Source organism: Hyperoodon ampullatus (assembly GCF_949752795.1).
Source record: "Hyperoodon ampullatus genome assembly, chromosome: 4".
NCBI lineage: Eukaryota > Metazoa > Chordata > Mammalia > Artiodactyla > Ziphiidae > Hyperoodon > Hyperoodon ampullatus.
The window spans coordinates 77,218,219-77,290,307 of NC_136917.1; the positions used below are offsets into that span (position 1 = coordinate 77,218,219).

At 42.3% G+C, this 72,089-nt stretch overlaps 1 protein-coding gene across 1 annotated transcript; it reads left to right on the top strand.

Annotated features, from left to right (window-relative positions):
- Positions 1-22,902: 22,902 nt before the first annotated feature.
- On the top strand, positions 22,903-27,742 carry LOC307051253 (protein FAM170A-like; the record flags this gene model as incomplete). Its single annotated transcript, XM_079701580.1, has 5 exons — positions 22,903-22,972; positions 25,339-25,479; positions 26,261-26,352; positions 26,473-27,074; positions 27,675-27,742. The coding sequence occupies 5 exons, from the start codon at positions 22,903-22,905 to the stop codon at positions 27,697-27,699; spliced, it is 930 nt and encodes a 309-aa protein (XP_079557706.1). The 3' UTR covers positions 27,700-27,742.
- Between the last annotated feature and the right edge of the window lie 44,347 nt (positions 27,743-72,089).

The window sequence follows — 72,089 nt, forward strand, 5'->3', positions numbered from 1 at the left end:
GCAGCAGAGAGGGGAAAGAACTCTTGTTAATACAGTTGATCCTTGAACTAGGGTTCAAGGGGGTTAGGGGTGCCAACCCTCTGCTAAGTTGAAAATCCAAGTATAACTTATAGCCAGTCCTCTGTACATACCTGGTTTCTCCATAATCGGCAATTCTGCATCTGAGGATTGAACCAACCTTGGATCGTGTAGTAGTGCAGTATTTACTATTAAAAAAAATCCTCGTGTAAGTGCACTTGTGTAGTTTAAACCCATGTTGTCCAAGGGTCAACTATTGGTTCTCAGTCAGCTGGATATCCATATGGGAAAAATATTAATCATTACTGCATAGGCTATAAAAATATAAATTCCAGAAGATCTGCAGACTTAAATTTGAAAAGTAAACAATGATGCTTTAGGAAAGAAACGTAAGATAACAGCCTTTTTGCCTTGGAGTAGGAAGAATTTCTTAAGACCAAAAAAATCACCAACTGTGAAAGAAAAAATTGAAAAATTGGACTATTTTAAAGTTAAGAAACACTGGAAATCCAAACGCAGCACTCTTGGGCCAAAAGTGAGAGATATTTTAAAAACATCTATGGAATAAAAGGCTCAGATGCATCCCTCATGCCCATGCATTCTTCAAGGGTCAACTGTATCTACCAAAGTTGAACATATACCCTATAACCCTTTGGTTCCACCCATAGAAATATCCCTCAAACAAGTGCACAAGGCACATTCTAGATTGCTCACATCACCACTAACTGTGATAGCCAAGAATGGGGAAGTACCCAATACCCACCAATAATGGGATTAATAAATAGATTTTGATATGTTTACACACTGCAATAATATCCACCAATGAAAATGAATCAAAGGTATCCACTCCCGACAATATGGATAAATGTCATGGATATACTGTGGAGCAAATGAAGCCAACACAAAATAGCACCTATTACATGACTCCATTTATATAAAGTACAAAATAGGCTAAGTGAATCTACACCATTACAAATGAGTGGCTACCATATGGAAAGGAAGGTTACTAGAAAGAGCCAAAAAGGGATGCTTCTAGGGTTTGGGGTTTGTCCTGGTCCTCCAAGAACTAGACGGCAAAGTGCTGAGAAAGACTTTAATGAACAAATATTTCATTAGGGAAAACATCGGAGAGAAAATGGCAGGGAGCTCTGGAAGGCTGGCAGAACTATCAGCTCATAGTGCAAGTCTGACCCTGAGTGAAGATTTGGAAGAAAGATTTGGTAAATCATCCGAGACTGCCTTGTAATCTACGTAAAATCCTTCAAGGCTGTCAGAGTCCTTGAAAAAAGGTCACTGGACAGAGGAATCCTGGTCTCCAAGAAATGGCCTGCCTTAGGATCCCTGCTGTGCTGACTAGGAGCAATCAGGGGCAAGGCCGGCCTCCAGGCAAACGTGGTGATGGATTTCAGAGCAGCAGCTGGGACCTTTGGCCAGTTATGCTCCCTGTGGTCATAACTGTGAAACAGGAGACTCTCAACGTGGATGCTTCCTTGTGATAAGATCTGGTTGTTTATTTCTGTCAGTAATAATACCGAAGCAACGTTGCGTCCTTCTCAGTATATCATACCCCAGAGATCTAAAACGTTCGTTTGTTCTGTTATTGATAACGTTCATCTCTTGGCTAAGGTAGTGTTCACCAAATTTATACCTACTGTATTTCTTGTTGTGATTAATACTTGGTGGAGAGATATTTTGGGTTTTGTAGCATCCTGCTCCTTGTAAACTTTCAACCAGTAGTTTTATAATTCATTGATTACTCTTGCCAGAACCTATCATTACTATGATGGTTGTAAATAATGATTTTTACATTACATCATTCCTTCTATATATTTATGGTTTGGCATTCTATTATGAGAGCCCTTCCTTCCCTCCCTTCCTCTTTTTTTATTCATATTCTGTATGATAATTATTTATTTTATGGTCAAATTGCTCAGATTTACCCAGTGTGAGTCTCTTCAAGCTGGATCTTTTTACACGTCCCACCACTCTTTCCTACTTTCTGGCACAGTAAATTTTCTCCAGGATCATTCTACACTTTCCTTGCTCCAGCCCTGAAATAGAAACGTGGGTATACATGCTTATATACATCACATACACATGTGTGTGTCTGTATATCCTCACACTTCCATATCTACTTCTGTAAATACCTAGCACGTGCACTCACTCCCTCTCTCTCTCTACAGATGGGTGGACGGACGGATGGATGGATAGACAGATCTGTATAAATAACTTATGGTCAGACTTCCATATCCGTGGTTCCTCTGTATCTGCAATTCTGAAACCATGGGTTCAACCAACCACAGATCATGTAGTACTGTAGTAATTACTATTAAAATAAAACCCTGCATATAAGTGGACCTGCCCAGTTCAAACCCATATTTTTCAAGGGTCAACTGTAACTTGCTAAATAAAGCCCTTTAACCAACTATATTAAAAATACCACCATTGGTCTGCATATGGAATGCCATCCAAACCTGCTTTGTCCTTACTGGTTCCACATCCAGAGGGTCCTCTGCTATTATGCTCAGTTCTCTCCTCATGTGCATCTTTGCAACAAGAGAAACTTTTTTTTTTAAACCTCCACAATGTAGGTATATCCACTTTTGTTTCTAGCTCCAGGATTTTCCCTCTTCCTATTATGGATCTGTAGTTAAAGCACAGCATAAATAATAAAGCTTCAATTGTTGAAACTCATGAATTTTTCTGTGTACGCAAAATAATCTGAGAACTGTTTTGTTTTTGAAATTGGCTTCCAGAGTTCATACCATAATTTTGATCTTATATGCCTTATGACAATATAGAACAATCATATGAGGTCTTACCTGCAAGGGGTAATTATTTAATACTTTTTCAAATTCTATTAAAATAATTTCCTGCTTTGGCAATATCCACTATTCAATGAAAAAAATATAACATGAAGTTATAAAATGGAAAAATATCACAAAATGCTCCTTGCCTAGGAAAACCACTCTGGAAGAGTATCCCTTTACACATGATCTTATGCATGTACACATACATGTGTGCACATGCACACATACACAAACACTAACAAAGATTTATGGTTGATTATACTATGAAGGCTACAATCTGTGACCTCTCAAAGCCCATATTGTGTATCTCCTGCGATTATGATAGGTCATAAATTTTTAAAATAAATTTATTTATTTAATTTATTTATTTTTGGCTGCATTGGGTCTTCGTTGCTGCGTGCGGGCTTTCTCTAGTTGCAGTGAGTGTGGGCTACTCTTCGTCGCGGTGCACGGGCTTCTCATTGCAGTGGCTTCTCTTGTTGTGGAGCACAGGCTCTAAGCACGTAGGCTTCAGTAGTTGTGGCACACAGCCTCAGTAGTTGTGGCACACGGGCTTAGTTGCTCCACAGCATGTGGGATCTTCCTGGACCAGGGCTCAAACCCGTGTCCCCTGCATTGGCAGGCGAATTCTTAGCCACTGTACCACCAGGGAAGTCCCTGTCATCATTTTACCGGCTTCAGATTAATATAGGAATCTATCAAAAATCAAATTCTTACAGCTGTACACTAATTTCCATTAAAAAATTTAGTGACATCATTGATGTGGTGGTCATCTTTTTGGTATTTTAATCTCATAATCAATAACTTCCAATTATATGATTTCTAAATCAAAGAGATCTAATATATTCTGATATATATACTCCTTTCCTGAAACCATGCTTTACTGCAACCAATAGGGAAAAGCACATAAATGTCAGTCTTGTCTCAATAATACATTGGATAATTTTATCAAATTCCTACAAGTTTTCTGGGTATTTGCCTCATGGATGTGGGGGAAGAATATGGCATAGGCCCTACCTGAGAAGTTTAGAAGAAATGTTACAATAATTAGAAGGCAAACATTTCAAAGTCTGGATGAAAATGCAGAGAATTAGAAATCAGTAAGTTCATGGTCAACTAAAAAATTTTTTTTCTAGGGACAAACAATTTTTGTGACACTTTCAAAGTGTTACAGTAAACCCTGCCTTAATATTGACAGACAAAAAATCAATTGTATACTATGCAGTTACTGTTGTTGCAAAGTTAATCATGTTTTTTCACTCTGTACCATCAGAAAAAAAAATCACAAGATAGTTCAATTTCTACTGAACACAGTCCTTGGAAAACTAGACGGGGTCTCAAATAACCACCCAACTTGAGAACAGAGGCTGCGGGAGGCAAGGAGCCAGTTGCGATAGGCTAATAGCATATTAATATTGAAGATTGGGGGGCTTCCCTTCCCTGGTGGTGTAGTGGTTAAGAATCTGCCTGCCAATGCAGGGGACACGGGTTTGAGCCCTGGTCCAGGAAGATCCCACATGCTGCACAGCAACTCAGCCGCGTGCCACAACTACTGAAGCCTGCACACCTAGAGCCCGTGCTCCACAAAGAGAAGCCACTGCAATGAGAAGCCCACACACTGCAATGAAGAGTAGCCCCCACTCACTGCAACTAGAGAAAGCCCGCGTGCAGCAATAAAGACCCAACGCGGCCAAAAATAAATTTAAAAAAAATATATTGCAGATTGGTTTTCTGCAGTGGTTTTCAGTATTTCAACAAAAGTTCATGTCCTGAATTAATTTTATTTTGCAGGTTTCCCCATCTGGATACAACTTTCATATATTATACATTTCCCCCTTTTGCTTTATTTAAAACACAAGTACTGAGCACACCTAAAAGCACTAGTCAATGATAAGGTTGTATAGATTCAGCAGCCAAGTCCCTGCCCTCATGGAGCACACATTCTCATGGACATCAATTTTGACTAGCTCATCCTTACACTTTTGTTAAAGCCCAAACCAAACTCTTTTCCTCTCTAAGTGCTGTCTCCTAAGTGACATCTGATAAATGTCAAAGTTCTGAATGCAGCCCTTACTGCACCACTCAGAAGGGATCTCTGCTGTGTGGTCTGCTGAACACTAGGATCTGTTTAGCTAGAGCTTCAACACCAACTAATTTAAAATACTTTCTCTCCTATGAGACCTGACGCTTGCAAGAATTCACGTTGCACGTGAGTTTTTTGAAAACATCACTTTGTAGAACTTCTTTCCTCTGACAGCTCCTTGATGTTCTTACCACTCTCGCTGCTTTCATAAAATGTATCCCCAGTATGCATTTTGTAATGACTTATAAGATTAGAGTGCCAACTGAAGCTTTGACCACACGTCTCACACTGGTAAGGTTTCTCCCCTGTATGAACTCGCCTGTGATACTGAAGCTGTGAAGACCGACTAAAGACTTTACCACACACATCACATCTGTACGGCTTCTCTCCAGTGTGGATGCTCTGATGAAGCTGAAGATTTGAGGCCTGACTGAAGTGCTTCCCACACTCCCCACACTTATATGGTTTCTCGCCTTTGTGGACCTTCTGATGCATGTTGAGGTTCAGGCTCCACTTGAAGCCCTTCCCAGTGTCTTGGGCAAGTCACTTGGCCACTGTATTTATTTGTACTTATCTACACTTATCTGTCACTTGGGGGTTATAATTGTACCTGGTCCATGGGTACGTTGTACAAAAGATCTGTAAAGTAGTTACAAGAAACAGACACAGAGTAAGCACTCCACAGACATTGGCTATTAGCTATTGGACATATTTCTCCATGAAACAGATTAGTTTATCAGTGGATGACTCGGTGGGAGACAGTGAATCACAGAATCAGAGCATGTTGAAAGTGACCTAGTTCACACTCTTATGTGAAAAAAAAGAAAAGTGTGCATGCGTAGAAAATGTCTGAAAGTTTACATAACAAATAGTTAATCATGTTAACTTTGAGGATTAGAATAAATCAGGAAAGGAGGAAAGAAAAACTTGAGTGTCATTCAATTTCTACATCGTTTGTGTTTCTACACTGAGACTCTGAATACACTGGAAGTGCAATTTTTTTTTAATGTGGCGGGATAAAGGTTTTCAAGTTCTCCTGATACATCCGTATTATTATTTCAGAATTGCTGGCATTTCTTGCCATCTTCGGATCTACAACCATTTGAGTGAGTGGGCCATTCTGGACGGAGGAGATAATAGAGCAGAAGTGAAGTGAGAGAAAAGGAGAGAAAAGATTTTCTCTTTTCTCTTCAAAGAGGAAAGGTCTTTGGAATGGGAACAACTCACAACCAAACTTTGGGGAAAGGATGTGATGGAAAACGAGACAAACATCCTACCCCTGTGATGAGAAGGATGCCCTGGGCTGGATGGAGGGAGGTCAGAGGTGGCTGGACAAGGAAACCAACTAGGGAGAAACACACACAAGTGCAGAGCAAACACCCTGAGGCCACTCAGCCTGACTCCATGCAAACATGTGTCCAGCAGCCAGCCCTTCACCTGTGGCTCCCCAGCAAAACAGGTACCTCGGGGGTGCCAACTCATTCTGAGTCCATTATGCCTGGCCACTCATAAACCTCTGTCTAACTTGTGAGGAATAAACTCTAAATGTTTATGAGGAAGTTGTGGAAGGAGATTGAAAGGTTACTTAAATGGAAAAAAAAGAAGTTCAGGAAGGCAGGATGGTAGAGAGACAAGAAAAAGACCTTAAAACATAGAAAGGATTTGCCAAAGAAGAGAAAGAAAAAGAAAGGATTCCGAATGGGTTAACCAGCAGCTAGGAAGTTAAGGAAGATTATTGATGTGTGAAGACTATGGAATAAAGTGAATAAAATTTATCAGAAGTTGCTGAGACTATGGTAAGACGCGTGATTATCAAATTATGAATTGGCGGCAATGGCATTGTAGGGGGACACTAGGAAGGGGAAGCAAATGTTCATGGGATGACAGTGGCAGGTGGAAAGTTGTTTCAGGGGAAGATCAGTCTTGCAGACTGTGTATCAGAGGAGGGCAAGTGTGAGCAAGCAAGGAAATACTAAGTGTATATGGTTCCTTCACTGAGTGCACCCAGCCCCGTGGTCAGCCTTGAGAACAAGCAGGACTTCAGGTACTGGAGCTACATTTCATTCATCAAGACTTGAGAAGACACCCTTAACTCAGGTCTTCTCTTCAAACTCCATCTTTCCTTCTTGACCTTCATTTGGCCTCTTCCCTTACCCTCAAGCTGTGGACTGAGGCCACAGAGCAAGATGGGTCACTAGTGTCCTCCATCCCCTAGCGGCTGTGGTTCACATCAGTGGAGTACCAAAGGCAATAACCAAGTAACAGACACAAGAGTGTATGAAGACGAAGAGATCCTGATAAGGCTTTCTGTGACAGTGTGGGCCGAGTCGGCTGTATATGCCTGCTATCACCTGAATGATGAGCAGCCTTAGGGGAGAAGTGCTCAGAAGGCAGAGCCTGGCTCTCTAGAGGCTCTGCGTCCTCACAGCCCACTCCAAGACCTCAGCTGCAGCTTCAGCCCCCAATCTCTCTCCCTCTGCCTACTCACAGTTTTTGAAGTCTTCTTTCTTCCACATTTCTCTTGAGAGGTGGAGGAGGAAGATCAGCTTCAGGCCAGCTCAGACTCCCCTGGGATCCCAGCAGGATGCCTATCATTAACCTCCCACCTTCTAGGAAGCTCCGAAGATCTCCACACTTGGGGGAGTTTTCATTTCATCTGTGCTTCAAATTGCTGGCTGGAGATGGCCTGTTGGAAGGTGGCTAAAAGCAAGTAGGAATCTTCGGGGAGCCTGGCCCTTCTCGACTGTCAGACATCTTCAGGGATATTCTAGGAAACGTTGTTTGTTCTAGAGAAGGGAGGGAAACAATCCAATTGTCCAATAATGCTTGAATGGAAAATAAATGATGCTATACGCATGTGATGAAATAATATCAAACAGTCAAAAATAAAAGACCTAGATCTATATGGACTGATGTGGATAAATCTTGAAAACATAATATTGATTGAAAGAAAATAAGATAAAGAATCTTAGATTATGATAACAGGTATGTAAGTATTTAAATATTTAAATCAATTCAACATATTGCTTCTATATATAGAGATGCAAGAAAATAAACTTTACCCAAAGAACACATTATTTACATTTAATATGCTCATTTATCTAGGAGACCCAAAAGCACCCACAGATAAACTAGCAGGAACTAATAAGATGGTTCAACAAGGCACACACATACAAGATCAATACATTTTAAAAATCAATCAGGCTCCTCTACACTGGCGATAACAAATTAGAAACTGTAAAAGGAAATAAGAAAAAAAGAAGATCTAAAAGTAGTCACAAGAGCCATATAAATTATTTAGAGCTAAGCATACGTAGAAGTAAATATAACTAACAAACTGAGTACGAACAGTTAAACTCCGCCCAACCCAAGGTTAGGAAAAGACTGTTGTTACTTTATGAGAACAGACCCTCTTCTTAAGGAGCAGATCAGTAAGTGAGAGTGAATCAAAGAAACACAGCATTTGAAAAGTCAGCTAGGCCAAGCTTCTTGATCGCACATACACAAGCTGAAGCCCAGATAGGTTGAGTGACTTGGTAAAGGGCCCAATGTCCTGACTCAAGGACTAGCATTTTTCACTAATTCGTAAGATACAATCAAATTCAGTACCTTGGAAAGAGATGGGAAAAAATGAAGAAATCAATTATATAGTTCCTCATCTTTAAGTACAGAAATAGCCGTGACAAAATTACACGTATTGAGGGAAAATTGAAGTGCAGAGTTTAAAATGTCAATAATCCACAGGGAAACTGGAGACCATTTAAAATATTCATATTAAATCTCTCTAGAAAAGACATTAAAAGATCTCCAATCAAAATGTTCATTTTATAATAGACATGGTATGATACAATTTATAATAGATATGGTATGAACCTTTCCCTTTCACGGGAAAGGTTCGGCTGGGAAAAAGCAATTGTTCTTGAAAATGGGGCCTGTGCTATTGCAGACACTGTGCTCAACCTAGGTCCACCGAATGCTCTGATGTCATCACTGAGGTCACAGAATTCCGCTGTGCGCCTGGCAACCTTGCAAACATAACAGCCCTGGTGAGCACTAGGCAGTACTGCTGGTTCACTAAGTGGTACAAGTTTTTCAGCCATTTAGGAGACTTGACTATTTTTATTTGTATTGAATCATTTCAACGGATTGCCCAAGAGCCAAGAAGGGCCAACCTGTAGGGAAAAGGAGGAGTTGGACATCTCTTGAGGCATCTTCTAAGGGAGACTTCTAGTTGGGACGATGGAACAGCGACAACAGAGGAAACGTCTGGAAAATGAAGAGTCCCAGGAAACTGCCGAGAACGGAGGAGGTATGTGGGGGGCAACTTGTCTGGGGCACATGGGTTTCTGCCAAACTGAACCTTCTCTAGGAAGCGGGGGACTGAGAACGTGTGTCACCTGTGAAGAAGGGAGCGAGAGACCTTGTCTCACTGATGCTGCCGTATCCATCCGGAGGCTCCCTGTGGTGTGAGACGGCACAGAACGGCCAGATGCCCCCTGGGAGATGGGAGGTCAGCTCCGCTGGTCTGAGGACTCTCTCCTGGGGCAGCCGGGCCTGGAGCTTTGTCGGACTCACAGCAGGCTGCATCCTGCTTGCACAGACCTAGAGGTGCAGCTTTTCTCAGTCCCCGATTTCTCTCTGATTCTCTTGGATCTTTCCCTGGGGTCATGAGGTGGGGAATGTGAAGGATGCAAGGATGCTGAGAGAGACCCATGAGTTGCTTGGCCTCTTTTACCAGAGTGGAAAGAGAAGCCCCATGAGCTGAAGGCCCTGTTGAAAAATATCTTGACAAGTGGAATGCAGTTCGAAAGAAGATTGTTTGTCTAGGGATGGTGTCATATTGAAAGCAAGGAGGTTTTATTCCTTCAACAGGAAGAATCTCCCAAAGGAGATCAAGGGAAGGGAAGGGTTTTCCAGAGACTGAGACCGCGTGGGCGGGGGTGAGAAATGTCCTCAGGGTCCTGCGGGGAGCTCTGAGAGCCACGGGCCACGTGGTGCCTGCGTGCATTAAATGTAGGCGAGTAGCTTGCCCTGGGAGAAGGGTGGTCACCCCAGAGCTACAGCTAGAGGCCTCTGCCCCAGATTAGAGCCCACTGGCTCCTACCAGGCCCAGGGCCCTGGAGACTGTAGCATGGGCCCTGGGAATGGAGGTCTACACAGCAGGCAGATTTTCAGGCAGTGGCTGGGACAGGCTGGGGAAGGCAATGACTGCACCTGACCATTCAGAATATTTTTCGCTATGTTCCTGAGTGTGTGTGGGTTTGTGAGTGTGTGTGTGTGTGTGTGTGTGTGTGTGTGTGGTAGTGCAGAGAAGAGCAGGATGAATGGGTGTAGAGTGCTTACCAGATATAAAGTCTGTGTGGTACAGTTCTTGTCACCCTGCCTGGACCTGGGTGACACTCGGTGTACCTAAGAGTGTATACAGAATTCTTGTTAGGGGTGTTTTATGAGACAGTAACTCATATACCCATGTACACTCTGATACAGCAAAAATATCACACGCCTCACATATAACTTCCTTATTAAACCACACACAGCACATGGAGGTATATACATGCATCCCTCCTGTACTATGTTCTCATACAACCCACCTGTATCACAATCCTCTCCTCCAACACCAAACGCTGGAGATGAGATATGTACATAGACACACACACTATATATATATGACACACACACACACACACACACACACACTCTATATATATGTATCTCCTCAACTCTCACACAAACACAGCTAACTTCAGCCATCTCTAAATACCTCTATAAGAACCAGTCACGTGTCATACACACCACACTTATAACACATTCTTGAGTAATGCCAGACCCGCTTTGTACAAACCACAGTAAACCACAGTCTCACTAACCCATGTCAGGGTTGCCAGATAAAATATGGGCTATCCAGTTCAATGTGAATTCCAGATAAACAACAAGTAATTTTTCAGTATCAGTATGTCCCAAATATTGTATGGGCCATACTAACACTAAAAATAAGTAAGACCAAATACTGCATGGGAATACTTACACGAAAAAATTATTCTGGGTTTATCTGAAACTGAAATTTAACTGGGTGCCCTGTATTTTTGTTCGCTAAGTCTGGCAACCCTTATGTACTTACCACCAGCTGAAATATTATATATTTATTGTAGTTTTGTTTAGTGTGTGTCTTCCCCTACTAGAATGTGCAGCGTTACCAGAGACTACAACAATGGAAGAGTGCCGGATACACAGGAGTAGCTGCTTACTGAATCTTGGTGAATCAATGAATGAACACACACCATAAATACAAGCCACACCATGTAATGAGGAAAAGTTACATGTCCCAGAATTCCTGACTTGTGAACAGAAACCATGCACACAAAGGCCACAGACAAAGATAGACACATCTGCACTGTGCTCCCCACGCCAACCCCACACTTACCACAGACTTAACTGATACACATCACTCACTCTTCCCACATACTCACAGTCACCACCGAGGCCTACATTACCAACTAGACAGCGAGAGAATAAGTATTGATTGGAATTAAATCCTGGAGTATCCACTGGGAACCACACTCTCAACTGTGTGTATTCACTGCACCTGACACGTGTCACACACTCGGTAAACATTTGTGGACAGAGGACTGATGAACCCACCCTGAGCCTTTCATTCCTCCCTCAGGAATCTCGAAGTCACAAGAGGATCCCCCTCAGCTTGGATCCACTGTGGTGGCCCAAGGCTGCAGCCCACGGGCAGGGGAGGTCTCCTCTGCCTCTACATACTTCTCCTGTGCTTCTTCTCCGTGCAAGCTCATCTACGCTGGTAAGGGCACGGGGCTCCTCAGGTGAGGGGGTGCTTGGCTGTGAGGCAGGAGGCACACAGATCACAGGGAGGCTGAGAGGACATCCATGATCATCAGAGGTGATGAGGGCTCTGTGGAAGAGCCTGGGCAGGATGGCTGAGCTGTTACGAGGGAGTGGATGCCAGCTGAGTCTCGAGGGGTGTTGTGAATACTGGTACTACCATGGTGGGGAAGTCAAGTAGCAGGGGCCGGAAAGGTCTGGGCTTGAGGTGGAGGGAAGAGGGACCAGATTAAGCATCTTCAGAGGAAAATGTAGGCTTTGTCTTTGCCTTTGCTTCCAGAGGAGGACAGAGTTCTGCATCATAGACCTCCAGCCTGAGAGCAGGACCATCCAGCTCAGGTCCACACAGCTCACACATACATCTGCCCTCCAGGCACAGCCCTTCTCAGAGCACACATAAACCCCAAGCACCACAGCCCCATTCCACAAGTAATGCACCACCGATATTCCCAAAATCACACTCCTCGTCGTACACGCATCCATCCGCATCGCTCACATACCACAGCCCTCACCACTGTACTCCACACCCGTGTATACAGACACCGCTCCAGTATCCCCCCCACGCACATGAAAAGCCCACAGATGACACCAGATACACCGCTCTGTCCTAGGGCCAACAGACACCAAGCTTATGACATAGCTACGTCATGCAAATGTCCCTCTCTCATCTACCACACCTGCTCCCTCAGCTTCCGGCACGGTCCATGCATGTTATTATGGTTTTAATTTCCTTTTTCAGGAATCCGGAGATTTCATCGAGACACTGCCCACCATACAGCACCCCTAGCCCAGGTTCAGGAAAAAGGGGAGACCGCTCCCCCTTCACACTGTGTCTCCTCCTCACCCTCTTCACCCTGTAAGAACGATCTGCACCCAGACAAAGAGGAAAGGGGCATGAAAATCTACTACATGCAGGTACAAGTGAACAAGGGTGTAGCTGTCTCCTGGAAGACAAAGAAACCCTTGGAGTTGCCTGAAAAGCAGCTGACGATAGAAGCAGTGACCCCTCCTGAGGATGCGTGCACAGTAGGCACTTACCCCTCTGATGTGTTCACCGAAAGCCTCCTGTCTGACAGTGAGCCCACTGGGGAGGAGAAAGAGTATGAGGAAAGGGCAGAGCCAGGCAGCCCATCAGGGTCACCTGCAGTCCAGGAGAGACCCAGGGCCAAGACACCGGACTGGATGGTGACCATGGAGACCGGCATCAGGTGCATGGCCTGCTGCCGGGTCTTCCCCACGTTGGAGATCGTCCAGCAGCACGTGAAGGGCGGCGTCCTGGAGGGCTTCAGCTGCCGTATCTTTCATCTCAACATGGCCCAGTGGATGGGCAATGTGGAATTCGAGAGCACCCCTGAGGAGCAGGGCAGTGTGGAACCCGAGACCACCTCTGAGGACGAGGAGGACGAGGAGGACGCGGAGGACGAGGAAGAGAAGCTAGAAGGCGCCAGTCCGAAGAGACCCCGCAGGCAGGGTCTTTCCTCTCTTTTGATTTCCCCACAGCAACTGAGATTCATGGGACAGAAGATCCTGGAGACGGTGTGGCCTTGGAAGAGGTAAGGCTTGAGGCTGGCAGTCTTCTGAGCCTATGTCACGATGGCCCAGAGGAGTCTAAGGGAAGGGGCCGCACACATGTGCTGGTTTACCTAATGGCTCTGCAGTTGCATCAACTTGGGACACACCCAGCACTTCCAAAGGAATTGAGCTCTGTTGACTTCAACAAGAAGGTGGACCCTTTTCCTAGGAGTTTTCTCAGGGTCTGCACGATGGACCTCAACTCTTAGAGGATGTACTGCCAGCAGCTCCTTCTCGGCAGAGAGAGCCAGGAGTGGTCTCAAGAGAGGACAGGGGCCCTTGCAGGACCGGAACTTTGAGGTCTGAGAGCCTTTGGCCTGAGCTGAGATCTCACCCGGACCACTGTACCTAGCCTTCTGTGACAAAGGGGAATATGAAAGAGAGTCACGTGAAAATGAGGTTCCCCAAGATATGGAAATGTTCCAGAACCTTCGTTGCGTGGTCGTTGATCTGGAGCCAAGCTCACTGTGGTGTGTGTGGCTCTGAGCGTTAAGGCAACGCTGGAGGGTAACCCTGACCAGCAGAGCTTGTAGTGCTGCTTGTCTCTTCCTGTTCTACCTCATTTGTTTTATCCCTTCCAGGGAGAAGAAAGGACCCTCGGGATAGTAGCAGACAGAATGCCGTGGTCTGAAGGAGGATGAAGGGACCGGCACTCAGTCTAACATCATATGACAATAGGAACGTCCTATGCAATAAAGGGCATTTTCCAAACCTTTCCTGGATGTTTGAGTTAATTACATTTTTCTATCTATGCATCTATCTATCAGTCATCTACATCTGTATCTTTCAAGGTTTGTGAACAAGCTTTCACGTAAGCGCTAGAGACGTCCGCCACCATTTTCCAGAAGGAGGCCTGGAAATTGCTGGGGACTTCTCACAAATAGGGAATGGCCACAACCCCTGCCACACAGACTATGCGCGTGGCCCTCCTGACTTACTCCCACTCTCTCTCTGAATTTCCCGAGGTCTGAGATGAGGGTGCTGGCTGGAGGCAATGACCACGTGCAGGCTGAATCTTCTCCAGATTCTGATTCTCTTCCTGGGCCTATCGTCCTCAAGCACAGTCTCCATGTCCCTGGTCACACTGATCTCTCTCCTTCAGTCCTTCCCTCCCTCCCTCTCCTGCCTCCCAGTGCAGAGAATACTTTTTTACATTTGAGACGACATTTATTTTTTGTGCACAGAATTCTCACCTGTTCTACAGTGGCCTCTGTTTTGAACATTCCAAAGCTGAGAATTTTCTTTTTTTCTCCCTCATTTCTGCTGATTCTTTACCTTCCTAATGCAGTGAACTCAGAGTGCCCAGCTGACTGGATTGGGAAAAAAATCTGGGAGCAAAGAGAAATAATAAAAGAATATATCAGTTAATTTTTCTTAGTGTTATCCAACTATATATTTTTTAAAATTTGGAATAATATTAGGAATATTCTCTTTATAAAAAACTGAATTATTGGGCTTCCCTGGTGGAGCAGTGATTAAGAATATGCCTGTGAATGCAGGGGACATTGGTTCGAGCCCTGGTCTGGGAAGATCCCACGTGAAACGGAGTAACTAAGGCCGCGTGCCACAACTACTGAGCCTGCGCTCTAGAGCCCGTGTGCCACATCTACCGAGCCCACGTGCCACAGCTACGGAAGCCTGCGTGCCTAGAGCCCATGCTCTGCAACAAGAGAAGCCACTGCAATGAGGAGCCCGTGCACCGCAGCCAAGAGTAGCCCCCGCTCACTGCAACTAGAGAACGCCCGCTAGCAGCAACAAAGACCCAACGCAACCCAAAATAAATTAATTAATTTTAAAAAATTGAATTAGTTTCAAGGGGACAATGTATAAAAGTACAATAAAAGCCCCCCTTCATTACCCCCCCAACCACACTCTCAAGCTGGAATCGATATGCTGTGATACAATTTATAGTCGTAGTACTACTACTCCTCCCACCACAGCACAAATCCTCTGAGCCCGGTGCAGCAGCTTCCTTTCACAATGCTAGGACCCGCCACAAGACAGATGATAATCCCTTTGGACATTTCAAGGAGCGGCACCAAGGCAACAGTACCTGGGAAATGCCACTGACAGCTCAGAATATCCATGGCATTTCTAGAGCCTAGGCACTGCTCTCGCTCTGGGAATGAAGGTCCAAAAAGCACGTCAGAGAATGTTCATAGTTGTAAACAAGCTCCACCTTTGAAACACAATCTACATAGAACCACATATACAAGCCTGCACAATGGATGAAGCCAACGTCTCCTCCATGATTGCCCTTCTGACAACCTTATTGTCTCCTCAACCATTAAAGGTGAACTTGAAACTCACGACCTTGCCTTGTCACCAGAAACATCCAAGATTGGATCACTCTTTCTAAGACCAGATACTTGCTCTCTGAACTATTAGAGACTTGTCACATACACAGAAGTAGAACAGGATTATTTCTATCTACCTGGGGACCTGGAGTCTTTCACATTGCTCCTGTTAAAACTCTCAGAACAGGAAACGTTACCTACAAAGGTTTCAAGCTATGACACCCCCAATTTTCACAAACCTCCTCATCTCTTGGGAGTCACATGCAGCCAATTCCAGGAATTGGAAACATGGTTGTGAGGATGAAGCTGACTTTGGGGCTCCCCTTGGATATGGTCTTCCAGACTTACCAAAAGGCCATTAAGAGGAAGGTTTACCCCACCTCAGGGAAACCCGAGGCAGTACTTGCAGTCAAGGGCTGCCCATGGCTTCTGAGCTACATCCAAAAAGAATTTCATACTGTACCTGGATCTGCTGAAGCAATTCCTGACTGTCCGAGAGCCAGCATGTACCGCTCCTCAACTGCCTCCATTGTGGATCATCAGTAGGGCTGTCAGATTTACTAAATAAAAATACAGGATACCCAGTTAAACTTGAACTTCACATGAATAATAAGTCATTATTTTTAGTATAAGTAGATCCTATGTACTATTTGGGGCATACTTATCTTCAAAATGTACTCGTTGTTTTTCTGACATTCATATTTAACTCAACAGCCTATATTTTATCTGTCAACCCTACTCAGGAGAAATGATGGAGGCTTATAGAGATCCAGGAGACGCCTCAGCTCTTCGTCTGCTTTTATTTCTACATCCTGGACAGCGAGCACGAACCTTCCAACCCCAGTCATTGGCCATAATAGAGGATATTCTCTGTTTTAGAGATTTTTCTAATTGTCACTGTTATTATCTTCCTTGTTTTAAAGAGATGTTTATTTTTTCCCAAACTTAATAGCTCATCCAAAAGTATTTGGAAGTTCATTAGACAAGGGAAAAACCACATGGTTCTGAAAAGTGAAGGAATCCGCCCGGTGTTTAGTAAAGAAGTAGTAGGGAGATTGAAAAAGCCAAACATAATAAGCAAATCTCTCCAAGGGTATTTTCAGAGCTTGATACCCTCCCACACCCTGAAAATATTATTACATCAAGAATGTAGAACTGCTAACCAAATGTAAGGCTCCCATATGATTCTATCAAACTGAGGATGCTTCTTTACTAAGCAGTGAGCACACTTGCTGCCCCAGGGACCTTGGCAGTTGCAATACAGAGCTCTTCCCTTTGGGATGGAAACAGCAAGTTTTCCTGTGGTCTACACGCTGGCCCCAAAAATACTACACTCCCAATACTTGTCAAATTTAAGTATTTTTCTACAGATCTCCATTTTTCTGTTACTATTTGGACTACATCCTAGCCTTGACATTACATAAATTGCATTCAGGAAGCTATTTTTAAAAGTTGGTAGGAAATCTTAAATCTATAGCTTGCAGTCCCTGGCTTACTTTCATCCAGGTGCATAAGGGTTTTCAAAAGTCGTCAGGTTAGTTACCCCGTATCACAGCCCCACGCTTTTGTCAGAGATATAAAAATGGAACATGGTATTTAAGGTTTTAGTTGCAAAATCATCAAGCCTCCCAGACAGAGGCAATAGAGCAAAATCATTACAGAGGCAGGGATTTTGATTTGCTCCAGTGTCTTGGGCAAGTCACTTGGCCTCTGTATTTATTGGTACTTATCTGCACTTTTCTGTCCCTTGGGGGTTATAATTGTACCTAGTCCATGGGTATGTTGTACAAATTATCTGTAAAGTAGTTAGAAGAAACCGACACAGAGTAAGCACTCCACAGACATTGGCTATTAGCTATTGGAAATATTTCTCCATGAAACAGATTACTTTATCAGTGGATGACTCGGTGGGAGACAGTGAATCACAGAATCACAGCGTGTTGAAAGTGACCTAGTTCACACTCTTATGTGAAAAAAAGAAAAGTGTGCATGCGTAGAAAATGTCTGAAAGTTTACATAACAGATAGTTCATCATGTTAACTTTGAGGATTAGAATAAATCAGGAAAGGAGGAAAGAAAAACTTGAGTGTCATTCAATTTCTACATCATTTGTGTTTCTACACTGAGACTTTGAATACACTGGAAGTGCAATTTTTTTTAATGTGGCGGGATAAAGGTTTTCAAGTTTTCCTGATACATCCGTATTATTATTTCAGAATTGCTGGCATTTCTTGCCATCTTCGGATCTACACCCATTTGAGTCAGTGGGCCATTCTGGACGGAGGAGATAATAGAGCAGAAGTGAAGTGAGAGAAAAGGAGAGAAAAGATTTTCTCTTTTCTCTTCAAAGAGGAAAGGTCTTTGGAATGGGAACAACTCACAACCAAACTTTGGGGAAAGGATGTGATGGGAAACGAGACAAACATCCTACCCCTGTGATGAGAAGGATGCCCTGGGCTGGATGGAGGGAGGTCAGAGGTGGCTGGACAAGGAAACCAACTAGGGAGAAACACACACAAGTGCAGAGCAAACACCCTGAGGCCACTCAGCCTGACTCCATGCAAACATGTGTCCAGCAGCCAGCCCTTCACCTGTGGCTCCCCAGCAAAACAGGTACCTCGGGGGTGCCAACTCATTCTGAGTCCATTATGCCTGGCCACTCATAAACCTCTGTCTAACTTGTGAGGAATAAACTCTAAATGTTTATGAGGAAATTGGGGAAGGAGATTGAAAGGTTACTTAAATGGAAAAAAAAAAAGTTCAGGAAGGCAGGATGGTAGAGAGACAAGAAAAGGACCTTAAAAGATAGAAAGGATTTGCCAAAGAAGAGAAAGAAAAAGAAATGATTCCGAATGGGTTAACCTGCAGCTAGGAAGTTAAGGAAGATTATCGACGTGTGAAGACTATGGAATGAAGTGACTAAAATTTATCAGAAGTTGCTGAGACTACGGTAAGAAGCATGATTATCGAATTATGAATTGGCTGCAATAGCATTCTAGGGGGACACTAGGAAGGGGAAGCAAATGTTCATGGGATGACAGTGGCAGGTGGAAAGTTGTTTCAGGGGAACATCAGTCTTGCAGAGTGTGTATCAGAGGAGGGCAAGTGTGAGCAAGCAATGAAATACTAAGTGTATACGGTTCCTTCACTGAGTACACCCAGCCCCGTGGTCAGCCTTGAGAACAAGCAGGACTTCAGGTACTGGAGCTACATTTCATTCATCAAGACTTGAGAAGACACCCTTAACTCAGGTCTTCTCTTCAAACTCCATCTTTCCTTCTTGACCTTCATTTGGCCTCTTCCCTTACCCTCAAGCTGTGGACTGAGGCCACAGAGCAAGATGGGTCACTAGTGTCCTCCATCCCCTAGCGGCTGTGGTTCACATCAGTGGAGTACCAAAGGCAATAACCAAGTAACAGACACAAGAGTGTATGAAGACGAAGAGATCCTGATAAGGCTTTCTGTGACAGTGTGGGCCGAGTCGGCTGTATATGCCTGCTATCACCTGAATGATGAGCAGCCTTAGGGGAGAAGTGCTCAGAAGGCAGAGCCTGGCTCTCTAGAGGCTCTGCGTCCTCACAGCCCACTCCAAGACCTCAGCTGCAGCTTCAGCCCCCAATCTCTCTCCCTCTGCCTACTCACAGTTTTTGAAGTCTTCTTTCTTCCACATTTCTCTTGAGAGGTGCAGGAGGAAGATCAGCTTCAGGCCAGCTCAGACTCCCCTGGGATCCCAGCAGGATGCCTATCATTAACCTCCCACCTTCTAGGAAGCTCCGAAGATCTCCACACTTGGGGGAGTTTTCATTTCATCTGTGCTTCAAATTGCTGGCTGGAGATGGCCTGTTGGAAGGTGGCTAAAAGCAAGTAGGAATCTTCGGGGAGCCTGGCCCTTCTCGACTGTCAGACATCTTCAGGGATATTCTAGGAAACGTTGTTTGTTCTAGAGAAGGGAGGGAAACAATCCAATTGTCCAATAATGCTTGAATGGAAAATAAATGATGCTATACGCATGTGATGAAATAATATCAAACAGTCAAAAATAAAAGACCTAGATCTATATGGACTGATGTGGATAAATCTTGAAAAGATAATATTGATTGAAAGAAAATAAGATAAAGAATCTTAGAGTATGATAACAGGTATGTAAGTATTTAAATATTTAAATCAATTCAACATATTGCTTCTATATATAGAGATGCAAGAAAATAAACTTTACCCAAAGAACACATTATTTACATTTAATATGTTCATTTATGTAGGAAACCCAAAAGAACCCACAGATAAACTAGCAGGAACTAATAAGATGGTTCAACAAGGCAGACAGATACAAGATCAATAAATTTTAAAAATCAATCAGGCTCCTCTACACTGGCGATAACAAATTAGAAACTGTAAAAGAAAATAAGAAAAAAAGAAGATCTAAAAATAGTCACAAGAGCCATATAAATTATTTAGAGCTAAGCATACGTAAAAGTAAATATAACTAACAAACTGAGTATGACCACTTAAACTCCACCCAACCCAAGGATTAGAAAACGACTGTTCTTACTTTATGAGAACAGGCCCTCTTCTTAAGTAGCAGATCAGTAAGTGAGAGTGAATCAAAGAAACACAGCATTTGAAAAGTCAGCTTGGCCAAGCCTCTCGATAGCACAGACAGAAGCTGAAGCCCAGATAGGTTGAGTGACTTGGCAAAGGGCCCAATGTCCTGACTCAAGGACTAGCATTTTTCACTAATTCGTAAGACACAATCAAATTCAGTACCTTGGAAAGAGATGGGAAAAAAATGAAGAAATCAATTATATAGTTCCTCATCTTTAAGTACAGAAATAGCCGTGACAAAATTACAGGTATTGAGGGAAAATGGAAGCGCAGAGTTTAAAATGTCAATAATCCACAGGGAAACTGGAGACCATTTAAAATATTCATATTAAATCTCTATATAAAAGACATTAAAAGATCTCCAATCAAAGTGTTCATTTTATATCTAGGAATAAACCTACCTAAGGAGACAAAAGACCTGTATGCAGAAAATTATAAGACACTGATGAAAGAAATTAAAGATGATACAAATAGATGGAGAGATATACCATGTTCTTGGATTGGAAGAATCAACATTGTGAAAATGACTCTACTACCCAAAGCAGTCTACAGATTCAATGCAATCCCTATCAAACTACCACTGGCATTTTTCACAAAACTAGAGCAAAAAATTTCACAATTTGTATGGAAACACAAAAGACCCCGAATAGCCAAAGCAATCTTGAGAACGAAAAATGGAGCTGGAGGAATCAGGCTCCCTGACTTCAGACTATACTACAAAGCTACAGTAATCAAGACAGTATGGTACTGGCACAAAAACAGAAAGATAGATCCATGGAACAGGATAGAAAGCCCAGAGATAAACCCACGGACATATGGTCACCTTATCTTTGATAAAGGAGGCAGGAATGTACAGTGGAGAAAGGACAGTCTCTTCAATAAGTGGTGCTGGGAAAACTGGATAGGGACATGTAAAAGTATGAGATTAGATCACTCCCTAACACCATACACAAAAATAAGCTCAAAATGGATTAAAGACCTAAATGTAAGGCCAGACACTATCAAACTCTTAGAGGAAAACATAGGTAGAACACTCTATGACATAAATCACAGCAAGATCCTTTTGGACCCACCTCCTAGAGAAATGGAAATAAAGACAAAAATAAACACATGGGACCTAATGAAACTTAAAAGCTTTTGCACAGCAAAGGAAACCATAAACAAGACCAAAAGACAACCCTCAGAATGGGAGAAAATATTTGCAAATGAAGCAACTGACAAAGGATTAATCTCCAAAATTTATAAGCAGCTCATGCAGCTCAATAACAAAAAGACAAACAGCCCAATCCAAAAATGGGCAGAAGACCTAAATAGACATTTCTCCACAGAAGATATACAGACTGCCAACAAACACATGAAAGGATGCTCAACATCTTTACTCATTAGAGAAATGCAAATCAAAACTACAATGAGATATCATCTCACACCAGTCAGAATGGCCATCATCAAAAAATCTAGAAACAATAAATGCTGGAGAGGGTGTGGAAAAAAGGGAACACTCTTGCACTGCTGGTGGGAATGTGAATTGGTACAGCCACTATGGAGAACGGTATGGAGGTTCCTTAAGAAACTACAAATAGAACTACCATATGACCCAGCAATCCCACTGCTGGGCATATACCCTGAGAAAACCATAATTCAAAAAGAGACATGTACCAAAATGTTCATAGCAGCCCTATTTACAATAGCCCAGAGATGGAAACAACCTAAGTGTCCATCATCGGATGAATGGGTAAAGAAGATGTGGCACATATATACAATGGAATATTACTCAGCCATAAAAAGAAATGAAATTGAGCTATTTGTAATGAGGTGGATGGACCTAGAGTCTGTCATACAGAGTGAAGTAAGTCAGAAAGAGAAAGACAAATACTGTATGCTGACACATATATATGGAATTTAAGAAAAAAAAATGTCATGAAGAACATAGGGGTAAGACAGGAATAAAGACACAGACCTACTAGAGAATGGACTTGAGGATATGGGGAGGGGGAAGGGTAAGCTGTGACAAAGTGAAAGAGCGGCATGGACATATATACACTACCAAACGTAAGGTAGATAGCTAGTGGGTAGCAGCCGCATAGCACAGGGAGATCAGCTCGGTGCTTTGTGACCGCCTGGAGGGGTGGGATAGGGAGGGTGGGAGGGAGACGCAAAAGGGAGGGGATATGGGAACATATGTATATGTATAACTGATTAAATTTGTTATAAAGCAATAAAAAATAAAAAAATAAAAAATAAATTTAAAAAAATGTTCATTTTATAATAGATATGGTATGATACAATTTATAATAGATATGGTATGAACCTTTCCCTTTCATGGGAAAGGTTCGGCTGGGAAACAGGAATTGTTCTTGAAAACGGGGCCTGTGCTATTGCAGAGACTGTGCTGAACCTAGGTCCACAGAATGCTCTGATGTCATCATTGAGGTCACAGAATCCTGCTGTGCGCCTGGCAACCTTGCAAACTTAACAGCCCTGGTGAGCACTAGGCAGCACTGCTGGTTCACTAAGTGGTACAAGTTTTTCAGCCATTTAGGAGACTTGACTATTTTTATTTGTATTGAATCATTTCAACGGACTTCCCAAGAGCCAAGAAGGGCCAACCTGTAGGGGAGAGGAGGAGTTGGACATCTCTTGAGGCATCTCCTAAGGGAGACTTCTAGTTGGTACGATGAAACGGCGACAAAAGAGGAAACATCTGGAAAATGAAGAGTCCCAGGAAACTGCCGAGAACAGAGGAGGTATGTGGGGGGCAACTTGTCTGGGGCACATGGGTTTCTGCCAAACTGAACCTTCTCTAGGAAGCGGGGGACTGAGAACGTGTCACCTGTGAAGCAGGGAGCGAGAGACGTTGTCTCACTGATGCTGCCGTATCCATCCGGAGCGTCCCTGTGGTGTGAGACGGCACAGAACGGCCAGATGCCCCTGGGAGATGGGAGGTCAGCTCCGCTGGTCTGAGGACTCTCTCCGGGGCTGCTGGGCCTGGAGCTTTGTCGGACTCACAGCAGGCTGCATCCTGCCTAGAGGTGCAGCTTTTCTCAGTCCCCGATTTCTCTCTTATTCTCTTGGATCTTTTCCTGAGGTCATGAGGTGGGGGATGTGAAGGATGCAAGGATGCTGAGAGAGACCCATGAGTTGCTTGGCCTCTTTTACCAAAGTGGAAAGAGAAGCCCCATGAGTTGAAGGCCCTGTTGAAAAATATCTTGACAAGTGGAATGCAGTTCGAAAGACGATTGTTTGCCTAGGCATGGTGTCATATTGAAAGCAAGGAGGTTTTATTCCTTCAACAGGAACAATTTCCCAAAGGAGACCAAGGGAAGGGAAGGGCTTTCCAGAGAATGAGACAGCGTGGGCGGGTGTGAGAAATGTCCTCAGGGTCCTGCGGGGAGCTCTGAGAGCCACGGGCCACGTGGTGCCTGCGTGCATTAAATGTAGGCGAGTAGCTTGCCCTGGGAGGGGGTGGTCACCCCAGAGTGCCAGCTAGAGGTCTCTGCCCCAGATTAGAGCCCAGTAGCTCCTACCAGGCCCAGGGCCCTGGAGACTGTAGGATGGGCCCTGGGAATGGAGGTCTACACAGCAGGCAGATTTTCAGGCAGTGGCTGGGATAGGCTGGGGAAGGCAATGACTGCCCCTGACCATTCAGAATATTTTTCGCTATGTTCCTGTGTGTGTGTGTGTGTGTGTGTGTGTGTGTGTGTGTGTGTGTGTGGTAGTACAGAGAAGAGCAGGATGAATGGGGGTAGAGTGCTTATCAGATATAAACTCTGCGTGGTAAAGTTCTTGTCACCCTGTCTGGACCTGGGTGACACTCGGCGTACGTAAGAGTGTATACAGAATTCTTGTTAGGGGTGTTTTATGAGACAGTAACTCATACACCCATGTACACTCTGATACAGCAAAAATATCACACACCCCATATATAACTTCCGTATTAAACCACACACAGCACATGTAGGTATATACACGCATCCCTCCTGTACTACCTTCTCATACAACCCACGTGTATCACAATCCTCTCCTCCAACACCAAACGCTGGAGATGAGATATGTATATAGACACACACACTATATATATAGGACACACACACACACACACACTATATATATATATATATATATATATATATATATATATATATATATATGTGTGTGTGTATCTCCTCAACTCTCGCACAAACACAGCTAACTTCAGCCATCGCTAAATACCTCTATAAGAACCAGTCACGTGTCATACACACCACACTTGTAACACATTCTTGAGTAATGCCAGACCCGCTTTGTACAAACCACAGTAAACCACAGTCTCACTAACCCATGTCAGGGTTGCCAGATAAAATATGGGCTATCCAGTTCAATTTGAATTCCAGATAAACAACAAGTAATTTTTCAGTATCAGTATGTCCCAAATATTGTATGGGCCATACTTACACTAAAAATAAGTAAGACCAAATACTGCATGGGAATACTTACACGAAAAAATTATTCTGGGTTTATCTGAAACTGAAATTTAACTGGGTGCCCTGTATTTTTCTTCGCTTAGTCTGGCAACCCTTATATACTTACCACCAGCTCAGGTATTATATATTTATTGTATTTTTGTTTAGTGTGTGTCTTCCTCTACTAGAATATGCAGCATTACCAGAGACTAGAACAATGCAAGAGTGCCGGATACACAGGAGTAGCTGCTTACTGAATCCTGGAGAATGAATGAATGAACACACACCATAAATACAAGCCATACCATGTAATGAGGAAAAGTTACATGTCCCAGAATTCCTGACTTGTGAACAGAAACCATGCACACAAAGGCCACAGACACAGATAAGACACATCTGCACTGTGCTCCCCATGCCAACCCCACACTTACCACAGACTTAACTGATACACATCACTCACTCTTCCCACATACTCACAGTCACCACCGAGGCCTACATTACCAAGACAGTGACAGAGTAAGTACTGATTTGAATTAAATACTGGAGTATCCACTGGGAACCACACTCTCAACTGTGTGTATTCACTGCACCTGACACGTGCCAGACACTCGGTAAATATTTGTGGACAGAGGACTGATGAACCCACCCTGAGCCTTTCATTCCTCCCTCAGGAATCTCGAAGTCACAAGAGGATCCCCCTCAGCTTGGATCCACTGTGGTGGCCCAAGGCTGCAGCCCAGGGGCAGGGGAGGTCTCCTCTGCCTCTACATACTTCTCCTGTGCTTCTTCTCCACGCAAGCTCATCTACGCTGGTAAGGGCGCGGGGCTCCTCAGGTGAGGGGGTGCTTGGCTGTGAGGCAGGAGGCACACAGATCCCAGGGAGGCTGAGAGGAAACCCAGGGTCATCAGAGGTGATGAGGGCTCTGTGGAGGAGCCTGGGCAGGATGGCTGAGATGTTACGAGGGCGTGGATCCCAGCTGAGTCTGGGGGTGTGTGTGTGAATCCTGGTACTACCATGGTGGGGAAGTCAAGGAGCAGGGGCCGGAAAGGTCTGGGCTTGAGGTGGAGGGAAGAGGGACCAGATTAAGCATCTTCAGAGGAAAATGTAGGGTTTATCTTGCCTTTGCTTCCAGAGAAGGACAGAGTTCTGCATCACAGACCTCCAGCCTGAGAGCAGGACCATCCAGCTCAGGTCCACACAGCTCACACATACATCCGCCCTCCAGGCACAGCCCTTCTCAGAGCACACATAAACCCCAAGCACCACAGCCCCATTCCACAAGTAATGCACCACTGATATTCCCAAACTCACACTCCTCGTTGTACACGCATCCAGCCGCATCCCTCACATACCACAGCCCTCACCACCATACTCCACACCCCTGTATACAGACACCGCTCCAGTATCCCCCCACACGCACATGAAAAGCCCACAGATGACACCAGATACACTGCTCCGTCCTACGGCCAACAGACACCAAGCTCACGACATAGCTACGTCATGCAAATGTCCCTCTCTCGTCTACCACACCTGCTCCCTCAGCTTCCGGCACGGCCCATGCATGTTACTATGTTTTTAATTTCCTTTTTCAGGAACGCAGAGATCACATCGAGACACTGCCCAGCCTACAGCACCCCTAGCCCAGGATCAGGAAGAAGGAGAGACCGCTCCCCCATCACACTGTGTCTCCTCCTCACCCTCTTCACCCTGTAAGAACGATCTGCACCCAGACAAAGAGGAAAGGGGCATGAAAATATACTACATGCAGGTACAAGTGAACAAGGGTGTAGCTGTCTCCTGGAAGACAAAGAAACCCTTGGAGTTGCCTGAAAAGCAGCTGACGATAGAAGCAGTGACCCCTCCTGAGGATGCGTGCACAGTAGGCACTTACCCCTCTGATGTGTTCACCGAAAGCCTCCTGTCTGACAGTGAGCCCACTGGGGAGGAGAAAGAGTATGAGGAAAGGGCAGAGCCAGGCAGCCCATCAGGGTCACCTGCAGTCCAGGAGACACCCAGGGCCAAGACACCGGACTGGATGGTGACCATGGAGACCGGCATCAGGTGCATGGCCTGCTGCCGGGTCTTCCCCACCTTGGAGATCCTCCAGCAGCACGTGAAGTTCGGCGTCCTGGAGGGCTTCAGCTGCCGTGTCTTTCATCTCAACATGGCCCAGTGCATGGGCAATGTGGAATCCGAGAGCACCCCTGAGGAGGAGGGCAGTGTGGAACCTAAGACCACCTCTGAGGACGAGGAGGACGAGGAGGACGAGGAGGACGAGGAAGAGAAGCTAGAAGGCCCCAACCCGAAGAGACCCTGCAGGCAGTGTCTTTCCTCTCTTTTGATTTCCACACAGCAACTGAGATTCATGGGACAGAAGATCCTGGACACGGTGTGGCCTTGGAAGAGGTAAGGCTTGAGGCTGGCAGTCTTCTGAGCCTATGTCACGAGGGCCCAGAGGAGTCTAAGGGAAGGGGCCGCACACATGTGCTGGTTGACCTAATGGCTCTGCAGTTGCATCAACTTGGGACACACCCAGCACTTCCAAAGGAATTGAGCTCTGTTGACTTCAACAAGAAGGTGGACCCTTTTCCTAGGAGTTTTCTCAGGGTCTGCACGATGGACCTCAACTCTTAGAGGATGTACTGCCAGCAGCTCCTTCTCGGCAGAGAGAGCCAGGAGTGGTCTCAAGAGAGGACAGGGGCCCTTGCAGGACCGGAACTTTGAGGTCTGAGAGCCTTTGGCCTGAGCTGAGATCTCACCCGGACCACTGTACCTAGCCTTCTGTGACAAAGGGGAATATGAAAGAGAGTCACGTGGAAATGAGGTTCGCCGAGATATGGAAATGTTCCAGAACCTTCGTTGCGTGGTCGTTGATCTGGAGCCAAGCTCACTGTGGTGTGTGTGGCTCTGAGCATTAAGGCAACGCTGGAGGGTAACGCTGACCAGCAGAGCTTGTAGTGCTGCTTGTCTCTTCCTGTTCTACCTCATTTGTTTTATCCCTTCCAGGGAGAAGAAAGGACCCTCGGGATAGTAGCAGACAGAATGCCGTGGTCTGAAGGAGGATGAAGAGACCGGCACTCAGTCTAACATCATATGACAATATGAACATCATATGCAATAAAGGGCATTTTCCAAACCTTTCCTGGATGTTTGAGTTAATTACATTTTTCTATCTATGCATCTATCTATCAGTCATCTACATCTGTATCTTTCAAGGTTTGTGAACAAGCTTTCACGTAAGCACTAGAGACGTCCGCCAGCATTTTCCAGAAGGAAGCCTGGAAATTGCTGGGGACTTCTCACAAATAGGGAATGGCCACAACCCCTGCCACACAGACTATGCGCGTGGCCCTCCTGACTTACTCCCACTCTCTCTCTGAATTTCCCGAGGTCTGAGATGAGGGTGCTGGCTGGAGGCAATGATCGCGTGCAGGCTGAATCTTCTCCAGATTCTGATTCTCTTCCTGGGCCTATCGTCCTCAAGCACAGTCTCCATGTCCCTGGCCACACTGATCTCTCTCCTTCAGTCCTTCCCTCCCTCCCTCTCCTGCCTCCCAGTGCAGAGAATACTTTTCTACATTTGAGACGACATTTATTTTTTGTGCACAGAATTCTCACCTGTTCTACTGTGGCCTCTGTTTTGAACATTCCAAAGCTGAGAATTTTCTTTTTTTCTCCCTCATTTCTGCTGAGTCTTTACCTTCCTAATGCAGTGAACTCAGAGTGCCTAGCTGACTGCAGGGGGAAAAAAATCCAGGGAGCAAAGAGAAATAATAAAAAAATATATCAGTTAACTTTTCATAGTGTTATCCAACTATATATTTTTAAAATTTTGGAAGAATATTAGGAATATTCTCTTTATAAAAAACTGAATTATTGGGCTTCCCTGGTGGCGCAGTGGTTAAGAATATGCCTGCGAAGGCAGGGGACATGGGTTCGAGCCCTGTTCTGGGAAGATCCCACGTGCCACGGAGTAACTAAACCCGCGTGCCACAACTACTGAGCCTGCGCTCTAGAGCCCGTGTGTCACAACTACTGAGCCCACGTGCCACAACTACGGAAGCCTGCGTGCCTAGAGCCCGTGCTCCGCAACAAGAGAAGCCACTGCAATGAAAAGCCCGTGCACCACAGCCAAGAGTAGCCCCCGCTCACTGCAACTAGAGAACGCCCGCTAGCAGCAACAAAGACCCAATGCAGCCCAAAATAAATTAATTAATTTTTAAAAATTGAATTATTTTCAAGGGGACAATGTATAAAAGTACAATAAAAGTCCCCCTTCATAACCCCCCAACCCCACTCTCAAGCTGGAATAGATATGCTGTGATACAATTTATAGTCGTAGTACTACTACTCCTCCCACCACAGCACAAATCCTCTGAGCCCGGAGCAGCAGCTTCCTTTCACAATGCTAGGACCGGCCACAAAACAGATGATAATCCCTTTGGACATTTCAAGGAGCAGCACCAAGGGAACAGTACCTGGGAAATGCCACAGACAGCTCAGAATATCCATGGCATTTCTAGAGCCTCGGCACTGCTCTTGCTCTGGGAATGAAGGGCCAAAAAGCACGTCAGAGAATGTTCGTAATTGTAAACAAGCTCCACCTTTGAAACACAATCTAGATAGAACCACATATACAAGCCTGCACAATGGATGAAGCCAACGTCTCCTCCATGATTGCCCTTCTGACAACTTTATTGTCTCCTCAACCATAAAAGGTGAACTTCAAACTCACGACCTTGCCTTGTCACCAGAAACATCCAAGCTTGGATCACTCTTTCTAAGACCAGATATTTGCTCTGTGAACTATTAGAGACTTGTCCCATACACAGAAGTAGAACAGGATTATTTCTATCTACCTGGGGACCTGGAGTCTTTCACATTGCTCCTGTTAAAACTCTCAGAACACCAAAACTTTACCTACAAAGGGTTCAAGCTATGACACTCCCAATTTTCACAAACCTCCTCATCTCTTGGGAGTCACATGCAGCCAATTCCAGGAATTGGAAACATGGTTGTGAGGATGAAACTGACTTTGGGGCTCCCCTTGGATATGGTCTTCCAGACTTACCAAAAGGCCATTAAGAGGAAGGTTTACCCCACCTCAGGGAAACCCGAGGCAGTACTTGCAGTCAAGGGCTGCCCATGGCTTCTGAGCTACATCCAAAAAGAATTTCATACTGTACCTGGATCTGCTGAAGCCATTTCTGACTGTCCGAGAGCCAGCATGTACCGCTCCTGAACTGCCTCCATTGTGGATCATCAATAGGGCTGTCAGATTTACTAAATAAAAATACAGGATACCCAGTTAAACTTGAACTTCACATGAATAATAAGTCATCACTTTTAGTATAAGTAGATCCTATGTACTATTTGGGGCATACTTATCTTCAAAATGTACTCGTTGTTTTTCTGACATTCATATTTAACTGAACAGCCTATATTTTATCTGTCAACCCTACTCAGCAGAAATGATGGAGGCTTATAGAGATCCAAGAGATGCCTCAGCTCCTCCTCAGCTTTTAGTTCTATGTCCTGGACAGTGAGCCCGAGCTTCCCACTCCCATTAATTGGCTATAATGGAGTATAGTCTCCATTTTAGAGCTTTTGCTACTTGTCATTGTTATTATCTTCCTCTCACAGCAGTGAGAGGCCCGCATATTGCAAAACAAACAAACAAAAAGGAATAAGCTTGAATAATTCCTCCAAATCTCAGTGGTTTAAAACAACAAAGGTTCATTTCCTGCTCCTTGTACATGCCCATCATGGGCTGCCTAGGAGCTCTGCTCTTCATTTTCCTTATTCCTGCCCCCAGCTTGACAAAGCCACCTCTCTCAGTCATCTTTGTAGAGAGAAAGAATTCTGGAGCCTCACACTGGCAGTGTGAGTTCTGGCCCAAAAGTAACACACATCACTTCCACCCAAAATTGTTGACCACAATCTTATTTTTAGGGAAACCACTGCCCAAAACTGCCTGCCCTGACTAGGCCCGATAGTAACCACTTGCACGAGTTATCTTAAAACAGGAGGTCCTGGTAAGGAATGCGGCACTAACCAACTACCACCAACCGGAAGAATTCGGGAAAGGTCAAAAGGAGAGTGGAGACTCCTGTCCATATGTCCTACCAACCTCCCAGAATCCTTCTCGCTGGAACCTATCTTAGCTGAGCAATGTGTGCACCACCAGAAAGGATCCTGAGTCAGAATGACTGGCCGGAGACAACCCAGAAACTAACCCCATTACCATAAAACCTGAGACTGCGAGCCACATGGCAGAGCAGTTCTCCTGGGTTCCCTTCCCCTGCTGCTCTGCACCCGGACACCCCTTCCCAATAAAGTCTGTTGCTTTGTCAGCACGTGTGTCTCCTCAGAAAATTCTTTTCTGAGTGGTAGACAAGAGCCCACCCTTGGGCCCTGGAAGAGGTCCCTCTTCCTGCAACATTATCATGTGTCTCTCCATTTTCTAAACTCCTTAGGCAAAAGTAATTGTGGACAATACTACTGAATAGTACAGAAACCATACAGAAAAATTCTCATCCCTCCCTGTTAAATAGGAGACTTGACAAAACCACCAAGCTATGCATTCACAAAACTGGGTCTAGAACTCACATCTCTTAGGTCATGATTCAGAACCTTTCCCCACTATGCTATATGTTAGGATTTTTACACCAAGACAATGTAGTTGGGTTAATAATGCCTTTCCTTCATTTTTTGTTTTTGTTTTTTTTTTCATAAATTGATTCAGGAGGGAGGCTTTGGAAGCCCCTAAAACACTTGCCTTAAACTGAAAAGCAACTGGACAATAATCCCACTGCCTTTTGAAATGTTTGACCTAGTAAAGATTAGATGTCTGGGAGGCTTTTATGTTCTGAACATAAGGAATAAAAAGGAAACAATCTTCCTAAGACTTTAGGAAACAGGCGGAAAAACTCTTGACTCCCACTTTGCTATTTTGATTAGCTCGTTGACACTTCAGTTCTTTGACTAATAGCAGTGGCAACAGCTGGAGTTTAGCCAAGATAAAAGTATATATAATAGGGTGGCGGCCCCTGCAGAACCACATACCACTGTAAATGCTTTAGCTCAATCCTATTTGCTCATAGGTCTGTGCAAAGTAACAAATGGTTCTGAAACATTTATTCCAAACAGCTTTCTTATTATTACTTTAAAGATAACTTGGCTGCCAAATACTTGCTCCCTGGTGAAAAAGAATGCATATATGGGAGGAGGATTTATGTATCAAGATATGCTGCTTATTTCCCTCCTGCTGATACAATGCACATCTAATGAATTAGAGATAATCTTCCTCTCTTCCCCAAATTGTAGATAAATGAGTATGTCGTTTCTCCCTCCCTTCAATTCATCCTGGTCATAGTTATTTTCTTTAAGAATATTATTCCCCTGCTTAAATCTTAAATGGCTTCCCAATGCGAGAAGAATAAAACCAAAAATAGTCAACCGAACGTTCAAAGCCCCGTAGGGTTGAAGACCCTGCCGAGTTTTCCAGACTAAGTGTAACACTCACCTTCCCGCCTCCACTCAACTAGGCCAGACTTCCCTCCCTCCATCAGAGGACAGGCGCTTGCTCAACTCCTTTCTTTCAAGAGTATAATTTTTCAAAGTACAAATTGTTTTTAAGTTCAATTAAAATCCCACTTTCTACAGGAAGCCCTTCCAGATATCCCAGTGACAATGGACCACACATTTTCCCAGCATGTTAGTTGTACCTCTGTGATAACTCTTTTCACATCCTTCAATCGGGCAGACTCTTAATGAATGTGTCTGATTTCCCCCACAACATAGAGTAGGAGCCCTTGGAAAGGAGAGGCCATGATTTCTTATCTCTGGATTTTCCACATCTCCTTGCACTGAGTATGATCCCTAGCAGGACCCTGTGGGCTCCTGGGCACAAAGCCGGTATCGGTGTCCCCCATTTCTTGATTACAGGAAATAGGCTTCATTCAGCCTCCATGACCTTCCTTGAGTTCCAAGGAGCAGGTTCAAACAGTTGCTAATTAGAGAAGGGAGGGGATGCGAGACAAGGGAGGAATAGTCAAAAGAAACACTAGTGCAGCCTTGGGGCAGTGTCTTGGTTCCCCCTTAAGGGATACACATAACAATATCTTTGAGCTGTTTTGCAGATACTGAAACCCCCACTAGGTGGGAGAAGTTAATGGTGTGCTACCCACAAACACGCAGACCCCACAACCAGTTGGAACCGTAAGGTTGATGACGCTGACACCCACTTACCTCACCACCAACCAATCAGAGAAATGTCCATGAGCTGATCATGCTCTCCTCTTTGAACGATTACTATAAAACTCCTCACTACCCTCTCCAGGTCAGGGACACAGAGTTTTGAGGGCAATCGCCTGCTCTAGCCCCCTTTGCCTGGCAAAGCAATAAAGCTATTCTTTTCTACTTCACCCACAACTCTGTCTTGAGATTTAATTCAGTGTCAGGGTACGGAGGCCGGATTCAGCTTCAAGTATGAGCTCCCCTACTTGCTCCTCTATCCCACAAAAAAAAAACAAAAGCTTAAATAAATTACCAAAGTACTGGATCTTCTTCCTCCCTAGGCAAAACAATGTCCTGACCAGTGGCCTCTCTTCCTTTTCCCCATACCAGCACAGGAATGCCATCTCTGCATTTATGCTTGCCTGTCACCATGTTCATGTAACTGAACAAAAGTGACAGCCCTTGGGCTTCCCTGGTGGCGCAGTGGTTGGGAGTCCACCTGCCGATGCAGGGGACACGGGTTCGTGCCCCGGTCCGGGAGCATCCCGCATGCCGCGGAGCCGCTGGGCCCGTGAGCCATGGCCGCTGGGCCTGCACGTCCGGAGCCTGTGCTCCGCAACGGGAGAGGCCACAACAGTGAGACGCCCGCGTACCGCAAAAAAAAAAAAAAAAAAGTGACAGCCCTGTTCATCCCATGTCCTGTGTAATCCACCCAACTCCCTTCGTCTCCATCTAAAACTGTTTTTTACACTGCCTAAAATTTAACCATAGGGAATCAGGACTTTGAATGTTTACCCTTCAAAGATTTTTATTAAAATACAAGTAACCTCATGAGAAGTGGTGCCTTAACTTAAACCATCATCAGCCACTGTTTTAGCAAGGACTAGGGGAAAACAGGCTGAGAATTGGGCCATTTTTTAATGGCATTGGAAATGTAGAGACAGGAAGAAGAAGAAATGGTATCTGATCAGGAGGTAGATGTTGGGGAGGTGGTGAAAAAGTACCAAAAATAAATATTCAACTTCCTCATAAATTTGCAACAGACAAAATCTTCCTGAGCTGGTGCCCCTGTGTGAAGCAATGTATTAAGGACATAAGACATAGAGATCCACTGCAAATTAATCATGTTAATAAACTGAGCTGAGACTCAGAGAGTTCAAATAACTAGGGTTGAGAAGAATATTCGAAGTTTATTTTTAAAGGAGCCCAGAGATTGAGGTAAAACCCACAGCTGTAAAGAACACCTTTGCATCAAGGACTTAGCTTCTATGTATGAATTGTAAGTAAGGGAAGCAGCCTTAGAAAGCAGAATCAGATGATTACTGGTGCCTAGGAAAACCTCTGGCCTAAAGAAGTCATCTGAAGTTAGCCCCATCTGCCTCTAAACCCATTTGGTAGGGTTTTGAAAATCTCCTCCGTGAACATAATACACTTGACATGAATTCATGGAAGTAAATGAGGTTAACAGGATCTGACCAACACCTTAGTGTCTCTTCCAAAGGATGGGCAGTGTATCCATAATGAGGAAAGGGATATGAAATGCTCACAAATCCCATGATGAAAATGCCTCTTGGTCTATAAATCATGTTTCCCTGCTGTTCATAGCTCTGAAAAGGATTAGAGAGAAACCTACTCCTGGGTGTGACAACTGGGGTCACTGAAGATTAGATGTTGCCATGAGCCCACAGAGTCTGCCCTGCAGAAAGCAGTAAAATGATCAAACCCCCACTCCTTCTGCTGGAATATTTACTGTTGACACAAGAGTTCAGCTGTAGACTATGAGCAAAAACCTTCTGTCAATCACTTTCAGTCCTTAACTGGATAAAAAGAGATAGAGATCTTTCAAAACAGTTGAAGATTGCTACCTGACAGGGAGCTGGGAGTAGTGCAACTGGCATATGGGTAATTTTTAAGGCTACTTTTAAGTGTGAAGCCCTTTGACTGGTTCTCTGTCTCATGGGTGTCCCAAAAGTTCCATCGCACTGAAATTTGGAAAAGAATTCAGGTTCTGTCTTTCCCCAGAGAGGGGAGGCAGCCACAAGCTTTACAAACCTAGCGTTTGTCCATACAGCGAAGTTAGATTCGCTTACTATTGGAGCCTGACAATACTTGATACCTGATAAAAATCACTGTCAAATAGCATTTATAAGAACCCAATTGCATGAGATGGGGTACGATGTTGAGGATCACAAGCAGTTACAGCAAAGGCCTCCAGGTGCCCAGAGTTTAGGGCAAGCAAATGAGTATATAGGAAAGGCACATTTTAAAAATGGCAGACCAAATTTGAATGGACCAAGTAACTGCTTTGCCATTGTACATTCTTCCTATTCCCCGTCACCCATCCATCTATCCATCCCCCCAAAACATACCCCAACCCTAGTGACAAAGGTGGAGGCAAAGCCTGGAAGGACAGTCCACAGGTACTGAGATGCTCAGGGTTGGGAAGGACTTTGATGCTTGTGAAATCCAATCCACGGTACCTTTGAATTTCCTCTGCCATGGCTCCACCAAGTAATTACTTGGCACATGTCCTAGGACCTTCAGGGACTGGGGATCCACCACTTTCTAAAACAACAACAACAAAAACTCAACATATTTAGGCAGATAAAACATATTCAGGCAGATAGAACAAAAAATTCTTCCTTGTAAGGACAAATCCACTTCCCCAGAGCCTGTGGCTTCTGGTTGCATCTTTTAGGGCCACAGAGGAAAAAAAAATCAACATTCCTCTTCCACAAGACAATCCTTCTAATATTTGAAGACTGTTATCTCAGCCCTTCAAGTCTTTTCTGCAGCTGCACAGCCCTATCTCCCTAAACGTCCAGATTTCATTTCCACATTGTGATCCAAACTTTCTCCTGAATGTGTGTCCTAGTTGCTTTATATTTATCTTAGTCTACAGTCCCCAGAACTTAACACAGTATTCCAACTAAGGTCTGACCAAGGCAAAGCAGAGTGGGGTTCTTACCTCCCCCACCAGAGATACTTCTCTTAAGACTGGCTTTTTGGTAGCCACATCAAACTGCTAACTCCTACTGAGCTGATACAGCCACTTTAAAGTAGCCAAGTCATACTTCAAAACCATTATTTCTCACCAAGTAATGGAGCTATCTGGGTTATCCAGACCTCTTCTATCCCTCACCCAAAGACCATCCATAAGCCTCACCCCACCAACATAAAAGCACAAGAAATGGGTAAAGTTTTCTGTTTTGTACATTCCTTGGAAAAAGCTGAAAATTATTTGATTCGCCCAAGACTCCTCAAAATACCCCAGGTCAGGGGCTTCCCCGGTGGCGCAGTGGTTGAGAGTACGCCTGCCGATGCAGGGGACATGGGTTCGTGCCCCAGTCCGGGAAGATCCCACATGCCGCGGAGCGGCTGAGCCCGTGAGCCATGGCCGCTGAGCTTGCACGTCCGGAGCCTGTGCTCCGCAACAGGAGAGGTCACAACAGTGAGAGGCCCGCATACCACAAAAAAAAGAAAAAAAAATACCCCAGGTCAAAAATTGTCATCTCAAAACGTTATGCAACTCGGTGAGCTAATTTCGTGAATCTTTAAATCCCATGAAGGATACCTAATACGTTAGACCATTAAGTGGATCCTGCCTAATTAACAGTAAATCCTAGGGGAAAGAGTGCAGGTCTGCCATTAGAGTCACCTGAGTCTGAATCTCAGCCATATTCATAAAGTGCCGTTGGCCCAGGACAACTTATTCCGAGTCTTGCTTTCCTCCCCTAGAAATGGGGCTAATACATCCATCTTGCCATGGCCTTGTATAAAGTACTTGACACAATGCCTGGCCTGTGGCGGATGGGCAGTAAATGCTATGTTTCCCCTCGCAGCACAGATTATTACAGCTTACACCCCATTTCCCTTAGTAGATTCCTAGCTCTTAGACAAAGGGCCCGGGACTTGCTTGTCTTCACATCCCCCAGACCCTCAACACCAGTGTTAAGTAGACACACATTCCTCTTGAATATAAATGTGAGCATTTGGCTTTAAATTCAGTTGTGTATCATATAGAAATAATTACATTTCTGCTCTGGCCTCTCAGTTTCAAAGGGGTATTTTTTAACTCCCAGGGAATAGCTAAGATTACCTATTATTAAAAAGAAAAAAGATAGACTCTACTCAAGTCTCGGGCAATCGTGTTCAAATGGTGCTCTAAGTCTCGGAGGACAGGTTGACATTGACATTTCTAATATTCTTAATGTTGACCCAATTTTAAGCTCTATTCCTCTCCTCAGGTAACTGCGCGTTTCAAGACACAGCCAGAAACAGGAGGGGCAAGACGAGGCTCTGACGGGGAAAGCCAACCTCTGATATATCCAATTTCTGACCTATGGCTCAGTCAGCTCAAGGAAAGTTTTGTGGGTCCCCAGTGTCTTCCCAGGGCGACAGACACTCCCACACGGCCTCAACCAGGCTGAGGTAATTGTCACTGTTATGGCTTTAACGATGTGAGTGGGAGAACATGAGAATTCTGAAAGAGATTTATTTACTGCAAAGCATCCCAAATATCTCATTAATCTGCTTTTCATTTGGCAAACTCTTCCTTCGTTAAAAGTGCCACGCTCTGCTCTGCGGTTTATGACAAAGCAAAAACGTCTCTGGGAGGCAAAGCAGCAAAATGGAAAGAATGGGGGCTCTGGAACAAATCAGACGTGAGTTTGATTTCCAAGTGTGCTACTTACTTGTTCTGTGACTGTGGGCAGTTTTCCTTAGCCTGTTAGAACCCCATCTTCCTCATCTGTCAAGAGAAGATGATTGTTCTGTCCTGGTTTATGAATATTGAGATCAGCCCTAGGTCCTAGGGCACTATGTTTGTTTCTCCTTTAAGGTTCAGTGGTCACCTGCAAAAGGAAGATCATTATATTGCCAACTTCATACACTTCGTGATGAGGATTTAAATGGGTGAATGTATGTAAACTAATTAGAACAGAGTCTGGCACAGAGGAAGTTCTATACAAGTGTGTGTTATCATCATTAAGGATTAAATGACACACATAAAGGACGGTTTGAATGGTGACTTGCACCTGTTACATATGAGGTGCTCAATACATGTATGGGAAAACATCTCCCCTCCCAACTAGAGACTTTTCCTCGGGGTCTGAAGAAACTCCTTGGCTGGGAGGAGCTTTTCAAAATTATATACTCAGGGCTTCCCTGGTGGCGCAGTGGTTGAGAGTCCGCCTGCCGATGCAGGGGACACGGGTTCGTGCCCCGGTCCGGGAGGATCCCACATGCCGCGGAGCAGCTGGGCCCGTGAGCCGTGGCTGCTGAGTCTGCGCGTCCGGAGCCTGTGCTCCATAACGGGAGAGGCCACAACAGTGAGAGGCCCTCGTACCGGAAAAAAAAAAAAAAAAATTATATACTGAGAACTTTAGAGAAGGAGGGATCACGTAGATAAAAACTGTTTACAAAGAAACAGACTGACGGAGGTATCACGTAGATAAAAACTGTTTACAAAGAAATAGACTGACGGAGGTAGAAGGGGAGAGCAGGGATGAGAGGTAGGAGAAGGGAGCTTCCCTGGTAAGGTGGCACAGTTGTCAGAAAAGAATTCCAGGTCTCCTGATACCCAGATGACTACATTCTTTTCCCCGGCTCATGCTGCCTTTTAAGTGTTGTCTTGATTGAGAAACACCTTCCTACAAACAGAGTTCAAATTGTCAGGTGATCTCTGATCTTCTTTGAGGTTCTAATAAAATGAGAATAAAGAAAAGACATGGACTCAGGATGGTTTAGGAAGATACTGGGAATGTAAAGGGAGAGAACGGCTCCCCCCAAAAATCCCAATTCAGAGCAGGGACTATTTACCTCACTCTGGACAGTAAAATAGGGGCAGTGCACCCGGATACTTGCCACCCACAAATCCAAATCCAGGAAGCTCTGCCTCCCTTGGTTAATTTTAAACGCTGCTTTCATATCGCAGTTTAGATTTGTTTTGTTTTGTATGTACAGTATCAGTGAGCTCCAGATTCCTTATTCCTTAGCTCTAGGAATGAGAGCCCTTTCCAGCTGATTTGGTGTCACTCACCACTGAGGGAGGTAGAATATTCTTCTTCTGATTGGAAATACTCACTTTATTTCAGTGAGTCTCCTTCATTTCTTTCCCTTCAATCAGGGAGATAGATCTCACCTAGGGCGTTCTGCCTTTCAAAGCAGTTTTCACTTCAATAACTAAGATTTTTTTAGTTTTTTCAAGTAACCAAAGAAACAGAAGCCAAGAGTACAAGAAAGAGAGCACAGAAAAATAGAAGGGAAAAAAATCAGCCCCAGGGTGAACACAAATATTGATATATGGGGTCCCCTAAGCTTGAGTCTAGGCTCTATTTTGTGCTTAAATCCTGGGCTCCTCTGGCAGCTAATAGGTATTAACATCTGCCAAAAAACACTAATAAGTATTTTCATGAGGAACAAAGGGGAGGATAAGGTGATGGTCTTAATATAGTTTTAATGTTCCCCAGCTCTGTCCATGGCCTACCTACCCTCATGGACTCAGTGCTAAAAAGAGAAGGCTGTGCATCTAAAAATAAAGAGAAGGCATACTAACAATCCTGCCCTGCTATGAGATCCATGCATATCCCAAAAGGGAGAGGACTGCATGTCCTGCTTCTGCCTGGCTCACATCAAGAACTCCAAGAAGGGCTTCCCTGGTGGCGCAGTGGTTGAGAGTCCGCCTGCCGGTGCAGGGGACACGGGTTCGTGCCCTGGTGTGGGAAGATCCCACATGCCGCCGAGTGGCTGGGCCTGTGAGCCAGGGCCCTGAGCCTGCACGTCCGGAGCCTGTGCTCCGCAACGGGAGGCCACAACAGTGAGAGGCCCGTGTACAACAACAACAAAAAAAGAACTCCAAGAAAGAAATCAGAGGCAGAGGCAAGAACGGTACCAGGGAAGGCTGCCAACTGAGAGCAAAATCTGTGTCCCCTATGAGGGCAACCAGCCTACCACCACGGGGGCTGAAGTGGAGGAGGAAGGAAACGTATCCTGGAACCCACAGGAGGTGGACAGAACGGGAGCACATGTAGGAGACAACCCCTGGGACTCTGCTGGGGCTGGGTGGGGAGGACATGGAGATTTGTAATAGCCAAAGAGATAAAAAGCTAAAAATACGGGTTATTACCATTGCTGTGACCCCTTTTAAAACTCCAGGCTAGCGTGGCCTGAGAAAATGGGTTGACATTGGTAATATCACCTCCTTCTGTTATTTCTCTACAGTTTAATCTGCACACAGTGTTGTAACGAGGATCCCTAGTGGGCTGTATTCATCCAGACTAAATCTCTTCTGATGCAGGTGTTCCCAGTAAAAGAAATACGATTCTTGATTCTTAGAATTTAATTATGTGCTGCTCTTTGTATATTAAAGTAATTCAAACTACTGTACCACTGGGGTATATAAGTTGTATTACTTTTCTTATAAGTGGAATGGGCTGGTAAAGAATCATGCATTTTCTCACGAAGGTTCCCTTGCAACTAATCACACACGTTTGAGAAATAGCAGGTCAGGACTAGAGTCACCGTGTGTGTCCATGAGACAATTTCTCTGCAAAGAAGCAATAATAATATAAAGAACAGTTAAATCAATTAAACAAGGAGACCATTAGACTGAGGCAGCTCTAATACATTAGCAGCCTACGTAAGCACACCAAAACCTAAGCCTGTAATGCCTCAAGGTTAAGAAAGTGAAACCTAAGGACAACCAATCGCAGACAGCCAATTCAGCTTTTCCAAATAATGCAAATGCTTCAGCCAGTCAGATAATTCCCTCGCTTTGCTCCCCCTGCATCTTCTCTACAGAAGTCTTTCTCCCAGCTCCTGTATGGGGAGCATCCTAACCGTTTCCCATTCGGTGCTGCTCGATTCAAATCAAGTTTTGCTGAAATAAACTCTTAAAATTTGAATATGCCTCAGTTTATCTTTTAACAGAACTAAGCAACACTAGTCCAGAAGATACACTGGAAAGCATTATTATTAGCTAGAGCCTAGCCTTAACCTGTCTGGGTCTCAGTTTCCTCATGAGTTAAAAAAAAATTTGCAGTTAAAAAGATTTCATATGCCTCCCCTTGGAGTTCTTGTGAGGGCCAAAAGAGAGTATTTGAAACATTTTCTAACCTGTAAATTACTATAAAAATAAGGGGCCACCTAGTCCATTGGAGTAATGGAACTTTGTTTTCAGGTAAGTTAAAATACCAGCTTCAGCAAAGAAAAAGACCAAATCCCCTTCAATCACAGTATCTGGGCAGTTCTGGCTCATATTAGAAATCTCTGTATGATGTTACATTCTAACATCCGATATTAAGCTTTCTTTCAGAGAATAAAGAAAATATGGGCTAATATTAAGTTATTCTTGCCATTGTTGTGTTAAATGAATGTGGGTGTCTTCTTAAGGCACTTTATACAAATCAATAGGCCACCAACCTAGTGAAATGTGGCCACACACACCAAAAGTACGACTAGAGAGAAACATCCATCCCATGAAAAAAACTAGTGACTTTTAGTGAACAGAATAAGGAAGAACTTAAATTGGAGTCTGTGGGTGGTGACAGAAGAAGTGGGTCATCCTTTTAAACCTCATTTCCTCCGAAGTTTTATGTTAATAGAGGCCCAACCACCAAAAAGTGAGTTTCCATATTGCCTAGGGAAAATATTTGAATATTTTTCAAATAACTTTCCTTAATACCCTATGCAACTGAGAAATCCCACAGGCCTGTAAATCTTAACAAAGCCATTGTTTCCAGGTCTAAACCCTGCCTTTGGGTTTGGCTTTCTCCCCTTCTTTATGGATGAATAACATTTTCAATCAAGTTGTTTTTCTTCTTACTCTGGGAACCAAGCTCATTTTGCATAAACATAATCCTCTCTGGCATAAAGCCAGAGATTTTCAGGCTCTCTGGCTTTACCTTCCCTTTCTCATCACTACTAGAACATGAAAGTCACACTCCAGGAATCTCAGGGGGTGCAGGAGAGATGCTGTGCAGTGGGATGCAAGTTGCTTCTGAAATCTTAAGAGCAGGGTCACCTCAGAGAAGATGCTTCACACCCAAGTCAGGTTCTCAATTGTAAACCATGTATAATAGTGACACTGGTAAGAATCAGATAAGACTTCACTCAATGACTGCTCTTCTATGAATGCTCTCCTGTCCACTTTCCCCCTCCCTTAATGAGAATGGGCCACTCGCCACCTTTGCCTCCACAACTAAGGTACATACAAGCTTCGATCACAACGTTTCCGTCATTTACTTGCTTTTTTTTTTGGGCAGTGAGCCTTGTGGGGATCAGTTCCCCGACCAGGGATGGAACCTGGGCCCCCTGAAGTGGAAGCACAGAGTCCTAACCACTGGACCAGCAGGGAATTCCCTCATTTACTTGTCTATATTTCTGTCTACCCTCACCAGACTGAAGACTTTTACAGGGCAGTACCTTTGTCTTACTTATTTCAGAAATCCCCAAACCACGCTAGCCAATGTTTGTTATGTAATAGGCTCTAAAGAAATGTCTGTTGAAGGATTAATTTGTTAATTAACTCACTAGTTGATTGATTGAATGAATGCCACAGATGAAAGCACCTTAGAAACCTCCTATCGCTAGACAAATGTAAGTCATTATTATGTGGAATTCCATAAATTAGCTTTGAACGTGAGGTAATTGGGCAATTGTTCAAAGTCAAGAGGTAATGGACCTTTTAAATGTTCTTATTTCATATCATCCTTTGTTTTTGTTTATTTATTTAATCCAGACAGCTGCCAAGAATTTACACATCTTAAGGTAATAACACACTAAAAAAAAAAAAAAAAAACAGTCCCTGCCACAGAAATACTGAGAAATATTCTGCTGGCTAAATTAGAACTGACTCTTAGAGACACGATGATGAAATTACAGACTTTAAGTTCTTCCTCGAGTACAAACTGGTGTCCTGGGGAGACCATTAATGCTAATGCCAACACAGAACAATGAGGGGACTGTCCTCAGATGCCCATTTTGTTTTTACCAGTTGCTCTCGGTATGAGAGTACTTACAGGAAGTAGCTGGGTGTTTGGTTTTTTTTTTTTTCACTATTCACTTCATAAATATTGGACACTAGCTGTGTGTTGGCTAAATATAAGAGATGCAAACAAGGGTTTCAAGGTGGCGCGCAGGTTGCATGAAAGGTTCTTGAGAAGATTACATATACCATAACCAAGGCAGAATGAAATGCCATAAGACAAACAGAAATACAAGACTCCCCAGTGCAGTAACAGGGCCCTGGAGAAGATCAGAAAAGACTCCATGGAGGAGGTGGTAACTGTGATGAAAGTTAGGCTTTGGACAATACGTCAATCCACATAGACAAGGAGAACAGCATGGTGGGGCTGGGGAAGAGTGGGGATTCCAAGGAGGAATGATGCTATACAGAAATTACAGAAGGGAGTGCCAGCTCCCATGGCTGTTTTTAGTCTTCATTTCCAGAAGTTTCCATTCCATCTGCTCCTGGTATGCTAATTTGACTCTGGTAATAACCAATTTGACATTAGTGTATTTAATGTAAAATAACACTGATATCATTACTATAAATCTCTCTCTTTTCACAGCAGCAATAAATAGTATCTTGAAGCAATAGATCAAATACTACATTTATATAATATCCCTAGAGAAATTATTCAAAATTGAAGCACATTTTGAGTATACCGTAATTATATTTTCTTTAATTTTCCTTGGAATTCAAAACAAATACTTCTCAGCATTTTCTGAAAATGATCTGTGCTTAACATGGAAAAACCTTTTAATTACTATAGCATAACATCTTGCCAACTTCTACATCATTTAATCCTTGCCAGATTCTGATTCTAGCATTAGAATTAGCTTCTCTGGAATATTTTTATGAGCTGGGAATGGACATGTTTAACTGTATAACATTTCTTAACTTCATCAAATTCTAGAACAGCCCCTTCAATCTGTGATAGAAATAAAGAATCAGTTTAATGGTATATCTCTCAAACTAATGTTCTGAAGGATATTAACAGGTGTTTCATTAAAAAATGAGAAATGTTAATGGAACAAAGTAAATATTTCCACACTTATGTGTGGAATCTAAAACATTCAACAAACTAGTGAATAAAACAAAAAGCAGGCAGACTAGCAGATATAGAGAATGGACTGGTGGTTGCCAGTGAGGAGAGGGAGGGGGCAGGGGCATTATAGGGGTAGGGGATTAAATATGGGGTTCTTATCAGATTATATGAAATCATGTGTATGAAACTTTTGAAAATTGTAAAGCATTGTAGAATTTAAAGAATCTTTCATTCAATAAAACTAATAGTTAAAATTTTTTTAATTTTAAAAAAATATTCACTTAGATTGGAATAGGGAAGATTACCTGAATATATATTTGGACTGCTCATAGAGTAGGTGATTCAATACCTGACAAAATAAAGGGTACACCTTTTCCAACTAGACACCTCAGGAGTCTATAACTTTACTCCAACAATATCGCCTTTATTCAAAATATTTCTGAACACCTCTTTTAAATTTTCCTTTAGTTTATGACATAGACTCAGTGGTGACAACTTTTCATCATTTATGGGTAGATTTGATTCGGAGAATAGACAAAGACATTCAGTGCCAGATCTGGAAAATAAGGTAAATGGCCTTTTGATCACCTGGAATCTTCCTATGAAGTAATGACACCAACTTTCTTGTGTAACTTATGAAGTGGTTACAAAACCAGTGAGATAGGAAGAATTCCAAAGTGTTTTAAATAATGGTAGCCTCATTAGAAAAGATATCTTTCTCCAAAAAGAATGTGACAAATTAAACTTTTTGTATGAACATTTAGATATGGTTGTTCAAAATAGTTCTCAATCCTTTTTTTCTCATTTTGTTCAAAAGTAACTTGTCAACTTAAGGCAAATTCCTAAAGATACCTACCTACCTACCAAATGGGTTATTTCCCTTTCAAGGATTGCTTGAAAGGAGAAGTGAGACTTACTCTGTCAGTTCTGGCTCCCTCCCCTTTACAGGGTAGAAAAAAACCTGAGAGGAGAAAAAGACAAGACAAGATTGGGGGTGGGGATATGGGAGGTAGTCAGCAGATATTATTAATGGCCTGGAAGTCAATCAGATTCACAAGGCAAAAGGATTGTTTCAGAATCTCCCAATACCTCTCAAAGCAACTAGGCAAACCTCTGATGGTTTCCAGTCCTAATAGTTACATTACATGAATTTTAAATAACCTCAAAGCTATGGTCCTTTTGGCACTGAGCAATACAGCAATGGGCATTTAAGACACCTGGCTTCCAACATCCATCCTGCCCCTGCTGGTGGGGCCTTAGCACCTGAGGTAGAGAACTCTGTTTTGTTCATTAATGAATCCCAAGCATTTACAATATATACTCGTAGGTGCTCAATAAACACTTCAAGTAAGAAGGCTTACTCTCACTAGGCCTCAATTTCCTTATGTGTTAAAGAAGGATATTAGCTTAGACCAAGAGATTCCTATCATAATCATGAACTTACTAATGGAGACTCATCATTTTTTCTTTCCTCTGCTTTCCAGTGGCAAAAACCTTTCCCCAAACTATACCAAAGAGCCAATGGTCAGCTGTCTCTTCCTCATGCCTGACTACCATCTATATTATCAACAGACATTTTGCTTTCATAAACTCAAGATTTTCCAGAAATGAGGAGGTGTAGCTAAGATGATGGAGTAGGAAGAGGTGAGCTCACCCTGAGCTCACCTCCTCCCATGGGCACACCAATACTACAACTATTTACAGAGCCACGATTGATGAGAATGATCTGAAGACTAGCAGAAAAGATTTCCCAACTAAAAATATAAAGAAGCACAATGAGGACTTCCCTGGTGGCGCAGTAGTTAAGAATCTGCCTGCCAATGTAGGGGACACGGGTTCGATCCCTGCTCTGGGCAGATCCCACATGCGGCAGAGCAACTAAGCCCATGAGCCACAGCTACTGAGACTGCGCTCTAGAGCCTGTGAGCCACAAACTACTGAAGCCCACGTGCCACAACTACTGATGCCTGCGTGCCTAGAGCCTGTGCTCTGCAACAAGAGAAGCCACCACAGTGAGAAGCCCGTGCACCACAACGAAGAGTAGCCTCCGCTCACCGCAGCTAGAGAAAGCCCGCACGCAGCAATGAAGACCCAACACAGCCAAAAATAAATAAGTTAAAAAAAAAAAAAAAGAATCACAATGAGATGGGTAGGAGGAGTGGATATGTAGTAAACTCAGGAGCCACACCCCTGGGGTAGGTGACCCACAACTGGAAGGATAACCACAACTACAGAGGTTCTCTCCAAGGAGCAAGAGCTCCAAACCCCACATTGGGCTCCCCAGCCAGGGGGTCCTGCACTGGGAAGATGAGCCCCCAGAACAACTGGCTTTGCAGGCCAGCAGAACTTGTATACGGGAGAGCCAGAGGGCTCTGGGAAATAGCTTAAAGGGCACATGCAAAATTTCACATACTCCAAATCCCTGTGCAGAAGCAGTAATTTGAAAGGAATTTGGGTCAGACCCACTTGCTGATCTTGGAGAGCCTCCCAAAGAGGCAAGAGGCTAATGGGACTCCCCCTGGGGACATAAACACTGGTGCCAGCCATTTTGGGGAGCTCGTTCTACCATGAGGACACTGGAACTGGTAAGCACCACTTTGGAGTCCATCTGCTAGCTTATTAGTGCCAGGGGCTTACCGGCCCACCCAGTGCCAGCCCCGAGCCTCCCCAGCCCCACAGCCAGCCTAGTAGGGACCCAGCCCTGACCATCAGAGAGCCAACACTGGCCCCAGGACCCACAAGGCCACACAGCCAGCCATGCTGAGACTTATCCCCACCCACCAGCAGGTCAGCATCCACTGCACAAGGTAAGCCTGGCAGCCAACCTGGCTGGGAGGTGTGGCAGTCAAACCCTGTCTACTAGCACACCCACAATAGTCAGCCCCACCATAAAGAAGGGCCCACACAGCCCACATAAGAGTACTCCTAAAGCATATATCTCTGAAGACCACAGGGGAACGTGCTGCTAGGCCCCATAGTATGTCTCTAATATGGCCACTTCTCCAAGATTGGGAAGCATAACCAATCTACTGAATACACAGAAATAAACAGAGAATTAGGCAAAATGAGGAGACAGAGAAATATATTCCAAATGAATAAACAAGGCAAACATCAGAAAAAGAACTAAATGAAGTGGAGATAAGCAGTCTACCCAATAAAAAGTTCAAGGTAATGATCATAAAGATGCTTAATGAACTCAGGTGAAGAATAGAGAAACATAGTGATAAATTTAACAAAAAGTTAGAAAATATGAAGAAGGACCAAAGAGAGCTAAAGAATACAATAACTGAAATAAAAATACACTAGAAGGAATCAACAGTAGATCAGATGATACAGAGGAACAGCTCAGTGAATTGGAGGACAGAGTAGTGGAAATCACTGAAGGTGAACAGAAAAAAAAAATTTTTTTTTAATGAGGATAGTTTAAGACACCTCTGGGACAACATCAAGAGTACGAACATTCACATTATAAGGGTCCTAGAAGTAGGAGAGAGAAAGGAACAGAGACTTTATCTGAAGAAATAATAGCTGAAAACTTTCCTAACCTGAGTGAAGGAAACAGACATCCAGTTCCAAGAAGCACAGGGAGTCCCAAACAGGATTAACCCAAAGAGGTCCACACCAAGATACACTGTAATTTAAATGGCAGAAATTAAAGATAAAGAGAGAGTCTTAAAAACAGCAAGAGGAAAGCAGCTAGTTACACACAAGGGAACTCCCATATGACTATCAGCTGACTTTTCAGCAGAAATTTTGCAGGCCAGAAGGGAGTAGCATGATATATTCAAAGTGATGATAGGAGGGAGTTCCTTGGCAGTCCAGTGGCTGGGACTCCATGCTCTTGCTGCCGAGAGACTGGGTTCAATCCCTGGTCGGGGAACTAAGACGCCACAAACCACATGTCACAGCCAAAAAAAAAAAAAAGTGATGAAGGAAAAAACACAACCAAGAATACTCTACCTGTCAAAGTTGTCATTTGGATATAAAGGAAAGATAAAGAGTTTTACAGACAAACAGAAGCTAAAAGAGCTCAGCACCACTAAACTCACCTTACAAGAAATGTCAAAGGGACTTCTCTAAGCAGAAAAGACCAGAATTAGAAATATAAAAGTTATAAAAGGAAAAATTCCATTGGTAAAGGCAAACATACAGTAAAGGTAGGAGATCAATTACTTATAAAGCTAGTAGGAAGGTTGAAGACAAAAGTAGTAAAAATCATCTTTATCCACAATAAGTAATTAAGGGATACATAAAAAGATGTAAAATATGATGTCAAGAACATTAAGCATGCACAGGGCAACAGAGGGTGAGTAAAAATGCAGGGTTGTAAGAATGCATTCAACCTTAAGAGATCATAAACTTAAAATAAACATATATATATATATATATATATGGTCACCACAAACAAAAACCCATAACAGATACAAAAATAGAGAAAAAGGAGTCCAAACACAGTATAAAGGTAGCCATGAAATCACAAGAGAAGGCAGCAAAAGAAGAAAGGAAAAAAAAGAACTACAAAAACAACCCCAAAACAATTAAGAAAATGGCAAAAAGTACATACCTATCAATTCTTACTTAAAATATAAATGGACTAGATGTTCTAGTCAAAAGACATAAGGTACCTGAATGGATTAAACAAAACAAGACCCATATATATGCTGCCTACAAGGAACTCACTTCAGATCTAATGACACACAGAATAAACGTGTGGGGATGGAAAAAGGTATTACACGTAAATGGAAATTGAAAGAAAGCCAAAATACAATACTTAAATCTGACAAAATAGACTTTAAAATAAAGACTGTTAAAAATCCACAAACAATAAATGCTGAACAGGGTGTGGAGAGAAGGGAACCTGTTGGTGGGAATGTAAATTGGTGCAGCCACTATGGAGAACAGTTTGAAGGTTCCTTAAGAAACTAAAAAGAGAGCTAGCATGTGATCCTGCAATCCTACTCCTGGGCATATACCTGGAGAAAAACATGGTTCCAAAGGATACAATGTTCATTGCAGTGCTGTTTACAATAGTCAAGACATGGAAGCAACCTAAATGTCCATCGACAGAAGAATGGATAAAAAAGATGTGGTACATATATACAATGGAATATTACTCAGCCATTAAAAAGAATAAAATAATGCCACTTGCAGCAACATGGACGGACCTAGAGATCGTCATACTGAGTGAAGTAAGTCAGACAGAGAAAGAGAAATATCATATGATATCGCTTATAGGCGAAATCTTAAAAAATGATACAAATGAACTTATTTACAAAACAGAAACAGATTCACATACTTAGGGAATGAATTTATGGTTACCAGGGGAGAAGGGTGGCAGGAGGGATATTAGAGAGTTTGGGATTGACATGTACACACTGCTATATTTAAAATGGATAACCAACAAGGACCTACTGTATAGCACAAGGAACTCTGCTTAATATTCTATAACAATCTAATTGCGAAAAGAATCTGAAAAAGAATAGATACATGTATATGTATAACTGAATCACTTTGCTGTACACCTGAAAGTAACACAACATTGTTAATCAACTATACTCCAATATAAAATAAAAAGTTAAAAAATAAAATAAAGACTGTTACAAGAGACAAAGAAGGACACTACAAAATGATCATCGATCAATCCAAGAAGAAGATATAACAATTGTAAATATATATGCACCCAAAATAGGAGCGCCTCAATATACAAGGCAAATATTAACAGACATAAAGGGAGAAATCAACAATAACACAATAATAGTAGGGGACTTTAACACCCCACATACATCAATGGACAGATCATCCAGACAGAAAAATCAATAAAGAAACACTCGCCTTAAATGACACATTAGACCTCATGGACTTAATAGATATCTATAGAACACTTCATGCAAAAGCAGGAGAATACACAATCTTTTCAAGTTCACGTGGAACATTCTCCAGGATAGATCACATGCTAGGCATAGAACAAGTCTCACCAAGTTTACGAATACTGAAATCATATCAAGCATTTTTTCTGACCACAATGCTATGAGACTAGAAATCAACTACAAGAAAAAAACTACAAAAAAACACAAACATGTGGAGGCTAAGCAATAGGCTACTAAACAACCAATGGGTCACTGAAGAAATCAAAGAGGCAATCAAAAAATACCTAGAGGCAAATGAAAATGGAAACAATGATCCAAAATCTATGGGACACAGCAAAAGCAGTTCAAAGAGGGAAGTTTATAGCAATACAAGCCTACCTCAGTAAACAAGAAAAATCTCAAATAAACAACCTAACTTTACCTAAAGGAACTAAAAAAGGATAAAACAAAGCCAAAATTAATAGAAGGAAAAAAATCATAAAGCTCAGAGCAGAAATAAATGAAATATAGAGACTAAAAAACCAAAAGATCAATGAAACTAAGAGCTGGTCTTTGACAAGATGAACAAAGTTGATAAACCTTTAGCTAGATTAACCAAGAAAAAAAGATAGGGCCCAAGTGACTAAAATCAGAAAGGAAAGAAAAGTTACAACAAACATCACCAAAATAAAAAGGATCATAAGAGATTACTATAAACAATTATATGCTAAAAATATGGACAACCTAGAAGAAATGGATAAATTCCTAGAAACACACAATCCTCCAAGACTGAATCAGGAAGAAATAAAAAATATGAACAGACCAATTACCAGGAATAAAATGGAATCAGTAATAAACAAACAAACAAACAAAACTCCAAACAAAGAACAGTCCAGGAACAGATGGCTTCACAGGAGAATTCTACCAAACATTTAGAGAAGAGTTAACGCTTATCCTTCTCAAACTATTCCCTAAAACTGCAGAGGAAGGTACTCATTGTGAGGCCAGCATTACCCTGATACCAAAACCAGGTACCAAAGACACCACAAAAAAACAAAACTGCAAGCCAATATCACTGATGAATATAGAAGCAAAGATCCTCAACAAAATATTAGCAAACCAAATTCAACAATACATTAAAAGGATCATCCACCATGATCAAGTGGGATTTATTCCAGGGATTCAAGGATGGATCCATATCCACAAATCAATAAGGTGAACACCACATTAACAAACTGAAGAACAAAAACTATATAATTATCTCAATAGATGTAGAAAAGGCTTTTGATAAAACTCAACATCCACTTAGGGTAAAAACTCTCCAGAAAGTAGGTAGAGAGGGAATAGCCTCAATATAATAAAGTCCAAATATCACAAGCCTTCAGCCAACACCATACTCAACAGTGAAAAGCTAAAACCATTTCCTCTATCAGGAACAAGACAAGGATGCCCACTCTCACCACTTTTATTCAACATAGTATTGGAAACACTAGCTACAGAAATCAGACAAGAAAAAGAAATAAAAGGAATCCAAAATGGAAAGAAAGAAGTAAAACTATCACTGTTTGCAGATGACATAATACTATATTTAGAAGATCGTAAAGATGCCACCCAAAAAAATCAGAACTAATAAATAAATTCAGTAGAGTTGCAGGATACAAAATTAATATACAGAAATCTGTTGTGCTTCTATACACTAACAATGAACTATCAAAAAGAGAAATTCAGAAAACAATCCCATTTACAATTGCATCAAAAGAATAAATACCCAGGAATAAATCTAACCAAAGAGGTAAAAGACTTGTACTTGGAAAACTGTAAAACATTGAAGAAAGAAACTGAAGACAACACGAACAAATGGAACAATATACTATGCTTATAGATTGGAAGAATGAATATTATTAAATTGACCATACTCCCCAAGGCAATCTACAGATTCAATGCAATATCTATCAAAATACCAGTGGCATTTTTCACAGAACTAGTACAAATAATTCTAAAATTTGTATGAAAGCACAAAAGACCCTAAATAGCCAGAACAATCTTGAGAAAGAAGAACAAAACCGGAGGTATCATGCTCCCTTATTCCAAGCCATACTACAAAACTATAGTAATGAAAACAGTATAGTACTGCCACAAAAACAGACACATACATCAGTGGAACTGAATGGAGAGTCCAGAAATGAACCTACATGTATATGAACAATTATTCTACAATAAAGGAGGCAAGAAAATATGATAGCCTCTTAAATAAATGCTGCTGGGAAAGCTGGACAACTGCATGCAACAAGAATTAAACTGGACTACTTTCTCACACCATATACAAAAATAACCTCAAAATGGATTAATGCCTTAAATGTAAGACCTGAAACCATAAAACTCCTAAAACCATGAAAACATAGACAGTATGCTCTTTGACACTGATCTTATCAATAATTTTTGGGTTATGTCTCCAAAGGCAAGGGAAACAAAGACAAAAATCAATAAAAATCAAATGGGACTACATCAAACTAGAAAGCTTTTGCACAGCAAAGAAAACTATCAACAAAACAAAAATGCAGCCTACTGAATAGGAAAATATATTTGCAAACAATATATCTGACAAGGGGTTAATATCCAAAATATACAGAGAACTCATGCAACTCAACATCAAAAAAACAAATAACCCAATTTAAAAAATGGGCAGAGCACCTGAATAGACATTTTCCCAAAGGAGAGAAACAGATGGCCAACAGACACATGAAAAGATGCTCAACACCACTTATCATCAGGGAAATGCAAATCAAAACCACAACCCAATACCACCTCATACCTGTCAGAATGGCTATCATCAAAAAGATAACAAATAACATGTAACGGCAAGGATATAGAAAGGGAATCCTCACGCCTCATTGGTGGGACTGTAAATTGGTGTAGCCACTATGGAAAACAGTATGGAGGTTCCTAAAGAAATTAAAAATAGAACTACCATACAATCCAGCAATTGCACTTCTGGGTATTTATCCAAAGAAAACAAAAACACTGATTTGAAAAGATATATGCACTCCAATGTTTATTGCAGCATTATTTAAAATAGCCAAGGTATGGAAGCAACCTAAGATAGACATAGACAAATGTATAAAGAAGATGTGGAATATTACAAAATTATAATGGAATATTCCTCAGCCATAAAAAAATTAAATCTTGTCATTTGCAACAGCATGGATGGACCTAGAAGGTATTATATTAAGTGAAATAAGTTAGAAAGAGAAAGACAAAAACCACCTGATCTCACTTATATGTGGAATCTAAAAAACAAAAACAAACAAAGCAAAATGAAAACAGAATCATACACACAGAGAACAAACAGGTGGTTGCCAGAAGGAGGGGTGGGGAGGTGAAGCAGGTGTAGAAGATAAGAGGTACAAACCTCCAGTTATATAATATATAAGCCACAGGAATATAATATACAGCATAAGGAATATGGTAAGTAATACTGTAAAAAGTTTGTACATGGAAAGATGGTTACTAGAGTTATGGTGATCATTTTATAATGTATGCAAATGTCAAATTATTATGTAGTAACCTGAAACTAACATAATAGCATACATCAACTATGTTTCAATTTAAAAAAAACGTTTTCCAGAAATGAAAATAAAGTGGGGCAAAAACTACTTGTTGCCTACAAAATACCTATTCTTTTCTTCTTTCTCAGTAGCGGAATTCAATTTTGTTGGGACTGTGATATGTTCAGCTCAAACAAAAAACATTTCCCCACCTCCCTTGTGGTTGCTATAGTTATACGACACAGTTCTGGCCTAAGAAATGAAAGCAGTAAAATTTCCTAAAAGAAGAACAGAATCAGTTGGTAGTGCTGCATTCTGCTGAAGCATGGGCACAGTGCTGAGATGCTGGAGGTGGGAGCACCATTCTACAACCTCAAGTAAATAGAAGGTAAGGGCCATTTGCAACAACATGGATGGATTTGGATCCATGTTATGCTAAGTGAAATAAGTCAGACAGAGAAAGACAATACTGTATGATATCACTTATATGTGGAGGAACCTAAAAAATACAACGAACTAGTGAATATAACAAAAAAGCAACAGATTCACAAATACAGAGAACAAACTAGTGGTTACCACTGGGGAAAGGGAAGGGGGAAGGGCAATATAGGGGTAGGGGACAAAGGGGTACAAACTGTTATGTATAAAATAAGCTACAAGGACCTAGATATAATCATACTAAGTGAAGTAAGTCAGACAGAGGAAGACAAATATCATATGATATCACTTATATGTGGAATCTAAAAAAAATGATACAAATGAACTTATTTACAAAACAGAAACAGACTCATAGACTTTGAAAACAAACTTATGGTTACCAAAGGGGAAAGGAAGGGGAGGGATACATTAGGAGGTTGAGGTTAACATATATACACTACTGTATATAAAATAATCAACAAGGACCTACTGTATCTGGAACTCTACTCAATATTCTGCAATAACCTAAATGGGAAAAGAATCTGAAAAAGAATAGATACATGTAGACGTATAACTGAATCACTCTGCTGTACACCTGAAACTAACACAAAATTGTAAATCAACTATACTCCAATATAAAATTTTTTTTAATTTTGGGACTTCCCTGGTGGCGCAGTGGTTAAGAATCCGCCTGCCAATGCAGGGGACACGGGTTTGAGCCCTGGCACAGGAAGATCCCACATGCTGTGGAGCAACAAAACCCGTGCACCACAACTACTGAGCCTGCATTCTAGAGCCTACAAGCCACAACTACTGAGCCCGTGTGCCACAACTACTGAAGCCTGCGCGCCTAGAGCCCGTGCTCTGCAACAAGAGAAGCCACCGCAATGAGAAGTCCGTGCACCACAGCAAGGAGTAGCCCCCGCTCACTGCAACTAGAGAAAGCCCGTGCGCAGCAACAAAGACCCAATGCAGCCAAAAATTAAATAAATTTATTTAAAAAAATTTTTTAATGAAAAAATAAAATAAGCTACAAGGATACAACATAGGGAATATAGCCAATATATCATAATAACTATAAATGGAGTATAACCCTTAAAAATTGTGAATCACTATATTGTACAGCTGTAACTTATATAATATTATACATCAGCTATATTTAATTAAAAAAAATAGTAGGGAAGGGCCAAGAGAAGCGCTGTCAGGACCTCCAGGAAGCAGACACTGAATCAGAGTTAGGAGTGCAACTCTGGCATTATTGGGAGGGTAAAGACCAAAAGTGGTATTGGAGGAGGGTAGGGGATTGGGCCACAAAGGCCTTCAGATTTTCTGACTTGAAAATCTGACCACGCTTTTGAGAGGAAAGGGGGAAGAAGGCAGTTTTGAACAAGAGGAGCCTTGAATTAAGATGCAAATCTCACAAAATTTCAGCAAGGCCAACAGGAACCTCCAGAGCAGAGACTGTCCATTTGATGAATCCTATATCAGAGAGAATGGCCATGCCCAAGTGTCTTCTGGTATGCTCAGTCATTACTTGGGGGCTGCCTGGGAAAAGTGTGGCCCTCCATCAAAAGCTGAGGCAGATCCTGAAAGCGTTGCATTTGGAGTCTCTCAAGACGGCAAAGTCTTCCTTGAAGAAAGATCTAAGCAGTAGACCTGCATGGCCACCACCACAGTGAAGGTCTCAGCCCCGACATCGTTAAGCTGGGATTACTGCCGGCAACTCCCCATTTCTGGCTTCTCATTGTGTCAGGGAAATGAAACCACTAATTTATTTAGTCCTGTGTTGGGGGGTTGCGGTTCTCTGTGTTTCTATAAATTATCAACTCAGATTCCACTGGGCGAGTCTCTAGTTAACAGTAAATTAGGTGCCTGGGGAGATACATTCACCACCATTCCAGGCTATGAGAGCTCTAGTCAATGAAACAACAGCCTGGGTGCAATGCCGTTCACCAGGCAAATATGAGCACCAGTTTCCCGGGAGAATTTTAGTGACAACAACTTGAATAATTGTTTGCAAAAAACAGAAATAATAGGCTTAATGAGTGTCTGCTTGGGGGGCTGATGTTTGGGCATTAGTGTAAGAATTTTCAGATAGCTACTCACATCAAAGAAATTACTGTTTTCTTACTTCTGGATTCTTAACCGCATTGTCAGTGCTTGAAATGCTAGAAGTTTGACTTCCAGATAGCCTTAGGAAGCACACTTTTATCTCTCTGGACTTCAAATTCCTCTTTACAAAATGAGGAGGTTGATTATGTACCACTGCAAGTATGTAAAACAGAGGGGATTGAAGGCACGGAATGGGTAACACAGGTGATGGAGAAGCTGAGAGTTGAACAGGTGATGATGTCATAACCCAGATATTAGCAACAACAGGAAGCCAATACCACCTTTAGGGTGGAGAACAAAGAGAAGAGGTGGTACTGCTGGAACTCAGGACGGTCCATAAGCCAACAAAGCCTGAAGCATGGAGAGCCTGTACAGTGGGAGCTGGAGCCACGTGATAAATTCACCTGCTGCCAGAGCATCAGCCCAAGGCAGAGGGAGGAGGGAAAATACCCTGGCTTCTCCCAACCTCCCTTGGGGCTCTCACCAGTGCCTCCACTGGCTAAAGTCAGTGAGAAGCTAGCAAACACAAGACTTTGGTAAACCACAGCCTTCGTGGGTCAGCCCCTCCGTGATAGAGAACACAGCAGCAGAAGCACAAAAAAAAAGGAACTCAGGCAGAGCAGGTCCAAGACCATCATAGTCTACATCAAAGGCATCTACATTTTTTTCAGAAGTAGGTCACAAGAAAATAACATAATTGGGAAGACTGTTTGAACTGTTGATAATGGTAGCTAGAGAAGATCAATGATTATCATATAAACATGGACTTTACTCAGAAATAAGGCAAATGTATACCAAGGCATTATTCATACTCATGATCTCTTGATTCATCAAATGGGTCTGGTGTAACTAGCTGAATTCAGATAGTTCAAAATTATATAATTAATAAAACTCATTTCCATCATATCTGCTAACATGATTCCTGTTAGCTGCCACCCATTCAGCATGAGCTAATTTGTGTGTGTGATTTTGTTTCATCATTTTTTGTGTGTGTGTGTGGTACGCGGGCCTCTCACTGTTGTGGCCTCTCCCGTTGCGGAGCACAGGCTCCGGACGTACAGGCTCAGCGGCCATGGCTCACGGGCCTAGCTGCTCCACGGCACGTGGGATCTTCCCGGACCAGGGCATGAACCCGTGTCCCCTGCATTGGCAGGCGGACTCTCAACCACTGTGCCACCAGGGAAGCCCCTGGTCATTTATTTTAAGTTAACCAAAAGCTCCAGGCAGCCAGGACCCAGAGCAGGGGTAGCTGCACTGCTCTGAGGACCTCTTACTGGATGCTGGGCCAAGACACCTCAATTCCTCCTAATTTAATAGTCCCTATTTCTCCAGGGTAAGAGCACCTTCCACTGAGGAGAGGCTCCCAAAAGCTTTAAGGAGGTGGTGCATCTGTCACATGGTCATGCCAACATTGTCAGCCTCCACCAGGCCAAGGGGTACTGACTCTTGCCTAGGAAGTTCTTTAAGCCTAGTTCTTACAGTCACACAAATGATTCATAAGGGAGCTCAGAACCGCTGAGAACTTCCTGGAGCCATAAACACTTATCCATCTCTAGACCTTTGGGGCACCAAACTTCTAAAATGAAATCTTTGGATGTCAAATAAAGCTAAGCCAAAAGTGAAACTCCTCAACCCCATCATCCTGGTTTGTTCTCTAGAATAGGCGTCCCCAACTGGTCCACGCCCTGTTAGGAAATGAGCCACACAGCAGGAGGTGAGCGCTGGGCCAGCGAGCAAAGCTTCATCTGTCGCTCCCCATCGCTCGCGTTACCGCCTGAACCATTCCTGCCCACCCCCCGCCACCGGTCCGTAGAAAAATCGTCTTCCACGAAACTGGTCCCTGGTGCCAAAATGGTTGGGACCGCTGCTCTAGAAGCCTGCTGGGCACTGCATGTCAGCCAGCTATGCTGAAGGCACACAGTTGAAGCCTAGCACTTCTGTGTTTCATGAGCAGCATTTTAATGTCCCCCCAAAAAGGATATGAGTTAAAAATGACCAACATAAACACGAGCTTGTGTTTTTCTCTATTCACTTAAGGAAAGGGTATAATTCCATAACTACAAAGCCCCTGTTACCATCCTTCAGATTCTCCTCCCCTGAATCCAGAGTTCCAGCCAAGGGTGACGTAGTAACTTTGGTTCCAGGAGGGCAATGAGATGGCTGAGTGGAGAGCATCGCATTGCAGCCTTAGCTCAATAAAGCCGACCCAGCAAAAACAGAAGCACTTATCAGTGAGGTAACAGACAAACAAAATTTTCTTTGTGGCTTAAAAACTATACTCCCATGCACCCCATTTTAAGAATTTAGGAAAGAGTGAAGCAACCTAAATGTCCATAGACAGATGAGTGGATAAAGAAATGTGGTACATATATACAATGTACAATGGAATATTACTCAGCCATAAAGAAGAATGAAATAATGCCATTTGCAGCCACATGAATGGACCTAGAGATTATCATACTAAGTGAAGCAAGCCAGAGAGGGAAAGACAAATATCATATGATTTATATGTGCCATCTAAAAAAAAAAGGTACAAATCAACTTATTTATAAAATAGAAATAGACCCACAGACATAGAAAGCAAACTTATGGTTACCAAAGGGGATGGGGGGGATAAATTAGGAGTCTGGGATTAACATGTACACACTACTATATATAAAATAGATAGCGGCTTCCCTGGTGGCACAGTGGTTAGGAATCCGCCTGCCAATGCAGGGGACACGGGTTTGAGCATTGGTACGGGAAGATCCCACAAGCTGAGGAGCAACAAAACCCGTGCGCCACAACTACTGAGCCTGCACTCTAGAGCCTGCGAGCCACAACTACTGACACTGCATGCCACAACTACTGAAGTCCGCGTGCCTACAGCCCGTGCTCTGCAACAAGAGAAGCCACTGCAACGAGAAGCCCATGCACCGCAACGAAGAGTAGCCCCCGCTCGCCGCAACTAGAGAAAGACTGGGTGCAGCAACGAAGACCCAATGCAGCCAAAAATATATAAATTTATTTTTAAAAATAAACAAAAATTTTAAAAAATAGATAACCAACAAGGACCTACTGTACAGCACAGGGAGCTATACTCAATATTTTGTAATAACCTATAAGGGAAAAGAATCTGAAAAAATAGAGAGCTGAATCACTGTGCTGTACATCTGAAACTAACACAACATTGTAAATCAACTATACTTCAATTTAAAAAAAAAGAATTTAGGAAGGAGTAAATATGGCCAACTGTCAGGTTAAGGAAAGAAATCCATGAAACTAGGTGGGAAAATTTATCTGAGAGGAAAGTTTTTAAAGGAAGGTATTTAAGGCAATATAAAGGTTTATCTTGTTTAAATTTAACATTTAATGGTTGGAAGGTTAAAGTTTGCGAACAAGAATTGCTGCTATTCGCCTAGAAGCAAATGATTATATTTTAAAGAACTTTACCCTCTCAAAGGTCTTTGAGGAGACCTGTCATAATGTCAAGCCCTGATCTTTTTCTTGAAAGGAGGCAAGAGACATAAGAATTAACTCTATAGAATGGCACTGTGTCACAGTGCTCTCAGGGCAGCTAAAAAGAAGGAAAGAGCAGACAGCAAGTCTGAAAAGGACAGAGGGGAAGGGGCCTCTCAGATTTCAAGATAAGTTCACTTGACAGAAAAACAGGATGTTGACCCTGTGATGAGGGGACTTCAGATCATTACCTCTATTACAGGCTGGGGTCCTGCAGTTGATTTCTCTCCCCCCCCCTCTCTCTCTCTCTGTCTCTCTGTCTCTCTGTCTCTGTCTCTCTGTCTGTCTCTCTCTCTGTCTCTCTGTCTCTGTCTCTCTGTCTGTCTCTCTCTCTCTCTCTCTGTCTCTCTGTCTCTCTGTCTCTCTCTCTCTCTCTCCCCTTATGCCCTTCCTCCACCCAACCTCATTTTTCTCTGCAGGAAGGAGATAATTAACAAGCGCCCCTAAATGGAGGCCCCTGTAATCATTCCTTAATGCATTTTCCAACTAAGTTACCAAGAATCTGGGACTTTCTAAACCAGTTCAACATATGGGCCCAAAAAAGAAAATTTACACTTACGGCTACTGTCAATGGCCTTTCCACAGTTAAATGTGTTTTCTTCAATCTTGTGCTACTATTTAAAAGAGCCAGTTCTACAGAAAACTGTCCCTCTGGAGAAAGTGCTGTGATTTCCAGTGTGAGAGGGCAACAGCGCACTTTAAGGCAATTGATCTCAAAGGGAGCAAAACACACCAACACCCAAGAGGAAGAGCGGCCACAGGAGAGGCAGCCACCTGCCTTCCACAAAGATGTTCTGGGTGGACACAGGGGAGAGCTTAGCTGAAAGAAAACATGGGGAGGAAAAGGAGTTCAGCATCAAAAAGCACCTAAGCACCGACTTGATACCAAATAGGAAGTTAATATCATCATTTCCAAGATGAAAGGAAGAGTTTTAAGTTGTCAGACCCAACTTTCTTAACTTTAATTTTTTTTCTACAGTAGACTCTCTCAGCTCTGGGGGCACATTGGAATCACCTGGGGAGTTTTAAGCTTTAAATCTGATGTCTGCTCCCATGTCGAACCAATTAAAGAAGACTAAATGAGGGAAAGGCACAAGCACAGGGAGCTTTAAACAACTCCCCAGATGATTCTAATGTGACAGGAGGCTCGAGATCCACGAGACTCCACCATCCTCGCCTTGATCAAGCAGCCACACTTGGAACATCTCCACTGACAAGGAATTCACTACCCTCCATGGAAACCCATTCCATGTTAAGACCATTCTGATTTTTCAAAGTTTTTCCTACGTTGAAGTTAAACCTGCATTTTGTACCATCCCTCAATTTGTCCTTGTTCTGCCCAGAAGCACCATGGAAATCTACCCAATACGTATATCAAATTCTGGAATGATACAAACCCGGAGAGCTTCTTTGATAGCACAGTTGACAGGCTGAGGGCAAACTGAACAAAATGAAATCCAACAGGTATCCACAACCTTTTTTCCTTGGGGCTAAGAAAGTATAGCACAAGGAGAGGATGGGAGAGAAAGGGCGTTAGCAGCAGGAGTTACATGATGGATTTCTGGGGTAGGGATGGAGGGCTGGGGGGCAATAACTCCACCTGAGTCATCAGGGTGATGTGGCTGCCGAAACCCCTCGTGCTCTCCCAGGCTGCATCCATAGACATGAGATCTCCAGAAGAGGGTTAATGAGGAGACACACCGGTAGGAGAGAATAGGTGACCACGCTTCAAAAGCGATAGAGAAACACAGAGAGAAATGAACCCAACAGTGAAAGATTTTTAGAGGTTCAAATAAAGAACTGGTAGGGGGAAGGCCGATGAAAAAGAAAGCATTAAAGTGAGGAAGAGGAAACTAGCATTTGAGTATATACTCTGTGCCAGCTGCCCTACATACATCACTTCAGATAATCATCAAGACAGCCTCTGATACATATAACTGATTCACTTTGTTATACAGCAGAAACTAACACAACATTGTAAAGCAATTAAACTCCAATAAAGATGTTAAAAAAAAAAAAAGGCAGCCTCTGAAGTTACCTAATTAATGAGAAGATATTTACAGAGCCTCAAGGGATAAAACTAGAAAGAAGGGGTGGGTTTGGAGCTCTAAAAAAGACAGGTATCTTCAATTTTTTTGCTTTCCTTTTCTTTTTGGGTCTCCTTCAAAGACTGAGATGATTACACGCCTCAGTTGGTGGGACTCAGTTTATTGGTCCACACAGACTCCTCTCTTATTTATTCATTAATTCCTTTGTCTCTTCACATGTATATTTGTAAAGCCCCATGGCCCACCAGCATTTCTCTGCCTCTTCGTAAACAATGTATATTCTTTTATTTGCATATGTTCTTGTAAAATTTTGTATGTATTCTGTAAATTTTCTCTTCCCATACTTCACCATTTTCCACTAGAGTTTGTACCTCTTTCTTGTTAATTTGCAAGAGTTTTCAGATATCAGTCCCTTGTTGGCATTAGCACTTTATTTATAATGTCTGTTAACATTCTAATCTTTGTATCAACAATAACATTGCCCAGGTGGAATCGAAAACAACTTTTTTTTTAAAGATTTCACATTTGAGGATTTAGTTAATAAATCCTTCCCCACCTTAAGATCACAAAGAAATTGTACATTTTCTTCTAATAACTGTATAGTTTAAACTTTCACATTTAGGTCTTTCATTCATCTGGAATCTGCCTTTGTATATGGTGTTATAACAAGGTCAATCTTATTCTGTTCTGTATAATATGCCGGTTCATCCAGTAGTATACTACACAATCCTTCCTTTCCCCATTGACTTGTGGTGCCACCTTTACGATATAGTAATTTCCAATCAATATACAAATCACACTGAGCTCTCTATTCTGTTCCATTGCTCGATTTGTCTGTCCTTGTACCAATATCACACTGTTTTCATTACTATGGCTTTGTAGCATGTCTTAATATCTGCCAGGGAATGTTATTCCGTTTACTTTTCTTTTGCAAGATTGGCTTACTATGAAAAAGTTCGGGAGATCGGCTGTACGACATTCTGCTTATAGTTAGCAATACTGCACCGTACATTTGTTAGGAGCATAGATCTCATGTGTTTACAATTTTTAAAAAGATATTGGTTTACTATTTGTGGACTTTCATTATTCTGTATAAATGTTCAAGTAAAGGCTATCAAATTGATCAAAAAATCCAAATAGAATTTTTATCAGGATTGAATTGAAATTATAGATAATTTAGGGAAAATTGCCATCTTCATTACATTAGTCATTTCATCCAAGAGCATGAAATATTTCTCCATTTATTCAGATCATCTTCTATGCCTTTTCTTTACATTTTAATTTTTTCCCCACAGAGCATGTGCATAGTCTTGGATAAATTAACTCCTAGATACAGTCTGTCTTGCAGAAATTCCTACATATGCACCGATAGACAAATGATATCAGTATAACAGAGAAGCCTCTGGCTAATATGGGATTTTCCCAACACCGTTCATCTCCTATGCTATCCAGCCACAGCAGCTGTATGCTAAACAGCTAACCAGTTGCCTTTGGCTCCTCCAGTCAAGACCCTTCACTATCTTGGTCTGTCCTTCATCTGCTTCAGGTCCCCAGTGTGTGGTAGCCAGTACCTCCCTAGACCTCAGTCTTTAACCCTAGCACCACAGATAGGTCAGAAGACCCTGTTTCTTCCCAGCCAGTTGTTTACCTTCCCAGTTGAGCGGTTCAAGCAGGTCCTGTTCTCAGGGAGTGCCCCAGGGAAGCAGATTTCAACTCAGACCAAGGAAGGGCTTTCTCACCCAACTGCCCTAGGAGGGAGCGGTACAGTCCCTTCTCTCTGCCTCAGTTTCCTCTAATCGGGAGGTCCTGGTGTGACATTGAGTCTCCACATACCAGCCGAGGTCTCCAATCCTGAGTACACAGAGCTCTCGTCTGCTGGGGAGGTTGAGGAAGAAGGGAGCGGGAAGAACCTGGCACCTTGGTGACACACCTTTGGACTCAGTAGGCAAAGGCCAGGCTCCAATGTCTGCCCACTGCTGAGGGAGCCGCCCCTCCTGGCAGAGGGTGCGCTCATAGACACACTGTGAAGCTTAGTTCTTAACTCTGGATCCATAAAATGAGTCAGGCAGTTTTTATTCTCTTCCATTGTCTGGAATATCCAGTGTAGGTTAGAAAACAACTGTTTCTTGAAAGTTTCTTAGGATTTACCTGTAAAACAATCTAAGCTTGGGGTTCCAGGGAGGGGAAGTTGTTAAATGCCATTGCAATTTATTTCATATGTATGATTCTATTTCAGTTTTCTATATTTGTGCTAGTGGTGACATTTTATATTTTTCAAGGAATGTATCCATTTCATCTACATTTTGAGTTCACTCACATACAGTCATTCACAGTAGAGAAAAAGCCATAATTGGATAAGTAGAATGCAAACATTAGAAATCAGCCATGTAAATGAAGAGGTGTTTAATTGTGAGACTAAATGAAATGTCCAGGACGAGCTTCTATAACCATGGACGGAGAGTTGCAGAGTTGCACAGTTCAAATTCATCCTGGCTAGCTGCATTGTGATGCCATCTAGTGGTAATTGTCCACTAGGGCTTCATTATAGATGGTAACAATGCTAGGACTCAGGCTAGCCAAAACTTCCAGGTCACTGGCAGAAATGCTAGGAATTTCCCAGTTCGCTGGTTGCCCATTGTTGCAGATTTGGCCTAATGGGACTTCTCCCTTTGAGGCCCCTTCAAAGATTGCTGTTGCCCCCCAACCCTACCCTCACACCCCCAACATGGTCCTCCCAGAAAAGATAAAACCTTAAGCCCACAGCCATTTGAGAACATGGGCAGGATACATCATCAATACTGATATATCAAGCTCATACTATTGTGAGATGTTTCTGTAATCTTTTATTATTATTTTTTAATATTCCTGTTGTATCTGTATTTATCTGACCATTCTCTTTCTGTATCATATTTAATTTTATCAACCTTCTTTTTCCTCGACACTTGTGTTAGAGTTTGTCAATCTCATTTATCTAGTCAAAGAAACAGCCTTTGATTTTGTTAATTTTTCTATTGCTTTATTGAGCTATAAAGGGTTTTTTAATTAGTATATAATTCTTATACCAACAAACTCATCCTTTTTAAAGTGTACAATTCACTGGTCTTTTAGTATATTTACAAGAATGTGCAACTATTATCACTATTTAATTTCAGAACATTTTTGTTACCCCAAGAGAGCACCCATACACATTAGTCAGCATTTTCCATTTCCTTCTTTTGCTCACTGATCTGCTTTATGTCTCCATAAATTTCCTGTCCTGGATCAATCACATAAATGGAATCATGCAATATGTAGTCTTTTATGGCTGGCTTCTTTCACTCAGCGTATTGTTATAAAGGTTCACCCATGTTGTAGCAGATATCAGTGCCTCTTCCTTTTTATGGTGGACTATTATTCCATTGCATGCATATAGCATATTTTGTTCATCCATTCATTAGTTGATGGACATTTGAGTTTCTGCTTTTGGGCTATTATGAATTATACTGCTACAAACATTCATGTACAAGTTTTTGTGTGGACATATGTTCTCAGTTCTTCTGAGTATATAACTAGGAGTCAAATGGTTGGGTCATGTGATAAATCTATGTTTAACTATTTGAGGAACTGCCTAACTTTTCCACAGTGGCAAAACCATTTTACATCCCCATCAGCAAAATGAATAAGGGTTTCAATTTCTCCACATCCTAGTGGCTATGAAGAGGTATCTCATTATGGTTTTGATTTGAACTTCCCTAATGACAAATGATGTTGAGCATCTTTTCACATGCTTATTGGCATTTGTATATCTTCTTCGGATAATGGTCTATTCAACTTCTTTGCCCGTTTTTATTTGGGTTATTTGTCTCTTTATTGTTGATTTGTAAGAGTTACTTATATATTCTGGATACTGGACTTCTATCCACTTCCTTTGAACAATTTCTTTGGCCAAGATTTTATGAGTAAACTCAGGGAATAGCAGCATTTAGAGGAGGCAGTAAATGAGGAATAGTGCCAGTCAGCTTACGTATGTTTTTATCAACTGTTTACCCCATCAGGGCTCTGGCATTGCCTGGATTTTACCATCCCAGCACCGAAGATTTGGGTCTTCGATAAGATTTCTGCAATAAACCCCTATTTTTAGTCCATGATCTTGAGGATATTCCTGATCCATCCGTACTTCATCCGTAAAATGGAGATATTATCCTTGATGCTTCTTTTGAGGACTATATGATATGATGCACTCGGCTTATAGTTGAAATAATAGATCCTCCTCCTCTCATTTTAATGTTTATTCCCACATTCTGCCTTCCAAAGTCTTAATCTCACATATTCTCACTGTTTAAATATAATGAAGGTTTTCTTCCCATACTGACTTTGTTTGGCCTGCCATGGGAAGAAGTACTTTTGCCTAGTTAGATATGTATGTTGGATATATAAATATTATGTATGTATGTAGTTATCTATCACCAGCCTTCTAGCATGACTTTATGTCCCACAAAGTTAAAAACCAGCCCTAAGTTAAAAGCTAGCCTTCTTTTCTGATTGCATTTCTGAATATGGCCTGTGGCTTATCATTTATTTCCCAGACATTGCTGAATGAACTTTTATCCTGAAGCTTCATTTGTTTAAAAGAATATTAACATAAAAGAATCCTCACTAGAGCTCTGAGGAAGATATATTACTCCATTTTTTTCTAGACATCTAGTAGCAGAAAGCACATATTTTATTAAAAAGATTCAAAAGACTATTGTTTACAAAAATGACTCACGAGGGCTTCCCTGGTGGCGCAGTGGTTGAGAGTCCTCCTGCCGATGCAGGTGACACAGGTTCATGCCCCGGTCCAGGAAGATCCCACATGCCGCAGAGCGGCTGGGCCCGTGAGCCATGGCCGCTGAGCCTGCGCGTCCGGAGCCTGTGCTCCGCGGCGGGAGAGGCCACAACAGTGAGAGGCCCGTGAACTGCAAAAAAAAAAAAAAAAAAAAAAAGACTCACAGAAACCTGATTTAAAATTGATTTCTAAAACATTATAGTGGGAAGAATAAGTCATAGAGTGGACATATGAGGAACTGGGGAATCCTTTTTTAGTCAGTGTCTGATATACCCAATCTTCTAAAAATCAATTTCAGTCTTGACCATTCTGGGATAGTTTGATAGGGAAGCTATTCAGCCAAAAAGGATGCTCAATAAGGAATCGTTAGCTCAGCATATAATATCCACACAAGGGAAGGGGTAATTTTAGAAAATTAAGAGCCCCGTATCTCAAAGGTAAGGCATTCCTAAGGTGATATTTTTAGTTTTGTATATGGTTTCTCTTTTATGCATATAAGGGTTCTCATTTTCAAAAGCCTTGGTTTGGCTTGAGGTAAAATTCGGTTACTTTTAATTTTGTATCTTTTCCATAGCGGTGTAACTCTGTGGTCAAAAAATCTTATTCACCCTTCATATGAAGGTGGCTGACTCTTTTTTTTTTTTTTGAATTTTTGAATTTTATTTTACTTATTTTTTATACAGCTTTTTCTTATTAGTTATCTATTTTATACATATTAGTGTATATATATCAATCCCAATCTCCCAATTCATCCCACCACCACCACCCCCGAATGTGGCTGACTCTTCCTAACATTGTTTGGAGGAGGGGTGAGAACACTATTACTATTCTGTCCACATGGTAGCCACCTAAATTCTGGTTACACCGATGAAAGAAAATATTCATAAAATTCCATATTCCAATTGGAATTCCTTATATTACCAAATGAATTGACCTTAACGTGAAGAACACGTTACACATATAATGATTTGCTAGAGGGCCTTCACATCTACTCTTTATACCATTTGATTCTCATCACAAACATGCTATATAACTGATCCAAGGCTAAAAATGACTAAAACTCCCATGACTCTTCCTGCTGATGGTTTCTCTGAGCTGGTACAGAGTTAAAAATGTAATTTCTACAAATGAAAAATTGCCTTTACTGAAATTCAACAATTTCATGGTAATTATCCATCCATATTTCCTTTTTATGTGCTTTCATTTGGATAAAATTTCATTTAATATCATCAAATAAGTTTTCTTTGGGGCACAGTGATTTTCACATTGTCAACTAATAACCAGTCAGGTGTGTGTCTTGGTGTTTCCCAGAATCACCCTTTTTTCCTTTTCCTTTTCAAGTCAGTACTTTCCTTCTTAGCTTCAGGAATATTTTATACTGAAGAGGCAAAATATCTCCAAGATTTTTAGAAAAAGAAATTTTGTTCTTAAATCTCTGGCCAACTTTAGCTGCCAAAACTCAACCTCCTATTTACTCATTCACTACAGGAGAGCTTACAAACCAAGCTCTAATCTCACCAATTCACAAAGAGTTCTGGAAATCCCACATACCTGTGGGTGAGATCCACTGAAAGGAGGTAGACAGGTGGCTCTCCTACTTAAGCAGGCATCAGAATCACCTGGTAACTTGTGAAAACAAACTGCTGATTCAGTAGGTCTGACCTGGGCCCAAGAATTTGCATTTCTAGCAATTTCCTGGATGATGCTGATGCTGCTGATTCCATGACCATGATCTGAAAACCGCTGCATAAATCCCTGTGCATTAACCTCCAATCTGGAAAGATACTGACTTTTCTCAACACACACCAACTTTAAGGTTAAAAAGATTAGAAAAACAGCTAAAACCCTCAAGAATTCGTTTGCAGCCCTCACCTACTCTAGAGATCCTGGATTCCATAATCACTTGCTAAAGTCACTGCTACTGATTCTATGGCCTTCTGGATTCTGGATCCTTTCCCCTTGCCAAGATTTTCAGAATTTTTCACATTCCCTCTGCTTCATTACTAGACCACTGTTGCCCTTGCCTCAGTATCACATTACTGTTACTGATCTTCTGATTCGGATAAAAGCCCAGTGAAGGAAAAACTTAGCTCCTTTTCTGAAGGCAGATGCAAACTGCTCACCAGGTCATGATTTCTCTAAAGCACTTTTAAGAGTTCAACACTTATTAGCAAGTCAGTAAGTCCCTCTTCATTTTAAAATCTCTCCATACTCAGAGGGAGGGGGCAATCTGGTATTAGCCTCTCTTGTTGCAAACACTTTAATAGCTTGTGAACAATTCTGAGAGGTAAAAACACATCCTCAGTAGACTAACGACTGCAATAGAGACAGCATAAGGGCAGGAAAGGTGGGAATGTGGCTGGACTCACATCCCCTTACAGTCATCTTAATTTATTCCTCTGCACTCCAAGCCATTTACAATACACTTAAAACATAGCTTAGGCTCTATTAGAGTCCCTGGCACAAAGCAGGTTTGCACAAAGCACTGTTTTTTTGGTCATGGAGCAAAATCATGTACTGATTACCTTATGTCTAATACTCTATGTGAGATAGTTCAGGGAGCAGTCATGAGTAATCTTTATCAAAGCAAAAAAAACAAAAAACAAACCCTTTCTGAATGATCTTCTCACAGCTAACACAATGATTTAAGACAATGACAAAGCATATTAACAACTACAATTAATTCATGGTAAAAAGCAAGGATTTAAAAGCACCTTGTTAATACAAGGTAAAAACACACTGTATTAGATATCAGAGATCACCTGTTTCACTTGTGCAGCCCAGTCTCCATGTAACAGAGTCCGCGAGGAAAACTCAGTTGTTACAATATCCAAAATGATGTGGCCATCCTAGCGCCTAAGTAGACGGAGAACACGTGTCAGCCATGCTTGCTATTGTCTGGTTTTAGCTCCCTAATTTACACTTGCCATCTCTGAACCTCTAAGGCCTCTTCCCCTGTCACATTTGGAAAAAAGAAAACCTCATACTGTAGAGCAATGAAATTGATTTCCATTGGCCAAATATAACAGGAAGCCTTCTTGCTTCAAAAGCTCACCTCGGGGTTTCCCCTCAGGGTCTTCCCTACCTCAGGCACCAGAGGCCACAGAAGCAAGAAAGGCCTTTGTCAGTCCACACACAGACCAGAATGAGTCAGGAGCGGCCTCTTCCGCTTTCCTCACCACCTTCTTCCCCTCTCGTTAGGAAAAGCTCTCATTTCGACACTTAACACTTGTTGACTGATGAGACCTCAGGGTAAATGAATGCCAATGCTTCATCTCAACCAGGTGTTTACTTTTATATAGCTTATCATGGGTTAGAGATTGAAATGCTTTCTCGCCTTACGGGGATTTTAGCCATCAGCAAGTAGATGGAGTTTGTAGGGAGCACCTAAGAACCACTTTCTGGAAATGGAGGGGAATGTGATGGGTAGGAGGCAAGAGCCACAGGACAGCAGTGCCCCAGAAACACAGCCTCGGGGACTGGAGCCCTTCTTTCCCCAGCACGAATATCTCGTGCAGTCTCAGCCTGAATGCAGAGGGTTTCCTTTCCTTTCCCACCCTTTGACCCCACCCAGCCCTGCACCAAGTACTCAGATGCCAGCCTCCTAGGCTCATTTGGACACATGGGGGTGTTTCTGGTTGTCACAAGGACTGCGGAGTAACCCTAGCATTTTCTAGACTTCCTTGCTCATCTTTCCAAACTGGGCAGAGGGCGTCGGGATCACTCTATGTGTGCGGATCAAAGGCGGTAGCTTTGCATTATGGCGTGCATGTGTATGAGGGGGCTAATTTTATTTTCCTTCTAATGTTATTGAGATATAATTGACATATAGCACTATCTAAGTTTAAGGTGTACAGCGTAAAGATCTGCCTCTTCTACATCATGAAATTATGACCACAATAAGTTTAGTGACAACCATCGCCTCATATAGATAGAAAATAAAAGAAACATTTTTTTCCTTGTGATGAGAACTCTTAGGGTTTACTTTAACAACTTTCATATATAACATACAGCAGTGTTAATCATATGCATCATGTTGAACATTACATCCCTAGCACTTATTTATTTTATAACTGGAAGTTTGTACCTTGTTACCACCTTCAGATGCCCCCTCTCCCTACCCCCGCCTCTGGTAACCACAAATCTGATCTCTTGTTCTATGAGTTTCTTTGGGTTTGAAGTATTATTGACCTACAACACTATGTTAGTTCCCATTACACAACATAGTGACTCAAAATTTCTATACCTTCAAAATGATCACCACAATAAGTCTAGTTGCCATCTGTCACCATACAAAGATATTACATTACTATTGACTATATTCCCCACATTGAACATTCCATACTTGTGACTCATTTATTTTGTAACTGGAAGTTCATACTTCTTAATCTCCTTCTTTCTCTCATCCCCCTTCTTCCTTCCTCTCTGGCAACCACCCATTTGTTCTCTGTATCTATGATTCTGTTCCTGTTTTGCTATGTTTGTTCATTTGTTTTGTTTTTTAGGTTTCACATAAAGGGAAATCATACAGTATTTGTCTTTCTCTGTCTGACTTTTTTCACTTAGCATAATACCCTCTAGGTCCATCCATGTTGTCACAAATAGCAAGATTTCATTCTTTTTTATGGCTGAGTAATATTCCATTGTGTGTGTGTGTGTGTGTGTGTGTGTGTGTGTGTGTGTGTGTGTGTGTGTGTGTATATATATATATATATATCTCACATATTCTTTATCCATTCTTCTATTCATGGGCACTTAGGTTGCTTCCATAACTTGGCTATTGTATATAATGCTACAATGAACAGTGAAGTACATACATCTTTTTGAACTAATTTTTCATTTTCTTTGAATAACTACCTAGAAGTGGAAATGCTGGATCATACAGTATTTTTATTTTTATTTTTCTGAGGAAACTCCACACTCTTTTCCATAGTGGCTGCACCGATTTCCATCCCCACCAACAGTGCACAAGGATTCACTTTTCTCCACATCCTCGCCAACAGTTTTTATTTGTTGTTTTTTTGATAGCCATTCTGGCAGGTGTGAGGTGGTGGTATCTCACTGTGGCTTTGATTTACATTTCCTTGGTGATTAGTGATGTTGAGCATCTTTTCATGTGTCTGTTGGCCATCTATTTGTCTTCTTTGGAAAAATTTCTATTCAGGTCCTCGCCCCTTTTTTAATTGGGTGGTTTGTTTTTTAGATATTGAACTGTATGAATTCTTTGTATATTTTGGATATTAACCCCTTATTGGATCTATCGTTTGCAAATATCTTCTCCCATTCAATAGGCAGTCTTTTCATTTTATTGATAGTTTCCTTCACTGTACAAAAGCTTTTTAGTTTGATGTAGTCCCATTTGTTTATTTCTGCTTTTGTTTCCCTGGCCTGAGGAGACATATCCAAAGAAATATTGCTAAGACCAATGTCAAAGAACATATACCTAAGTTTTCTTCTAGGAGCTCTATTGTTTTAGGTCTTACATTTAAGTTTTTAATCCATTTTGAGTTTATTTTTGTATAAGGTGTGAGAAAGTAGTCCAGTTTTCCCAACACCATTTATTGAAGAGGCTGTCTTTTTCCCCTTTCTATCTTCTTGCCTCTTTTGTCATAGATTAATTGCCCATATAAGTGTGAGTTCATTTCTGGGTTCTCCATTCTGTTCCATTCATCTATGTGCCTGTGTTTGTGCCAGCGCAATACTGTTTTCATAACTAAAGCTTTGTAGTTTAGCTTGAACTCAGGGAGCAGGATACCTCTTGTTTTGTTCTTTTTTTCTTAAGATTGTTTTGGCTATTCAGGGTCTTTTGTGTTTCTATACAAAATTTAGAATTATTTATTCCAGTCATGTGAAAAATGC